Here is a 50,739-nt window from a genome sequence, read left to right as displayed (position 1 = left end):
CCGCCCCGCTGGTTTGTTTTTTTTTTTCTGTTTATTCGAAGAGCTCTCAGAGCTTCGCTCCACCAGTCCCACCAGCTTCGAGCAAAGAGGAGCTCCAGGCTTCGCCCCCCGGCCCCGCGCGCCGAGGGGGGAAACGGCGCCCGCCGAAGACGCCCCCGGCACCCCCCGAGCCGAGCGGGAGCCCCCCGAGCGTCCCGGGAGCCCCCCGGCAGGAGGAGAGGACCCCCCGCGCCCCGGCCGGGCCTCGGCGGTGGGTGGTCGGTGCCGCCGCGGCCGCGCCGCGTCCTTCGCTGGCCGAGGGCCCGGTGACGTCCCGGGGGGGTGTCACCGCTGCCACCACCCCCCGGGGGACGGGGGGGAGGCAGGAGGGGCCGGGGGGTGCCCGCCCGTGCCGGAGGGGCCGGAGGGTGAGGGTGTGAAACGGGGAGGGGCGGCCGCGGCTGCCCGACCCCCCCCTGGGGCGGAACGAAGCACTTTAACCGAGCGCCAGGGTGGGGGGACGGGGGCACGGGGGGGTCCCAGCGCACGGGGACGTCCCGCTGGACCTCTGCCACCTTCCCCAGGGGATAAGGAGGGGGGACAAGTGCCCGGAGCCCCCTGCTCCGGGTGGGGATCCCACCCTGGGGGGCCCTGCCCGGCCTGGGGGACCTGAGGGGTCCCCGGGGTGCGTGGCCAGGTGATGCCTGTCCGTGGCCACCACCCACCACAGCTGAGCCAGGTGTGCCCAGGAGTGCCCAACTGTGCCCAGCTGTGCTCCAGGTGTGCCCAGGTGTATGCCAGGTGTGCACCAGGCGTGCACTAGCTGTGCCCAGATGTGCACCAGCTGTGCTCTAGGTGTGCCCAGGTGTGTCCAAGTGTGCCCAGCTGTGATCCAGGTGTGCACCAGCTGTGATCCAGGTGTGCCCCAGGAGTGCCCAGCTGTGCCCCAGGTGTGCCCAGGTGTGTCCAGGTGTATGCCAGGTGTGCACCAGCTGTGGACTAGCTGTGCCCAGCTGTGCTCTAGGTGTGCCCAGGTGTGCACCAGGTGTGTACCAGGAGTGCCCAGGTGTGCCCAGCTATGCCCCAGGTGTGCACCAGCTGTGCACCAGGTGTGTCCAGATGGGCACCAGGTGTGTCCAGGTGTGCTCAGCTGTGCTCCAGGTGTGCATCAGGAGTGCCCAGGTGTGCACCAGTTGTGTCCAGGAGTGTCCAGCTGTGCCCAGCTGTGCCCAGGTGTGTGTGTGCGTGTGCTCTCCGTGTGTGCCCAGTGCACCACGAGATGGAATCACTCCTTTTCGTTGGCTAAAGTCGTCCTTGGGTTGGTTGTTTTGGTTTTTATTTTAATTCTTTTTCTTCTTTTCCTCCCCCCTCCCCTCTTTTTTTTGTATCTCGATCATTTTTGTACAGAAGAACGAAGCCTTTTTTGAATAACAAAGAGAAAACAAAAAAAACCAAAAAGACAAAAAAAAAAAAAAAAAAAAAAAAAGGAAAAAAAAAATCATGATGCAATTTCTTTGGATTGCAAAAAGCAACTCTTTACATTTAAGTGAAGTGTCTTAACATTTTATATTGTTTTAAAAATATATTTACATATTATATATATATAATATACGTAATATAAATATATATATATAAATATTTAAAGAGAAAAAAAAAAAAAAGAGAAGAAATAAATCACGTCTGGTATATTAGGGGGTGGATTTTATCCCTTGGTTAGACTTTAGAGCTCCTTGTGGTTTTTGAGAGGGCCGGTTCTGAGCGGCTTCTGAGTTCCCATCCTCCTTCCAGCACTTTCCTTGTCCCATCCCTGTCCCCCCCCCCTCAGATCCCCGGGGCTGGGTGGCCCTGGGGACACCCCCGGGGTGGGACAGCCCCCCCTGCCCGGCAGCAATAGCAGTCACTTGAGGCTTTTAATTTCCTTTTCAATTCTTTTCCTTGGTACCAAAGTGAATCATTGTAGCAAAGCCGCAGCTTCTTAGGCCAGGATGGGGGGGGTGGTCCCCCCTCCCCTGTCCCCTCCCCACCCCCCCCCCCCCCACGCTTTGCAGCCCCCACACCCACCCTGGTGCTTCCCAGATGCACAAACGACCCCCCCTTCCCCCCGGGGAGGTGGGAGGGTGACAAGTGCCACCCCCACCCCCCCCCAGGGACACCCATAAAGGGGTCGGGGGGGGCTGTGTTTGGTGCAAACCCCATCCCAGGGGTGTCCAGGACACCCACAGAGGTGTTGGGGGGCCTGCACTTAGTGCAACCCCATCCCAGCAGCACCCAGGGGTGTCCAGGACACCCATAAAGGTGTTGGGGGGTCTGTATTAGTGCAAACCCCATCCCAGGGGTGTCCAGGACACCCATAAAGGTGTTGGGGGGTCTGTATTAGTGCAAACCCCATCCCAGGGGTGTCCAGGACACCCATAAAGGGGTCAGGGGGGGCTGGACTTTGTGCAACCCCATCCCAGCAGCACCCAGGGGTGTCCAGGACACCCATAAAGGTTTTTTTGGGGGGGGTCTGTATTAGTGCAAACCCCATCCCAGGGGTGTCCAGAACACCCATAAAGGTGTCAGGGGGGCTGGACTTTGTGCAACCCCATCCCAGCATCACTTATGGGTGTCCAGGACACCCATAAAGGTTTTGGGGGGGGTCTGTATTAGTGCAACCCAATCCCAGGGGTGTCCAGGACACCCATAAAGGGGTCAGGGGGGGCTGTATTTGGTGCAAACCCCATCCCAGGGGTGTCCAGAACACCCATAAAGGTGTTGGGGGGTCTGTATTTAGGGCAACCCCCATCCCAGGGGTGTCCAGGACACCCACAAAGGCATCAGGGGGATTGCACTTAGTGCAAACCTCATTCCAGCAGCACCCAGGGGTGTCCAGGACACCCACCCCACTGGGACCACGCTGTCACACAGCAGGGGGGGGGTCCCCACTTTGCCCCAGGAGCCCCCTGCCAGCTCTCCCTGCAGGGCAGGAGGGTGTTGGGGTGCCCAGCTCTGGGTTTTGGGGTGCCCAGCTCTGCGTTTTGGGGTGCCCAGCTCTGGGTTTTTGGGGTGCCCAGCTCTGGGGTTTGGGATGCCCACCTCTGGGGTTTGGGGTGCCCAGCTCTGGGTTTTGGGATGCCCAGCTCTGGGTTTTTGGGATGCCCAGCTCTGGGTTTTGGGATGCCCACCTCTGGGTTTTGGGATGCCCAGCTCTGGGTTTTTGGGGTGCCCAGCTCGGAGGTTTGGGGTGCCCAGCTCTGGGTTTTTGGGGTGACCAACTCTGGGTTTTTGGGGTGCCCAGCTCTGGGGTTTGGGATGCCCAGCTCTGGAGTTTGGGGTGCCCAGCTCTGGGTTTTTGGGGTGCCCAGCTCTGGAGTTTGGGATGCCCAGCTCTGGAGTTTAGAGTGCCCAGCTCTGGGTTTTTGGGGTGACCAACTCTGGGTTTTGGGGTGCCCAGCTCTGGGTTTTTGGGGTGCCCTCCACCGAACAAAGGGGTGCACAGTGCTGGGTGAAGGGGTTCACCCCAAAATCCCCCAAATCCAGCCCCCCAAGCCCCCCCTTTCTCCCCCCCTCCCTCAGGCTGGTTCCTCCGTGAGCGTGTGCGTCCGTCCTTTCATGGCATCATGCAAAAAAAAAGCCAACTAGACGCTGCTCACGCTATCCCAATCACACCCCTTCCTCGAGCCACCACGAGCTGACGCAAGAGAACAAAACAAACAAAAAAATTAAAAAAAAACAAACCCAAAAAAACAAAAAAAAAACCCAAACAAATAATTAAAGCGATTCTTGTTCGAAACCAGAAAAAAAAAAAAAAAAAACAAAAAAAAAAAAAGACCAAAAAAACAGGAAAACGTCGCAAAAATAGTTAAAAAAAAAAAAGCAAAAAAGAACCAAGCGCTGCCTGCATGTGTCGGAGGCACCCGCTGCATGAGCACCCCCTGCTTTACTCGTCTGGATGTTGTTTAAAAAAGGCTACGACTCTGAAAAGGGCAAAAAAAATTAATATATATGTATAAGAAAAAGAAAAAAAAAAAAACAAACGAGTTCCTGATTCTCTTTAGAGGCTGTTTTGGGGTTTCTACGACGTCGTGTGTCTCTCTCTCTCTCTCTCTCTCTCTCTCTCTCTCTCTCTCTCTCTCGGCATGAAATTTTTCTTCTCGGAACTGTTTTCAAGAAAAACAAACAATAAGAGGCGGAAAAAAAAAAAAAAAAAGAGGGGATGAGAAAACGGACTAAAAACGAAAAAACAAAAAAACAAGAAAAAAACCTGTTAAAAAAAAAAAAAAACAAAGGAAAAAAAGGCCTTGCACGGGGTGGAGGTGGGGGGCGAGGGGGGTGGTGGTGGGGGGGTGGGACCCCCCTGGCCCCCCTCTCCCGTGCACCCCCCGTGCCCCACCCGTTGTCGCTTTGGATGCCATGGGTAGTTATGTGCACCACGTGACCATTGTAATTGCAAATCCCATGACCAAGGGTTGCTTTTTATTTTCCTTTTCCCTTTATTACTTTTCTTTTCTATCAGCGTGTCTGGCTTTACTAAAATTACTTTTTTTTTTTTTTTTTTTTTTTCTTTTGCTCTCTCTCTCTCTCTCTCTTTTTCTGGTTTTTCCCCCCCCCAAACCTTTCCCCAGGTTGGGAATTTTATCTCGTTATGGGGTGGGACATCCCCAACTCTGAGACCACCCCAGTGGGTGTGGGGGTCCATTTCCTCCTCCCAGGCTCATGGAAAAGTGGGATAAACCCTTGCATGGATAAACCTGGATGCTGCCAATGCTCCAGGACCTGCAGCACAAGGGAAAGGGGGGGGTCTCTTCTCACTGTGGGGTGGGACATCCCCAACTCTGAGACCACCCCAGTGGGTGTGGAGGCCCATTTCCTCCTCCCAGGCTCACAGAAAAGCTGGATAAATCTTCCCTTGGATAAACCCTTCCCTGGATAAACCTTCCCTGGATGCTGCCAGTGCTCCAGGACCCGCAGCACAAAGAAATGGGGGCCCACACACAACCCCCCCCCCCCAAAAAAAAACCAGCAATAACCACCACCTTGAATAACCAGTTTATTTCCAATATATAGACCAGGACTGGAGGGGGAAGGGGGGCAAAGCAGGGGGATTTTGGGGGGGTTTTTTGGGGGTTTTTTTTTGCAGTTTTGCATATCCCGGCGCCGCGGCCGAAGGGGGACAACACGCCGGGAAAGGGGAGGGGACATGCAGGAGGGTTTAAAAAGTCACCACTGGTCCAGCACGTCCCCCGGTCGGGGCTGGCCTTTCCGCCGAGCAAAACTTCTTAAAAAAATCCTTATAAATCCTTTGGAATATGTTACACGGGCAGAGACGATATTTACAGGGGGGGCGCGGTGGGGAGGGGAGGAAGAAAAAAAAGTAAAATAAACAAACAAACAAAAAAAACAAACAAAACGAAAAAAACAAACTTTACAGCAAATATTTGCATAACGACACGGAGGGACAGGGAGGGGACACGTGGCCACTGAGCTGGTGGCTGGGGGTCTCTGCAGCCCCCCCTGAGCCCCCCTTCCTAAAGTGCTTCTGGCCTGGGGGGTAGGAAGGGGATGGGGTGGGAGGGGGCTGTGCCACACCCCGGGTTCCTTTGCTGCTCGTGGGGGGGGGGTAAAGCATGGCAGTGTCCCTCCTCCCCAGGGTGTCCCTCAGTGCCAGCCCCTCACACCCACCCCTGTGCAGACCCCCCAGCCCATGGGGACCCCCAGGGCCTCCCTGGCTCAGCCGTGCCCCGACACAGAGCACCCCAAAACAGGGGGACAGTGCTGAGGCCACCAGGACCCCCAGGGCCCCCCAGAGCAGGGGACTCTGACACTGAGGCCACCAAGGTCCTCAGCACAGGGGTCTCTGTCACCAAGGTCACCAGTGTCCCCAGTGCAGGGAGGGTCTTTGTCCCCAAGGTCCCCAAGGTCCCCAGAGTTGGGGGTTTTTGTCACCAACATCCCCAGAGTACTCAGAGTAGGGAAGGTCTCCAATACTGAGGTCCCCCTGGGTCCCCAGCACAGGGGTCTCTGACACCAGGGTCCCCCAGGGTCCCCAGCACAGTGGTCTCTGACACCAGGGTCCCCCAGGGTCCCCAGCACAGGGGTCTCTGACACCAGGGTCCCCCCGGGATCCCCAGCACAGGGGAGTCCCTGGCAGAGTGGCCACAGTGCCCAGGGAAGTGCCCGCACTTCACTCTGCCATGGCTGAGACAGCAGGGCCACCACTGCCCACGGTGGGGACAGTCCCCGTGAGCCCCCACACCCCTCCTGGCACTGCCCGGGGGGCTGGGGGGCCGTGCAATGGGACCACAGCGGGACCACGGGATGGGACCCCCGCGGGACCCCCCTCAAAGCCCAGGGGACGAGGTGGCTTCTTGTCCCACCCCCACAACAGCAGCTCGTCCAGAGCACAATTAAATACGAGAACAAGGGCGAGTCCTTAAATTAAACACTGGCTGGGGGGGTCGGGGGGGTCAGAGACACTCGGGGAAGCGCAGGGGGGCCGGGGGGCCGGGGCTGCCCGGGGGGCTCTTGGTGCCCGTCCCCTCTCTGGCGGTGCCAGGCTGTGCCGGGGTGGGGGCCGGGGGAGGCCGGGCTTTGGTGGACTCCAGGCTGCTGAGCCCCGAGTCCTTGTCGTGGCAGGGCCCCGGGGAGCCCTCCAGCCCCCGCGGCTCCTTCCACTCGTTGAAGTTGAGGTCTTTGAGGCCGCCGGGCACCACCACCGTGTGCCGGCGCCAGCTGCTCTTCTTGCGGCGGGTCTCGGGGGAGTGGGCTCGGCGCAGCCGGACCCCCAGGACCCCCATGTCGTCGGTGGAGCCCCGCAGGTGCTGCCGGAGCTGCTCCCGCAGAGAGGGTCGCCCGGGGGGGGCCCAGCCCTGCTCCTCCCCGGCAGGCTCGGGGGGCTCCCCGGCGGGCCGCGGCCGGCCCAGCTTCCTGCGGGCCAGCGTGTCACACTGGATCAGGCGGTGGGAGTTGAAGGAGGGGCGGCCCAGGGGACCCTTGTCCTCGTCGCCACCGGCCCCCCCGGCCTGCCCCGGCCGGGCTCGGGCGCCCTCCCGGCTCTCCGTGTCCGTCTCCATGTGGCTGAGCTCGCTCCGCTCATCGTCCGCCTCCTCCCCGCGGCTCCCGGCCACCGACTGCACCTCGGAGCACAGGCTGCGGTCCATGGTGGACAGCGTGGAGTAGCCGGACACGATGGAGCGGGCGTCTGGCGCCGGCTCGGAGCCGGATCCCGCCGCGGGATCCGTGGAGCTCTCCCGCTCCGCGCTGGCCGGGCCGGGGGCGGCCGGCTCGGTGCCGGTCCCGCGGGGGGCTTTGCCGGGTCCCGGCAGGGCGGCCGCGGGGCCCCGGCGCTCCTGGTCCCGGCCCGGCGCGTCCCTGCGCTCCGCGTCGTCGTCGGTGCTGCTGCCGACGCCCTCGGCCTCTCTCCTCTTCTTCCTCTTGCGGGCGGCGGCCGAGACGAAGGGGATGCCGAGGAGCTCCCGGTGCGGCCGGTGCGGCGGCGCCTTGCGCGACGGCCACGTGCCCTGAACGGGGACACCGCGGTGAGGGACGGTGGGGACACGGGGACGGGGACAGGCTCGGTGTCCCCACCGCTGTGGGTGTCCCTCCCTGCCAGCCCCAGCCCGGGACCCCCCTCACCTTCGGTTTGGCGGAGCCGCTGCGGGTCGAGCCTGGAAAGCAGAGGGGAGAGGGGGGTCAGTGAGGCCCCGGGGGTGGGGGGGTGTGCTGGGGAGGGGGCCGGGGGGCAGAGCTGGGGATGCTGCTCCGCTCCCCCAGACCAGGATGGGGACATGCTGGGGCTGTCACAGATGCTGCTCCGCTCCCCCAGGCCAGGATGGGGACGTGCCGGGGCTGTCACACCGGCTGGCCCCTGGCAGGGGTGTGCCAGTGGGTACAGGAGGTGCCAGGAGGCTCAGGGGGGGCTCTGGGGGTCCCTGGCATTGCTCACCCACTGCAGAAACCCAAGGTGAGGAGTGGAGATAAGGGGGACACGCAGAGGCACACACAGCTGGGAAGTACAGCCAGGACCCCAGTGCCAGGACCTCAACCCTCCCACGGCCACGGGGCACAGAGGGGACAGGGACAGGGCACTGCCACTGCCGTGCCACCAGGATGGAGCACGGGGAGGTGGCTCCATAGCAAATCCAGCCTCGGAGCAGGGTCTGGAATGGGCTGTGCTGGAGAGGGCTGGGACAGGCCATGGGGTCGTCCCGGTTCCACTGGGGGTTAGGGGGTAAGAGGGGACACGGGGGTGACGGGCAGCCCTGGCACCGCTGCCATGGTGTGAAGGACAAGGACAAGACACAGACACCCTCTCCCACCCCGCATGCCCGGGATGGGGTTAAACAGCTGCTGACAACGAGAGAGGGGGAGGCAGGAAGGGGGTGCCGACCCTCCCCGGGGCTTTGGGACCCCCATATCCCAGAGTTTGAGTGTCCCGGGACACCCAGCCCCCAGCCCTGCCAGGGAATGGCACCGTGAGCACCGGCCAACGATGTGGGATAACAGGCTTAAAGGATTTGGGGCTCCCCAGAGGCTCAGCAGCCCCCTCCTGGTGCTGGGGACCCTGGGGACAGCGGCCAGGCAGGACAGGGCCCCCTCCCCTCCCTCTGCCCGCCCTGCTCCCGCTCTCTCGTGGTCACCCGAGGGGTTAGTGCAGGAGCAATGCACCCAGGATCAAACTGTACCCGCTCTAGCTCTCCAGGAGGTCCGCTGGAGGAGGAAGAGGAGGAGGAGGAGGAAGAGGACAGCACAGAGAAGTTCAAGGAAAGAACGTAAGAAATCAGTCGAACATCAAAGTCTCCCGGGGTCGGGGTTGGCAGCGCGGGCACGGGCGGGGGTCCCGTGGGGTGGGCACTGCAGGGGTGCCACGGAGGGATGAGGAGCAGCCACCAGAGAGAAGGGTGACGGGAGAGGGAAGGGAGGGGGCTCATCTGGCATCCCCGGGGGGGTTGTTCCCGTTTTCCAGTGAGGAGGGCGCCGGGATGTCCCGCTCCAGCACAGCCGGGTGTGCCGTGTGTGGGTTTGCTGGCTGCCCAGAGGTGTGGGCACGGGGGGACAGAGCATCCAGAGGGGCACCCCGGGGTGCCCCAGTGCCAGGGCTGCAGGGCCCGGTGCCACGGGCACCGCTGCTCACCTGCGGCATCGCCGGGCGCCGCCGTCCTGCCGATGTTGGGGAGCAGGTACTCGATGTTGGGCACGGACTGAGCCTCCTTCTCATCCACGGGGGTCTGCCAGGGGAGCGGGGACGGCGCTCAGGGGGCTGCCAACAGCCAACCAAGGCTCTGTGCCCCCTCCACCCCACAGCAAGACCCCCTCACACACAGAGGGGACAGGACTCACCTTCTCGCCCTTGTCCTCCTTGTCACTGAAGAACCAGTCTGACTGCGGGGAGACAGGAGTGGGGTCACGGCCCGGCCGGGAGCGGGGGGAGCTCGGCATGGCCAGGGACCCCCATTCTCATGCCTGGTGTGCTGATCACCCCCCTCCTCCGGCCACAGCGGTGCCCACCCACCCGCTGGTGCCACTCACGTGCTGGATGAGGGTCTCCACGATCTTGTAGCGGTCGGGCATGTGCGTCACCATGTCGGTCATGTTGTCCTCGGACGTCCGGACCAGCGTGGGGCCGAACACCAGCGCCAGGTTTCGGGGCTCCATCTGCAACCAGAGCCAGGTTAGTGCTGCCAGCTCAGCCCGAGCTGGGGGGGCTCTGGGTGGGGCAGGGGGCCCAGGAGATTCCCAGGGTTTGGGGTCTGGTACCTTGTTCTTCTCCGAGTGGTCAGCGATGGTTTTCAGGTGACCCACCAGGAACTTGAGCGTCTCGTAGTAGTGACCTGGCAGGTCCCGGATCTGTGGGGAGGCACCAGGTCACCCCTCTGCTCACCCCCCCCACCCCTCCCACCCCAACCAGCCCCAAAGAGGGGCTCCAGAGCTGTGGAGCCCCTGCCCCATCTCCCTACCAGCTTCCGCAGCGTCCTCATCCTCTCGCTGGCGTCTTCTATCCGGTTGGCTTCAATAAAGTCGTTGTATTTATCTGAAGGTGGGACATGGGAGGGGTCAGAAGTGGGTGGAGGGGAGAGGACATCCCCCCAGAGCTGGGGACCCCTGGATGAACCAGCTGGAGATCCTGGGGAAGGGGTTGATCCCACTGGGATAGGGCACTGAAGGGACAGGGTTGGCCCAGGGGCCTCGGTGAGGGAGGGTCTGTGCCCCCCTCCTTGGGTTGGCACTGGCTCACTCTGGGTGAGGGAGGGTCTGTGCCCCCCTCCTTGGGTGGGCACTGGCTCACTCTGGGTGAGGGAGGGTCTGTGCCCCCCTCCTCGGGTGGGCACTGGCTCACTCTGGGTGTGGGGGCCTGTCCCTGACACAGGGATGGGTGGGACAGGCCCTGGGGCTGCCTGGTGCCAGCCATTGGCACAGGGTCACCAGTGGCCACTCGGGGGGCTCTGGTGGCCCAGGGGGTGCAGGGACTCACCGTCCGTGAACAGGGGCTCGGGAAGCTTCCGGAAGAAGGATTTCAACAGGCTGCTGATGACGTTCAGGTCCTGCCACCGCTGCAGGGGAGAGAAGAGGCTGCTCAGAGGCATCACCAGGGGTCAGCGGGAGGGAGTCCCCGAGCCAGGGGTGCCCCAGGCCACCCACACCGAGGGGGACACCAGCCAGAACCACCATGGCTGTGAGGATGGGGGGACAGCAGGACAGCTGTGCCCACCCTGTGTCTGGCAGTGACGGCCCTGTGCCACTGCAGTGACAAGGGGACAAAAATGTCCCCAAGATGTCACCTACGGTGCTGTCACCGACCACTAGGCGGCCCTGCCACGCCAGGGAAGGTCACGGCAACGGGGATGGGGATGTAAACAGGGATGATGGATACAGGGATAATGGGGACAGGGAGACGGATGGAGGGATAATGGGGACAAGGACGATGGTAGAAACAGGGATGATGATGGAACAGGGATGATGATGGAACAGGGATGATGATGGAAACAGGGATGATGAGGACAAGGCTGATGAAGGAGACAGGGCTGATGATGGAGACAAGGATAATGGGGACAAGGACGATGATAGAAACAGGGATGGTGGGGACAAGGATGATGATGATGAGGACAGGGATGATGATGGGGACAGGGATGATGATGGGGACAGGGATGATGATAAGGACATGGATGATGATGGGGACAGGGATGATGATAAGGACAGGGATGATGATGGGGACAGGGATGATGATAAGGACAGGGATGATGATGGGGACAGGGATGATGATGGGGACAGGGATGATGATAAGGACAGGGATGATGATGGGGACAGGGATAGTGACAGAGCCATACATCAGGACAACAGCCAGGAGAGCATTCCAGAGGCATGAGGACAGGGATGGGGAGCGGGCTGGGGACCCGCCCTGCCCTCACCTCGTCCTGCAGGTTGATCTCGGTGGCTCCCTTGTTGAGCTGCTCCTGCAGGCTGGACACCACCGCGTTGTTCCCGGGCACGCGGTAGATCCCCATGTACTCCAGCCCCCGGTCCTCCACCACCTTGCAGCAGGCTTCCACGATCAGGGGCACGTTCTGCGGGGACAGGGAGGGGGTCACGGGGTGCCGGGGGGGCGCAGGGACCCCGAGGGTTGGCGGTGCCAGCCTGGCTGTACCTTGTTGTCCGGGGCAGGCTGGCACTCCTCCAGCCTCACGCCGAAGGCGCGCGGGGCAGACTTCTTGTTCTTCTTCATGATGTTGATGCCCCACGGGGCTTTCTGGGAGCTGCTCTCATCTGGGGAGGAAAACCCACCGGGTCACTCGCTGATGAGCCGGGATGAGCGGGAAGAGCATCCCTGCTGCCCCACAGGGATGGCAGTGCCAGGGGGAGACCCCCCCTCCTCACGAAGCCTCCTGACATCACACACCTTTTGTGACGGTCGCATCCTGCCGGGGGGACCGGGGCGCGCTGGTTCCCGTCTGCTTCAGGAACTCTGCTCGGATCCCCAGCCCACGAGGGCCCTTGGGTGAGGAGGAGTCGGGCTTGGTGCCCGCGGGGCTGCGGGGAGAGCGGGGGGGCTCAGGTGGGGCAGGGCCGGGGGGCACCAGCCCGGCGCAAAAACCTCCCGGTAAAACGCCGGCATCGCTCCCGGGCTTCCTGGCATCCTACGGAGACCCCTGGGGAGCACCGAGCTGCTTCAACCCTGCTTAAATTTGCCAGGTGCCACCTCGGCCGAGCGGGACCCTGCGGCGCCCGGAGCCAAGCCGGGCACGGGTGGCACTTCCATCACTGCCCCAATCCTGGGAGCCGCTGGATTTGCTCCGTCACTGCCAAACTGAGGTGACCAAAGCCCCGGGGGTCTCGGAGCCCACCGCCCCGGTCCGTACCTCACTTTCCGGTAGTCGTTTAACTTCTTGTTGATAAGTGCTTGGCTGGCAAAACCGGGGTCCTGGGGAGGCAGAGAGAAGAGGGGAAGGGAGAGCTTGAGCTGCGCGTCCGCCGGAGACCCCGGGCAAGTCCACGCTCTGCCGGGCACCACGTGGGGCCAGGCAGGAGCAGGCAAGGGCAGCACTCGGGTCCCTGCTGCCCCAGAACGGCCAGGCAGGAGCAGGAAGGGCAGCACCAGATCCCCGCTGCTGTGGAACAGCCGGTGCCCACCAGTGCTCGCCACCCCACTGCAGCGTCCGTCGCTCTGTGCCACATGTCCAAACAAGACACGGAGGCCTGGGGACACGCCTGTCCCCCCACGGCACACAGACACCTTCACCGACCCGCGCCAGGCACACCCGCTGCTCCCACACAGCATCCACAGCCACGGATCCATCCCTGCAGGATCCTGGCCCTGCTCCACGCAGCATCCACAGCCACGGATCCACCCCTGCGGGATCCTGGCCCTGCTCCCACACAGCATCCACAGCCACGGATCCATCCCTGCGGGATCCTGGCCCTGCTCCACGCAGCATCCACAGCCACGGATCCACCCCTGCGGGATCCTGGCCCTGCTCCACACAGCATCCACAGCCACGGATCCATCCCTGCGGGATCCTGGCCCTGCTCCACACAGCATCCACAGCCACGGATCCATCCCTGCGGGATCCCGGCCCTGCCCAGAGGCACCCCAACTCCACAACTCCGGTGTTTGCCCAGATGGCTCCGTATGTTCCAACCCGGCAGCACCAGCACTGCCACCCCTGCCAGGCCCACGGCACCCTCCGGTGCAGGGCTGTGCCACCGAGAACCAGAGACTGCTCCGAGCTCAACGCGCCCCGTGGGGCTGGAGCCTGACACAACCCTTCACAATCACCGACACCAAACCGAGCCACCGCAGCCCCGTGGGGGGATGGCACAGCCAGCCCAGCGCCGGCACATCCATCCTCCGGAGCCCACGGCCCCCCAGGGACAGCTCTCCCCATCTCAGACCCGAGCAACACGCTGAACAGCCCACGGCTGCGCGGCGAGGGCTCAGCCCTGACCCAGTGCCAGCCCCGGCAGCACCGCGTGGGCACTGAGCCCAGACCTCTCTCCATGAAAGGAGACACGACACGCCACGGCAGAGACACGTCACACCACGGCAGAGACACGTCACGCCACGGCAGAGACACATCACGCCGTGGCAGAGACACATCACGCCACGGCAGAGACACGTCACACCACAGCAGAGACACATCACGCCACGGCAGAGACATGTCACACCATGGCAGAGACACGTCACGCCACGGCAGAGACACGTCATGCCATGGCACACCAGGGCAGAGCCACGCACGCTCCTGTCCCAAACACAAACAACAAAACACCACCAAGATCCAACAAGATCCAACGCCGGCCCTGCCCGGAACACAGGGAGAGCCACGGCACCTCCGCCGAGCACCCTGAGCACCCCACGCACCCCGCCCTGGCCGAGGCCACGGGGCCACGCTCTTCTTGGACGCCGTGGCGCCCGTGAGCCCCCACGCCACCCTGGGAGCACGGCACGGGCCTGGCCGTGGCCTGGGGAAGCAGCACAAGGCAAAGAGCCGGAGAGAGCCGAGGCGGTTAGTGCCGGGAGAGCCAGAGGCAGCCGGGAGCCCCATGTGGCTCTCACCTCGCCCTCAGCCTTGCTGTTCTCCCTGATGACTTTGATCCAGGCCAGCATGTCTTCCCGATCCTCTGCCTGAAAGAGATATTCACAGAAGTCAGCGGTCGTCAGGCGGAAGACGTGCTTCCTCTTGGTCTCGCTGTAGGAGATGTCCACCAGGCACGCTTGGATGCTGATCGGCGGCTCCTCCTCACCTGGGGCCGGGGCGCAGGTCACCGCCTCCCGCCTGTCCTTGCACAGGTACAGCGAGTGGGTGCGCAGCACGGCGAACACGCGCTTCCACTGCCGGAGACCTCCACCGACCTTCTGCGGGCACAAGGGACGGGGCGCGCGCCTCAGGGCTGCTCCCCGCGGGGAGCGTCCCCCCCGCGCGGCCGCCGGGCTCCGGGGGGGCACCCGCCTACCTTCCCCTTTTTGGTGAGGATCTGCTTGCAGTGGAGCCAGCCCTCCTTCCTCACGGCGCTGAACGGGACGTCCGAGAGGTCGGAGGTCGAGTGCCTTTTGGAACGGGCGTCTTCGGACGTGCCGAGGCTGTCCAGGGACTGCGGGGGGGGACCGGAGGGAGGCGTTGGGTGCCATCCGCACCCCCTGCTCTGCCAGCACCCCACCAGGCAACCCTTCTTTGGGGGCACCCCCAGGACCCCCAACACAACTCACCCCATCGGTGAAGAAGCTCCTGAGCATGCGGAGGCTGGGGACCCGGCTGGGCATCCTCCTGGGGGGAGAGCAGCCCCCGTCAGCGGGACGGTGGGGAGGGGATGGCGGCTGGGGGGGCGTGGTGGGACTGGGAAGGGGGTGCATCCCTTAGGATCCTACCTTAGGATCTTGGCCTCGTCCCGAAATGCGTTCAGACCGTCGTCGCAGGACTTGGAGCGCTCGGTGGTGATGGCCAGCAGGTAGGACGAGCGGCGGCCGGCCTTGATGCTGCCTGCGATGGGGAGGGGGGCAAAGCCCACCCTGGTCAGCCCGGGGGCATGGGACACAGCTCCAGGGTGGGGGGCTGCTCCCCCCACGGCCCCCAGGATGGTTCTCCCCCCACCCAGCACTTACTGCAGTCCTGGGAATAGTGCCGGGACAGGGCAAAGGCGAAGGTGGGCGACGAGGGGCTGGTGGCGACGGCGGGCGCCGAGTTCATGGCGCTGGAAACCACCGAGGAGGCCGGGACGTGCTTGGCCTTCAGGTCGATGCTGGGGCTGGTGGGTTCGTCTGCAAGGGGGGTGGGCAGTGTTGTAGGGGGTGTTGGGGCAGGGGACGTCCCTGCCAGGACCCCTCAGCACTTCTGCTACGTGGTGGGTCTGTAGGTGTCTGGGTCGGGCAGGGGGGACACGCTCCCACCCCTGGCAAAGCCAGGAGCTGCTGGTGCACCCAGACCCTCACCCACAGCACCACTGCACCCCCCATCCCTACTCCATCCCTTCCCTTCCCACCCAGCCCAGGGGTCCCTCCCCGGGAGCAAGTACAAGGAAGGACAGGGCAGACCTGTGGCTCCTCCAGACCTATTTGGGACTCACCAATGAAGGGGATGGACGCCAGGGAGTCCTCGGGGGCTGCCAAGGGAGCCATGCGCCGGCCCGGCCGCTCGGCCACCGGCCTCTCCCCTTTGCCCCCGGGGGCCGAGGGCTCGCAAATGTCCGTCTCCTTCACCCCCTCGGGGAAGACAAAGTTCATCTGCCGCAGCGGCACCGGCATCTTGCGCCCCGTGGGGGGCTTCTGCCGCAGAACCACCTCCTCCCTGCGCTCCTCGGGCTGCTCGGCCGCTCGGCCGCCCTCCGGCCGCTGCTCCCGGGGCGCGGCGGGGCCCGCCGTGGGGCCGGCGGGCAGCGGTGGCAGGGGGGCGACCATGCTGTCCGTGAGCGGGGCCAGGGCCCGCTGGGCGATGCTGAAGGTGGGCAGCCCCCCGAAGGCCGGGTCACGGAAGGACAGGGCGTGCAGCAGCCCCGTGCGGCGCTGGAAGGACGGGCTGTAGCTGCGGTAGCCGATGTACCCCGAGTCGTCCACGCTCTGCAGGTTGGGCTGCGACGGGTGTTTCTGCACCGGCGCCGGCTCCCGCGAGGAGGACGAGGAGGAGGAGGAGGGAGGTGCGAAGGAGCCGTGCGGGACAGGCTGCCCGGCGCTCCCGGCGGCCCGGCAGAGCCTCTCGGGCGGCCACGCGGAGCGGTCGAGGTGCGGCGGGAGCAGCGCTCGGGGCTCCAGCGCCTCCATGGAGCGCCCGTACCTGCCCAGGGCGTGGTCGGAGCGGGCGCGGGGGGCCCAGCCCTCGCGGGTGGGCTGCAGCAGGGTGTCGTGCGAGGCGCTGTGGGGCCACCCCCGGTGGGCCGCGCCCGCCGAGCCCCCCAGGCGGTCCTGGGACACGCTGCGGTAGCGGGGCAGGGCGTGCCGGCGCTCCTCCGAGGCGCTGCGCCGCGGCTCCCGGCTGCAGAACCAGCGCGACAGAGCCTGCTGGCACTCCTGGCGCCCGGGCACGCGCTGGGCCACGTCCCGGGGGGGCCGCCCGGCCCCCGACAACCCCCCGACGGCCTCCTGGAAGCCGCAGTGAGTCCGGTGCTCCGGGAGGTGCTTGGGGGCCGCGTGGCAGGAGGTGGTGGCGGCGGCGGGGGGGGGCATCCCGTAGCGGTCGGGCACGGAGGATGTGGCGCTGCCGGGGCAGCCGGGGCGGGAGAAGGAGCCGGGGTGCCCGTGGGGGCGCGGGGGGGGACCCCCGGGCTGCGGATCCTCGGGGCGGTGTGCGGGGCTGCCGCCGGCGTCGCTCCGGGGGCCGGTGGCAGAGGGGCCGGTGGCAGAGGGGCGGTGGGCGCGGGGGTCCGGCGGCTGGCCCGGGGGGGGCTCAGCACCCCGTGCCTGGAAGGGGTACGTCTTCCGTGGGTAGCAGATGGGAGGGGGCTCGGGGATGCTCTGTGCCCCGCCCGAGTACGGCTCGTTGCCCTTCAGGTAGGCATCCTGGGAATATGCCTGTGGGGGGACACGGGGTCAGGGCGGGGGGACGGGGTCACAGTCCTCCCATTCCCACTGTAGGAATGATCTCTGCTCCTCCCTACCCGAGCTGTGCTCCCTACCTGGTTCCTGCCACCCTGGTCCTGCTTTCCCATGGGGTCCCTCCCCAGCACCAACCCCAGCCCTTCCGCTCTCCCCTCCCCTCCTTCCTAAAATACCCCGTCACGGCCGGCCCAGCTCTCCCATCTCACGTTTCACAGGCACCTCTGACTCCACACCGGGGGATTCCCAGAGCCCGGAGCAGGCACAGATGGGAGACCCCCCCCTTGCCAGGGCTATAAGACCCCCCAAACTCCATGGGAATGGGACCCCCAGGCCGGGGACGAGCAGTGGTGTCATCTAATACCCAAGACAGGACCAGAGGAGCACCAGGAGAAGGCCCCCTCACACCCCTTGGCTCAGGCCACCCTGCAGGGCCACTGTCACCCCCAGCTCCCAGCTCACCAACAGCAGAGGCACCCGGGGTGCTCCAAGGGTAAGTCAAACCCTGAGATCCAGAGCAACTCATCCTCCAGCTATGCCTGAGGATGTCCCCAAAAAACAGAGGCCACGTCCCCCATGTTCCTGCCCTGGACCCCTGGTACCTCCATCTCTGCACCCATCGATCCTCCCAGGATGCTGGTGGAGCCCTGTCCCCAAGTGTCCCTGAAACCTGCCTGGCAAACTCACCAGCTGGAGGATGTCCTCATCCTTGGGCATGATGGAGAGCTCCAGCACATCGTCACTGGGGAGAGGGGACAGGGGGGTCAGGCTGGACAGGGTCGGTCCCCACCTGCCCCCAATCTCACCCCCACGAGATGAACGTCCCCATCGCCACGGGACGGTGACAGCTCATCACTGCCTGTCCCTGTTTCCCTGCCTCAGGGTTCCTGTCATCCCAGTGACACCCAGGGGGACAGTGCCTGCTGTGACGTGTCCCCATCCCGTCACCTCCCACCCGCAGGAAGGGGACCCACCTGTTCTGGATCAGTGCGATGACCTGCGAGTAGGTTTTCCCGATGATGCTCTCCCCGTTCACCTTGACCAGCCGGTCACCTGCAGAGCCCCAGGAGGGCACAGTGTCACCACAAGGCCGTGGTGGCACCTGGATGTCCCCACGGTCACTCACGGCAGGGTTTGAACGGGGATTTTGCCAAGAGGAGCCACAGGGACCCCAAAACCAGCCTGACCCACGGGGACCCCAGCGCTGCTCTGAGCAGAGCAAGAGAGCAGAGCACTCACAGGGAGCAGAGAGAAGGAGGAGAAAAAAGAAGGAATGCAAGAAAAAGAGCAAAATAAGCAAGGAAGTCCCTGGCAGAGGAGCATCCCGTGGATCCCAGGAGCAGCCTGGGGCCATCTCCAGCCCCGTGTCCCCACTCACCCGTGCGCAGCCCGGCCTGGTGGGCCGGCCCGTCCTCCCGCACGTTCTTCACGAAGATGGTGTCCATGGGCTCCAGGCGGCTCCGGGGGGGACCTGCTCCGTGGGGACACACGATCAGGGAGCTGCCGGCACAGCCAGGACCACCCCACGGCAAGGAGCACGTTTGGCCCCTCGTGGTCACCTCCTCGCCTCCCCCAGCCCTGCCCTGCGGACACAGATCCTGCCCAGGGGGAAGCCCGACACTCGGGGCAGCTCCTGGTCCCCGTCACCCCCAGTCCCCTGTGAAAGACCAAAAGCCACCAGTGCCGGGTGGGCGGGTGGGCACGGAGCCCACGAGGGATTCCAAACCTCCCCGAGACCACCCAGACCCCGAGGTCAGAGCCCCCCGGCCCTGCTGGGCGCTGGGTGCCGGCTCTGGCAGCGCCGCCCGCACCGGCTCCCCGGGGAGCACGGCCCCGGCGCCGCGTCACCGCGCCAGCGCCGATCCGTTCTGACACCTTCACATTCACTCACGTCACCGGGAGCCTCCAGGAGCTCAGCGGGGCCGTGTCCCTGTCCCCAAACACCCCGTGCTCAGCGGGGGCCAGCACTGGCCACTCCGCAGCCCCCCCTTCACTGCGGGCAGACCTCCCCCCCGGGCGTGATGTCCAACAAAGCTCCGGAAGGGTTCTGGGGACACCGAGCCCCTCCAGGGCGCAAAGTGCCACCAAAGTGCTGCCAAAGCACTGTGTCACTTCACCTCCAGCTGAAATTTAGGGCTGTGGTCACAGCCACAGCCACAGCAACGCCCGCTGCAGCCCGAGACAGCCACGTGCCCCCCGTGCCCACCCCGGGGGTCCCGTGGCAGCGCCAGCACTCACCTGCTCGGTTCCCATTCTCCTCCTCCTGCCAAGAGAAGGGAAAAGCGTTGATTTGGTGGTGGGGTCTGTGACAGGGGGCTGGGGTGGCAGCCCCACGAAGCCCCCGGCGGGGCCGGCGCGTCCCTCTGGCCTCCACTGCCCCCGGCTAAAATTACCTCCTGACACCGGATCCCGGCCGCCCGCGTGGCCCCGGCGGGCAGTGGGATCTGACGGAGCCCCCCGCACCCAGCTGATGGGAAAGGGGCCAGTTTTGGGGCAGGGGAGTGGGAAAGGGGCTCCAGGGTGGCATCTCACCCTTCGCCCGGGGCCACCAAGCCTGGTCAGGGAGAGCCTGAGCCCCCACAGTGCGGTGCCAGGGGAGGGATCCATCTCATCTGTGGGATGAATCCTTGTCCCTCCCCATCTCTGCAGCCTCCCACTGCTTGGGGTGGGCTGCCAGGGCTGCAGTGGGCACTGCAGGGGGGTGGCAAAGGGGTCCTGCACCCCCTTCCCAGCCACGGGCAGGGGACAGCCCTGGGAGCCACATGGATCTGTCCCGTGGGGTGGGAATTGTGCTGGTGGATCCCCACCCTTCTATCCCACATTCACCCGTGAGGACCCCCCAGCAGAGCCACGGTGCCCAGGGGGGTCCCAGGCTGGGACAGGACACGGGGTGCTGCATCCACACTGCTGAGCCCCCAACGCAGACACGGAGCACCCCGGGCTCCTCAGCCCCACACACGTGTCCCAAGAAGGCACCTGGGCACCTGGAACGGGAATTTTCACTCCACCAGTGCCAGATCCTTCCATCTCTGGGGGGGGACACAGGCCTGGCCCCGTCCCCCAGCCAGTGGGGACACAGACTAATGTCCCCAGGGCACCAAGTCCCTCCAGGGTGCTGGGAAGGGCCCAGTGTCCTTCCCAGTGTAACAGGGGGACATTCCCAGCGAGGAGGAGAGGGCTGGAGCCATCACTCCCGGTGGTGGGAAGGAAGAGCCACATTCCACGGCCTCGGCACGCAGGAGCGGCTGCCACAGTGCCAGGGCAGGACCGTGGGGCCACCGAGAACCCCTGGAGGCACGGACTCACCCCCTCCCTGCCCCTCCTCGCCCCGTGGCATCCCAGAGCCCTTCCCGGCCCCCGGGGCATCCCGGCAGCCGCGCTCCCAGGGCCGGGCGGTGCCGAACGCGGCGCGCGGTGAACGCGGCACCACCGCCGGCACCGTCACCCTCCTCCCTGCTGAGTCAACCCACCGAAACTCAGCCCCCGGACCTGGCCGGCTGCCGGCCCCCCGCGGGTGCTGAGCCAGCCCCGCCGCGCCCTGCCCCGCCGGCTCCGCGGCCCGCAGCTATTCCCAGCCTCTTTCCAAGAGCATCCCCAGCTCCCGGCGCTGATCCGGCTCCTTCCCACGCGGCCGCCCCGGCAGGGCTCGGCCCAGGTGCCCAGCGGGGCAGGATCGATCCCTCGCTCCCGGAGGATCCTTTGGAGAGGCGGGAGCGAGCGGGTGGGTCTGGAGGAGCTCCAGGCCGTTCCCACGGCAGAACCAGGGCGACGCTGCCGGAGACGGGGCAGGTCCGTGTTCCCGGGGCGGGAAGACAGGAAGGATTTTGGGGAAGCAGAATACGAGGAAAAGCGCCGGGACGGAGGATGCTGAGCGGGGATTCCGGCGAGTCGGTTCTCCCCACCCTGTGACTCACTTCCCACCGCAGTTCCCTGTCTGCCAACGCCAGCCCGTGGGGCAGCCGGAGCCGTGGGGCAGCTCTGAAGCTCCGGGGGTGATGGGAGCATCCAGGTCCATCCAGGCTTGGAGCAGTGACGGATCACTTGGCTCCCAGACTCTTCTCCCTTCATCCACACAAAGCCGCTGCCGCGGAAAGCGAGGCGAGAAGGGGATTCCAAATTCCAGGAGATCGGAGCTGGTTCGTCCCTTCAGGTGCAGAGGGCTCCATCCAGGCTGGAAGCTGCTCATGGGATCCCTCCATCCAGGGGGGTTGAAGGTGCTGCCTGGATTGGGGCTTCTTGGCAGTTCAGGGGGTGCAGGAGGGTCAACCCAGGGCTGAGTCCCCCCAAAAGGCAGCACCTGGAGAGGGTCCGGCTGCAGCTGGACACAGATCCCGGGGCAGATCCAGTTGGAAGGCTCCCACCAATGGCCAGGAGCCTGGGACCCAAAAATCCACTGGGCCTTGCTGGCCTTGAGGGCTCTGAAGTGCCTTTTCCTGCCATTCCCAGGATGCTGGAGCCATCTCTCGGGGCCGAGGGATTCTCCCTGTTCCCACAAGCAGCCGTGTCCCATCCCAAAATGATCCAGAGGTGCTGCTGATTCCCAGATCTCCCAGCAGCTCCATGGGCTCCTCCATTCCAGGGACACCCATGGGGGGTGGGGGCAGCTCCAGGAACCCCAACAAAGCAGGTGATGACGGATGGTTCGTTCCTCATCTCCCAGAGCCCACCTGCCCACCCCCAGCCCAAACACTGCATCCAACCACAGCATTCCAGTGTCCCCAGGACCCCCCAGGACCCCCCAGGCCCCCCCAGGCCCCCCCAGCTCCCGGCCCTACCTTGGCCGAGTGCACGGCCGACTCCGGGGGGTACACGATGAAGTGGCGGAGGGTGAAGCCGAACCCCCCCTGGGAGCTCTTCCGCAGCACCACTGTCTTGGGCCCCACCCAGGGGAAGGACCCCCCCTCCGGGGGCACGTTGGCATTCGGGGATGCTCCATCTCTCCGGCCCGGCGTCGGCTGTGAGGGGGGGACAAGGATAAGATGTCACTTCTGGAGAGGGGAGGGGGGGTACAGGACCAGCCCCCCCACGTGCCTACCCCTTGAGCTCTGCCCAAAAGGCTGCTCCACTCCTAAGACACCCCCCCCATCCCTATTCCTCCCTATTCCCAGCCCTCCAGCGGCAAATTCCAGCCCCCACAGCCCACCCAGCCCAGCAGCATCTCCCCCCCCCCAGACTCCTCGCGTGGGACCTTTGGGAAGAAGATGAATGGAAAGGAAATAAAAATAAATGAGCTGTGCCTGGGGGTGTGGATGGGACCCAGGAGGAGGGATGGGGGCGGATGGCTGAGGGACTTGGGGACAAAAGGTCCCTTCTGGTGATGCCGTGGCAATAACCTTGGGCAAGGCGGAAAGAGCCGTCCGGGAGGTGGTGGGATGAGTGATGCTTCCCGAGCCGGAGCAGGGACCTGGCACCGTGTTGGGATCTGGCAAGGGACACTGCCCAGAGCAGCAGATGGGGCCAAAGGGGATGTGGCTCCATCCCACAGCTCCCAGTGCCAGTGCTGGGAGGGGCAATGGGGTTGTGGCGGAGCTGGAGCAGCCACGGGCATCTCTCCTGGCACCGAGGCAGGGAGCTGGGAGAGGCATCCGGGAGTCCCAACACCCTGGCTGAGGCCAGGAGGGTTTAGCACAGCCCCGGTGAGGGACGGTGCTGCTCCCTGTGCCGCACATCTGGCTGCACATCTGGCTGCACATCCGCCAGCCCAGCTGGAGCGGGAGCAGCTCCGTGGCCAAGGGGAGGAGAGGGCACTGCCTGATGCCCTGGGAGCACCCAGCTCTGCTAAAACAGGAGAAACTGGCAATCTGGGAGCTGGAGGGACAGGCAGAGCAGTGGATCCACCGGGATCCGCTCCCGAGTGGCAGCTCCTTCCCTGCTGCAGCCGTTGGAATCAGCCCATCCTGGGACGAGGGTGTTAAAATTCAGGGGCTGTCTGGGTGGAAGCGATGGATGGGGAGCGGGGAGGGGACAGGGACAAGGGACACAAAGGGACAAGGCACAAAAAGCCTTTGTCTGTGCCTGTGCTGAGTGGGCCTTTTCGCTGCCGGTGGGGAGATCTGACGGCAGCTCGGCGGGGCCAGGCTGCACCCCCTGTCCAGCACGTCCCACACGGAGCCCACGCTGGGAACGGGGGTCCCGTCCCCCTGGGGATGGGGTCCCTGGGGTGAGGACACGCCTCTGGCACGAGGCATCGCCCCCACCCACCCGCTCCCCCCCTGCTGCACAACCTGGCAGGGAGGCACAACCGCTCCGGGTGCTCCCACACCCCAAACCAGAAAGAACACCCCAAACCCCACCATGGGAGAGAGCCGGAAAACCCCAATACCTCCCGACACCACACAGGCAGCAAAGTCCCCCACAAGCCCCCTGCCACCCCCCCCCGCCTTGCGCCGCTCAATCCCAACGGAAAACCCAACCCCAGATGGCAGCAGGCACCCCACGCTCCCGCGGGACCCCCATCCCCGGGGGCGGCGGGGTCGGAGCATCCCGGCGGCGCCCGGGCCCATCTGCCCTCCATTGTGCCGGCCCCGGCTCGCCGGATTATTTTTAAGCTGACAGCTGAATGTGCCCCTGCTGATTTTAACCGGCACAGACAGGCCCCGGGGAGAGGGCAGGATGGATGCTCCGAGGAGACACCGACGGCGGCACCGGCCCGCGGGGAGGGCGGCGTGTCCCCGTTGTTGTTGTGGCGGCCGTGACACGGTGACACGGTGCCCAGGTGTGGTGGTGGCACCGTCCCGCCCGCCGTGCCTCGGTTTCCCTCCTCTCCCATCCTGACTTGAAGCTTTTGTCGGGCTACAAAGCCCCCCCAGTCGCGGGTTTGGATCTCCCCCCCCACGCTGGCTCATGGCCCTGCAGATGCTCCTGTTCACCCCCCCCGCAGTGGGGTTGGCACCCAATTTGTCACCTCAGCCGTTTGTCCTCAGAGCCCTCTTCCTCCTCCCAGATTTTTGGCTTTATTTAACCTCATCCTGGGGGTTTCTGCTGCAATACCACCAGCTGCATCCTCATCCTCCTTATCCCAGTTCTCCTGGGCCCCCATCCCATGAAGGCTGCAGGGATGGGGAGGAACCCCTTGATCCTTGGCACAGCTTGTGCCAGCGGCTGTGACACCCAGAGGCCCCCACCCAAGTCACCCTAATTCCCATGAGGTCCTTTATCCCCCAGCAGAGGTGTCACCAGGTCCCTGTACCCCACGTCACCTCCCCACCCCCACGGGGACACGAAGGGATGGGTAATTCCCACCGGTGTCCCACTCCTGCAGAACAAAGGAGTGTTTTCCCTGCACCCCGGGGCAGGGGGGGGGGGGGCAGGATCCATCCCCCCCTCCCAAACACGGCGAGCTGAGCACCGGGAGCAAAACACCTCCACGAGCAGGAGCCTGAACCCCCACCCCCGACCCCAGCACAGGAGGAGACGAAGGGGACACACCACAGTCCGGGAGCTGTGACACCCCACCCTGCCCTGTGGGACCCCCCAATCCCTTCAAGGCGCCCCCCCCGCCCCCCCAAACCAGGCGCGACCCCCGGCTCTCGGTTCTCACCCGGCGGCCCTTGTCGGTTCTGCCCCCGCGGCCGGGGCGGGGGGCCGGGGGCGGGCGGGGGTCGGGGGCGGCAGCGTGTCGGCGGAGGCTGCTCAGCCAGATGCAGCGGGGCTCGGGCGAGCTGCAATCCACCCCGACGGGGCGCTCCAGGCGCCAGCCCTTCCCGGAGCGCTCCACGCTCCACAGCCTTTTGGGGCTGGGGGCTGGCGGGGGGCGGCAGGGACCCCGCCGCGCCCCTCCGCCCGCGCTCTCCTCCACCATCCCGCCGCGCTGGGGGGGCTCTCAGCCGGCGGTCGGCACCCCCCCCATGGGGTCCCGGCAGCCCCCCCCGGGTGGGCTCGGGCGCTCACACCCGGTGCCGCTCACACCCGGGGCCGCTCACACCCGGGGCCGCTCACACCCGCTGCCGCTCACACCCGCATCGCCGCTCGATCGCTCGCTCACAGCCCACCCCCCCCCGCCGGCAACGCAGCCCCCACCCAGCCACCCCCCCAGCCTCCCGGCTGGATGGAGGGTGGGATGGATGGATGGATGGATGAAGGGAGGGAGGGATGGATGGAGGGATGAACCAGCCACACGTCCCGGCTGGGCTGGCGGGCTGAGGCTCCAGCTGCTGGCAGGGATCAGTGCCCAGCCCACCGCCCCCAGCCAGCCACCCGCCCCCAGCCCACCCCCCCCCCGCCCCCCCGCCCCGCCTGCGGTGTCACTTTTGCCCACGGACCTTTCCATTTTTTTTTACGTTTTTTTTCTTCTCTTTTTTCTTTTTTTTTTCTTTTTTTTTTTTTTTAATCCGCCCCCTTCTTCCTCCATCACCCCGGGCAGCATCCCACCCTCCCCGCTTCCTCCTCTCCCTCCTCCCGGCCCCTTCCTTCCTTCCTCTCCGCAGGGCACCGGGCGATGCCGGGGACAGGGAGAGGGACAGCCCGGGGGTGCAGCGTGTCCCCTCCCTGTCACCACCGGGTCCTGCCAGGGGGGAGCCAGTGGGGGCTCTCAGACACTCCGGGTCCCCTCTCTGTCCCCGGCATCCAGCAGAGTCCAGGCAGCAGGGACACACATCCTGCCCCAAGCTCTGCTGGGGCAGCACCCTCAGGACCCAAAGAGCCCCCTGGAGACCAAAACAACCCTTTGGAGGCCAAAAATATCACCCCAGAGACTGACACTTCCCCCCCAGCCCTCTCTGCTCAGAGCCTGCGGCAAAGAGTGGTGGCTCCAAGGGCACTTCCCACCAGGAGCTGATCCAAGAGTCCCCCCACAGCCCCATCTCCCATTTTGGGGACACCCAGAGGTCCCTGTTGCCCCCCCCGGCACAGAGCCACCAGCCCCCACAGTTTGATCCGGGCTCCCCAGTCAACACTGGGCACACAAGGCACAACAAACCACCCTCCCTGCTGGTTCTACTCCACGGGGACAAACCCCCCCTTCCCCAGCCCACCCCACAACCCCTCTCGGTGCCCCCCCCCGCTCTCCACCACGGCAGCAAAAATCTGGGAGGAACAAGTTAAAACAGCAGCACCTTGGCGAGCCCGGCACCCGCAGACACCCAGCCCGGGCCGGGTCTGGGGGTGGGCAGTGCCCCCCTGCCCCGGCTCCCCCCGCGCTGCCCGTCCCTGTCCCCGCACGAGGGGGTCCCGCGCTGCATTCCTGCCGTGCTGGAGGCCGAGGAGAGGCACGTGCGGCCACGCCGGGGAAATGCCGGGCATTGCTGGGATTGCAGCCCGCAGCCTCGGGGCCAGACACCCCCTCGTGCGTCTCACCCCCTCCTCTCCTCTGCCCCCCCTCCCGCCCTCGGCCCCAGCCCACCAGGGTGATGCCACACACCGGCCACCAGCGAGGGGACAGTCCCGGGGCGCGGTGACACACACGAACCCCCTGCACGCTGGCAACGCTTTGGTGCCCAGCGCCCACCCCGGCCAAGGTGCCTCAAAACAGCCCCAGCGCCCACCCCAACCCCGCCGGGGGGGCTGCACTGGCTGGCTCGGTGGCAGCCGTGCCCCCATCTGCCCACCCCCGGCACACCCAGGGCACCCTCAGGGGCCTCCACGCCGGGGAGAAACAGGGACGGGGAAACGTGGGAGCCAAATCCCCGCCATCAGCTCCACCCCGGGGCCACCCTGATGGCACCCGGCGCCTGTGCCGGGGGTCTCCCGCGGGAGCCACCCCGGGGACAGCCCCGTGCCCTCGCCCCAGCCTGGGGACAGGCGGCTGGCACGTCCCAGCACGCAGAGCTGCCCGGCCGGAGCAACCGGCCGGGGCTGTGGGTGCGAGCAGCGCCCGGGGGGGCTTCACTCTCCAGCTGAGAGGGGGCAAAGGGGCCCGGTGTGGTGGGCTGGGGGCCCCCGGGGGTCCTGCAGCAGCACTGGAGACAGCAGGCCCCATCCTGCCACCTCCACTCAGCCCTTCCTGCAGCGCCCGGGCAGCCTGGGGGGGTGTGGGGAGGGGGTCCCCAACCCCTTGGGGTGGGTGCACAAGGGCAGGACGGCCCCTGGGACTGTTCCCGCAGCCCAAAGCGGGAAAGGTCAGGCGGCGTTCGCGGGGGCAGATTCCACCCCGAGGAATGCGAGCGCTGCCTGGACGCCTTCCAAAATACTTGTGTTTTGCACAGGAGTGTCCTAAATACGCAGCCAAACAGGAGCAAAGGGGGAAGGCAGCGCTCCCGGCATGCACCGGCCCCGCTGCCGGCACGCCGGGACACGCGCGGGCAGGGGACACACGGACGGGGACACACGGACGGGGAGGGTCGCAGGGACCCCTGCCAGCATCGCCTCCACGAAGGGGAACTGAGGCACGGAGGGGCTGTGTGAAGGCAGCCCCCTGCCCTCCCTGCCTCACTGTATTGGGGTCTCCATATTTTACACCATTGCCACCCCCCATCCCGCACCTGATGTTCCCAAAACTCTCCCACCCTGCCCAGCCCCTGGTGACGCTCCCAGGATGGAGCCAGTGGTTCCAGCTGGGGATGTGCTCTGCTCCCACACCTGCCTGTGTTGGGGGGGTCTCCCATCTCCCTGTCCCACACTTGCTGTTCCTGGAGCTCTCCCACCCTGCTCAGACCCCGGTGACACCCCCGGGATGGAGCCGGTGGTCCCAGACGGGGCACGTGCCTTTTTTGGGGGGGGTCTTTTTTATATTTTACACCAGTGCCACCCCCCCCATCACACACCTGCTGCTCCCAGAGCTCTCCCACCCTGCTGTGATCCTGGTGACATCCCAGGATGGAGCCAGTGGTCCCAGATGAGGACATGTCCTGGCTCCACCAGCTGCAGCCTCTGCCAGCAGGGCCATCACTGGCCCTGGCACGCGGCGAGGATAACGTCACCCTTCGGGCAGGGACAGGGACACAGGGACACAGGGACACAGGGACACAGGGACACAGGGACACAGGGACACAGGGACACAGGGACAGGCAGCTCCTGGTGCTGGGCTCGGAACCCACCGACCCTCCTTCCCTGTGGGAAGGAGGCTCCTCCAGCCCGGATCCAGCGGGGCCGGGTGGGGGCAAACACTAATCCCTCCTGAACGGCCAGCTGAGATTAGGGTCAGAAAAATGAGGTTTTAATAGGATTTTTGAGGAGGAGAAAGCCCTGGTGAGACAATAACCGACTTCCAGCCCTCATATGGCAAAGCTGTTGCCAGCTCCCACCTGCGGTGGGGAAGGGGGGACGGGGGTCCCACCCGCACCCCTTGGTCCCAGGTAGCACCCCCAAAAAGAGCCCAGATTGAGGCTCCCTTCAGGCAGGGGCTGCCTGTACCCGCCAGGCACCCTGGGCAGGGTGGGGATGCTCCGGCAGCGGGACCTGACCTGGGGGATGAGGTGGCAGGAGAACGGGGGGCAGCACCCAGGTGACCACGCCGGGAGCATCCGGGCATCCCTCCTGGCCCTGCCCCAGCCTCTGGGATTACGGACCCGCAGGAGAAAGCATTTTAATTCTCTTTAACTCGAACCAGGGCTGAGGAGCTTTGCAGCTCAGCGGGGATTTGGGGGAGTGCTCGTTGGCTTGCACAGAGCCAGCGCATGCTCCCTGCCCACTGGGATACCCCTGCCCCTCAGGATGCCCCCCCCTCAGTACCACACTGCTGTATCCCCCCGGGAATGGGAGGAAGGCAGGCTGGGAGCCCTGGGGAGCAGATGCACATCCCACGTGGGAGCAGCAGCACTGGGAACAGGAGGGAGAGACACCTCAGTGATGGAGACAGAACCCCAAGGGCCCCCCCAGGAAACATCTATGCCATGTCCCAGCCTGGGCAGGGACTTGCCAGGATGGATGCACCATTCATGGGGAGGGTGGGAATCCAGGGTTTGCTCCAAGCACCCACCGAGATTCCCAACAGCCTCTTTTCCCACGGCCTCACAAGGCAGCACCCCCTGAGCCCCTCCCAGCACCGCTGGGCCCCCACAAACCCCACAGACCTCACAGGGAAACCAGGAACAGCCACTGGGACTCACAGCTCGGGCACAGGCTGGGGGGGGTCCCTGTCCTCAGCTCCAGGAATGGCACAGGGCAGGGGTCCCACGGGAGATCCAGCAGCTGGACGGGCACTGCCAAATCCCACCCCACACCGGAGTCCCCTGCCCAGCCAAGGACACACACCTGCATTCCCATCACCCGACACAGCTGGGAAGGGGGTGACACTGCCCAGGTGACACCGGAGCCAAGGAGAAGCGGAGCAGAGGAGCCACAAACGGCCTCTCGGACATTCCTCCCGCTCCGGTTTGGGTGTTAACGCGGGGAAGGAAATCTCCTGGTTCCTTCCCAAGGCAAACTTTTATCTTGACAGCATCTCCTTCACGGGCTCAGACTCATCATCTCCTTCACAGACTCAACTCATCATCTCCTTCACAGACTCAGACTCATCATCTCCTTCCCGGACTCGGACTCCTCGTCAGTCCCGTGTGGCTCCGTCCCGTGGCCAAACCGAGCTCCCTCCCGGCAGCCTCCACATCGGGACACCAGTCCCAGCTCCACAGGGATCTCATTCCTGACACATCTCAAAGCAGCAGTTCCAGAGGGCTCTGGTTCACCTCAGCTGGGGGGGCCCTTCTTGCCACATCGAGAGACATTTGGGAATGGAGCCAGAGAGACTCATCCCCTTTCCCGACCTCTCTCCCTGCCAGCCCTGGTGCCCACTGCGGCTCTCTGGCCACGTGGCTCTGCCTGTGCTGCTCCCCACCACTGCTGGCATCCCTGGCAGGATTCCTGGGCCAGGATTGTTGGATTGCCCCCGTTCACAGCCCTGCTGGTGACCACGACACGGGCTGATGCCACCACACCGAAGTGAGTGTGCCCACGTGGAACCTCCGCTCACAAAACAAATCCACCCGTGTCACAAATCCAGGGCAGGACACGGCTCCATCCTGGCCCTCCTGAAGCCCACCACAGCACCTCCAGCCCCACAGCAGAGACACCCACAGGGGACAGACCCACAGACGCTCAGGGCTTCCCAGGGCCACATCCCAGGCCAGCCAGAGGCACTCTGGGGGACACTGCACCCCGTTCATGCAGCAGCTCCCTGGGTCACCAACAGCCTGTGAAGCCCTGCAGTCTCTCCATGCCCCTACCCTGGGTCTCTCAGGTCCCCAGCCCGTAGGGATTACCCTTAACCCCGAGTGCCAGCAGGGAAAGCTGCTCCAAGGCAGGGACAAGTGCTGGGGACACACACACTGGAGCCAGAACAGGTCCGACCTCAGTGGGAATGTTCCCGATGGCCCCCATGCCAGAGGGGTTGGGAAACTGCGAGCCAGAGCCACACCGAGGAGGAGTTTATCTCCCAGCCCATGAGGAAGTGGAACCAACAAGGCCATGCTGGTGCTGCCTTCATCCCCAGCTCCTCCTCCTCCTCATTCTCTGCCCCGTCCTAAAAACGGCGTTATCGGCAGCGGGCCCTAGAAAAGTAACAGGATTCCGTTTCCTGTTTTTCCCATGGAAACCCTCAAATAGAAGCTGGCCTCATTACTGCAATTTTTTGGGTCCCTGTTTTTTTCAGCTGGGCTAACAATGAGCCATTTCCTGCGGCGGCTCCGAGAGGCACCTTGCGCTCCCGCTTCTCCACGGCGGAAAATCCTACCCGGGGAGGTCAGGGCAAGGCTGCTCCTGCTCCTTCCAGCCTCTGCCCCGCTCAAGGCCAGGGGGCCCGGGCTGGGGCTGCACCTCCCACCCATGTGGGGGACCCCCCTGGAGCTCCTGAGGGCTGGGGAGGGTGGGCATCCCGCTCGGATGGAGGGGATGCATGGAAGTGCCAAATCCCACATCCCTCTGGGCGGTGAAAATAAAGAGCCAAGGCGGGTCCTGAGCCCCCCCCTCCAGCCACAGCACGGGCAGGAGGCAGCTCTGGGGACACGGCTTTGGGGACGCCACGCTCCCACAGCGCCCTGGCACCGAGGCCCAGCAGCGTTTCCCTGAGATCGGGAGCAGCCCAACATTTCCCTGAGATCGGGAGCAGCCCAACATTTCTCCGCTGCCCACACTCGTCCAGCGGCCAAACGTCCAGCCCGCCCGCCCTCCGTCCCCTCCCCGCCCGGGGACAGCGGTGTCCTGCCACTGGGGCCACACCAGTCACCGCCAGCCCCGCTGGGGACCGGGGCTCGCCCCGAAAGCGCTGGCCCCGCAGCCCGGCCCCCGCCCGGCGCGGCACAGAAAGAGCCACTATGAGCCACAATGGCCCGATTGTCCCCCAGAGCCACCGAGCCCCGGCCCACCCGCCCCGGGGCCGCCCCACGCGCTCGGGCCCATCAAGGGACCCACTGTTGCCCTCGGGGGGACGGCGGGGAGGTCGCCCCGGGGTGTGCGGTGACAGGTCTGGGGGTGCCACCGGCGGTGGGTGAGCGGGGGGGGGCTGCAGAGCCCCCAGACCTGCCTGGCTGCCCATGGCGGGGGGACACGGCCCCCCGGGGCTGGGCCAGGGCTCAGGGCTACGGCAGGGACCTATTCCCTCCCCTGGGCTGGCTCCTGGCATGCCAAGCTCCTTCCTGCAGCAGCAGGGTCTTAAGGAAGCAAAGGACGGGGGACTCCACGGGGTTCCATCCCCGGGCAAGAGCAGGCTCGTCCCCACGGTCACCGGTGCCTCATTTTGGCCACTTTGTGGTGACTCAGCCCCTCTCCCCTAAGGAGAGTCCTGCTCCATCTTCACCCTCCAGCTCCCATTTCCCCAGCGTGGCTCGGGAACGGGGCCGACCCCACATCCCAGCGTCCTCCCACCCCAAGACACCAACCCTCTGCGAGGGCCGTGGGCCCCAGGGAGACCAATCCCGGCGGGAACGCGGCCGATTCCCTGTCGGACGGCGGGTCTTGCAACACGAAGGTGTGCCCGGCGTGGCACGGCCCGGGCGGGCAATTAGGGAAGGCTTAATGAACTCCTGGGGCTTAATGAACTCCTGGGGAGAAGCAGCCGCAGAAAAGGAGTCGGGGCCGTGGGCAGGAGGTCGGCGGCAGGTTTGGAGCAGCCACCCTGCTTCCCAAGCCGGGGTTGGCTCCTGGAAAGCCGGGTTTTGGGAGCGGGAGGCACTGGCACGGCGCGGCTGACACGGCCCGGCCCCGCCGCTCGCGGGCCACGGGCGGCCAGGTCGATATTTTCCAACTTGAGAGCTTAAAATAGGTCATCTATCTCCACTCCTTTTTAAATCAGGTCTTGCTGCCTGCTGAAGACAAACTTGGTTTATTAATGGGACGGCACCGACTTGAAACCTAATCCTTTTTTTTCCTCTTTAATGAGAATAAAAAGGCCATCCCGGGGCTCGGCAGCTTCCCAGCATGACCCCCCCGCTCATCCCTCCATGTTTTCTCCCAGTGAGTGGCTCTGTATGAACTCGGGGAGGGCCCCTGGCTCTGTCTCAGAGCACCCCAGGAGCTGCTCCTGCTGCACCCCCTGCACCCCAGCAGCACCCACACTCTGACCCCAACCCAGAGCTGTCCCCCCGGCCCGTGGTCCCCAAACCCACGGTCCCCAAGCCCTAAATAACGCCCAGCAGTGGTTCCTTGGCAGCTGACACTGGATGATGGTGCCAGGCAGCGCTGCCAGCCCCGGGGGGGGTTTAGGATCACACATCACCCATCAGTCCCCCCGCGGCGCGAGTGACGGGTGCCAGAGGTGCCGGGCACATGACACGGGTCAAGGTTAAACCACAGAGGTTGGAGTGCTCCAAAACCCCCTCCAAAACTCCCCCAAAACCCCCCAGGTGGGCAGCGGGACCCTGGGGTGGCATCAGCTGCGTGCCCCAGCCCGGCGCCGGTGCCAGGTTTCGCGCTGGCGAGGCGGGATTGCGGCAGCAGCCCCGAGCACAGGCTTTTCCTGTCTTTCAAGTTCAGGGTTCAGAAAGAAAGGAGAAAGAAAGGAGAGAAAAAAAAAAAAAAGGCGTTAAGAAACTCAATTTGTCGAGCAGAGCCAGTAAATGGGGGGACAGGGGCAAGGAGCCACGAGGGGGTGAGGGCAGAAGGCACCGGACGAAGGTTTGGGGACGGTGGGACGCAGCCCCTGCCACGCAGCCCCAGGGGCGGCCGTTGGGCAGGATTTCTGCTTACACAGCACTAAATCCTCGCTGGAGGACTGCAAAGCACCGTCCTCCCCAGATGTGGGGGTCAAATAACCCCCCCCCGAGTCGCTCAGCGCCCCAAGTCACCCAGCACCCCAAGTTCAACCAGCGACTCGGGTCTTGCTCCAGGTGCCGCCCACCCAGGAGGGCACATTTCGCCCCCAAAACGCCGCAGAAAAGGAGATTTCAAGGCTCAACCCCCCCCCAAAAAACCCAAGAGCCAGCGCTCAGCGGTACGGAGTAAGCAGGGAGGAATCCGAGGAGAAACCATGATTAATGCTCAGCCGCTCGACGAGCAGCTCCTCATCTCTGAGCCATTTCGCACACCCCAATTAATCCTTTGAGGCCGGTTATTAGCCCCATGGCCGGGGCCGAGGAAGCCGAGTTCAAAAAACCAGGAACTGAGGAACAGAGGCCAAATTCAGCTCTGGGGCGAGGACGTGCAACCTCTGCTCAAATTAGCAGGCGCCGTGCCAGTCCCTCACCGCGGCCGCATCCCCGCCCGGGCGTTACCACCGGCCCCCTCCGGCCACCGGACCCCCCGCCCCAGGTCCCGCCGGTGCCGTCCCCATCCCCACCCCAAGGGTTTGCCGGGATTTGGCATAAAACGGGCAGGAAATGGGGATTTAGCCAGCGGCTGGGCCGGCCTTCCTTGGCATCACGGGGAGATGGGAATCGCCCCGGTGCCCTCCGGTCTAGCGGCGCCAGGCGATGCCAGTGCCCACGCCACAGGTCAGCAAATGCTAGGGGGGCTAGATTTGACCTCGAGGGGCTGTTTGGCACGTTGGGGAGTTGCTGCCTGCCCAGTGCCAGGAGCTGGAAGGGATGGATCGGCCGGAGCCACAGGGAGAGAGCCCAGCCGGGAGTTTCGGAGGAGACGTGTGGGTGTTTGTGGGTCTCGTCCTGGGAAGGGGCAGCCCAGCCCTGGGCTCTCGCCCTCAGCTCCAAGGTCAGATCCAGGCGCCACAGCCCCTCCAGCCCACAACGACGCCACCGTGGCTGGGCACTGGGGACAGGCCACCGTGGCCACCATCGCCTGTGGCATCGTGTGGGTGACTGGACCCCCCCGGTCCCGCTGGCCCTGACCCACAGCCCAGTTCCAGGGTCTGCCCCAGAGCCAGTCTCACCCCCCAGGGCTATCACCCAACCCCCAGCCCCACTGCCCGACCTCGGCGCCATACCCAGCACTCCCAGTCCCTGCTCCACATCCTCCCCAGCATCGCCCGGTTCCCTAAATCCCTACTCTCCCAAACCCACACCCAGTATCTCCCATTCCCTCCCAGCCCCTAATTCCCGAGCCTACAGCCTCCCCAGTCCCCCCAGCATCCCCGGGAGCCGCTCCCCGTTCCTCCCAGTCCCCGCTCCCGTGAGCCCCCCCCGCCTCCCCAGTCCCCCCAGTGCTCCCAGTGCCGCTCACCGCGGGGGCGGGCGGCGGGATCCCGACCAGGCAGAAGGCGATCCCATTCATCGGGGCGCGGGCGGGCGGGCTCGGCTCGGCCCGGCCCGGCTCCGCACGGCTCGGCTCGGCTCGGCGCAGCCCCGGTGCGGGGGGATGCTCTGCGGTCCGGCCCCGCTCGGTCCGGTCCCGCCGCGTTCGGCCCGGCCCGGCCCCGCGCGGTGCGGTCCGGCTTGGGCTCGGCTCTGCTGGGCTCGGCTCGGGCTGGGCCGGCGGCGGCCCCGGCCCCGGTCGCGGCTCCGCCTCCTCCGGGCGCCCGCGGCGGCGGGCGGGGCGCGGGGCGGCTCGGAACGGCCCGCCCGGCGGGAGGGACCGGCCGCGGGCACCGGCACCGGCACCGGGGCGGCGGCGACGGGAACCGGCACCGGCACCGGGACAGCGCGGACCGGCACCGAGCTGGCACCGCGACAACCAGAGCAGGCACGGGCGGGGGACACCGCGACCGGGATGGGCTGGGGACTCCCAGGAACGGGACAAGGGAAGGGACACGCGGGAATGGGTGTGGGACGCCCAAGGACCGGGGTGGGACACAGAGGGACGGGGACAGGAGTGGGACACCCGGGGATGGGCTGAGGACACCTGGGAAAAGAGCCAGGCAAGGGATATTCAGGGACCAGGATGGGACACCCGGGAATGAGAAGGGGATACCCAGGAACAGGGCCAGGCAAGGGACATCCAGGGACAGGGATGGGACACCCAGGGATGGGCAGGAAACGCACAGAAAAAGGGCCAGGTGAGGGACACCCAGGGACTGGGACAGGGAGAGAACACTCAGGGACCAGGACCAGGCACGGGACATTCAGGGACCAGGATGGACAGGGGACACTCAGTGAGCAGGACAAGGATGGGGATGGAACACCCAGGGACCAGGATCAGGCAAGGGACATCCAAAAACCAGGACAGGGATGGACATGGGACATCCAGGGATGGGCAGGGGACACCCAGGACAGTTTAAGCCAAGACAGAGGGACAGGGACCACGAGCAGAACTGACCAGGACGGGCACAGAGGGAGTGGACAGAGGGATGACAGGACAGCAGGACAAGGACAGCTGGACAGGCACTGGCAGGGCGAGGCCAAGGCCAGGCGATGCACAGAAGGACACACAGCCAGGAAACGCCAGGACAGAGGGACAGGAGTGACAGGGACTGGCCCGGGCAGAGGTGGGGACGGAAACACCCGGGGTTGGGGCTGACGGAGGGACAAAGGCTGACACAGACCCCCAGGGAAAGGAAACGGCAAGGACGGGAAACAGCAGGATGGAGGGACAGAGCGTGGGCTGGCAGACAGAGGGATGGGGACAGCCAGGACAGGGACAGCCAGGATGGGGACAGCTGGGATGGGGACAGCCTGCAGGGCCTGGCCTGGCTCAGGCCGCTTGGATGCAGCGGAGCCTCCCAAAACCACCCCTGAGCAACCGCGGAGAAAATTAATTCCCACACCCAAATCTCGGAGTGCAAACAGCTCCTCAAAGGCTCTTTGGTGGCAGAAGGTGACCACGGCGTGTGGGGCAAAGGGATGCACGGTGAGGGCTGCAATAAACCCTCAGAGCACCCCCAGGGCACACGGAGGATGCCAGGGGGACACAGCATTCCGCTCATGCCGGGTGACACCAGGGACAGGGCGCAGCTGGGATCGTGCCAGGGGCTCCGGCACATCCACGTGACGTCCCAGTGCCAGTGCCAGCCCCAACTCACTCTCTGAGTCCCTCCCGGGCAGCTGTTTCCCTGCCTGCACCCCCAGGTTTGCCCCCCCCAGCCCCAGGGGTGCCAGCCCGTGCCACTCTGCGTTCCCGGGAATGCCGGCCCGGGACACCCCAGCTGCCAAGCGCAGAGTTTTCCGTGACACAATTAAGAAAGTCTGTGTCAACAACGACTTCCTCGGGCGCCTGGAGAAACCTCGGCACCACCAGAACAAATAAATGACCGAGCTGCCGGCGGCTGCTGCGGAAGTACCGGGAATTCGGGGCTGGAAAGAGGCCGCAGGGGGCTGATCCCGCTCACGGGAATGTCCTGCCTGGATGGCAGCTCCTGCAGTTTGCCATCCCAGAGCGGGATGGGCAGGGGGCACCCAGGAACAGGAGCGGGCAAGGGACGTTCAGGGATGGGTAGGGGACAGACAGCAATGGACGGGGAAACGCAGGGACCAGGCCAGGCAAAGGACATCCAGAAACCAGGACAAGGATGGGCAGGGGACAACTGGGGATGAGGACAGGGATGGGGATGGGGGCAGAACAGCCACCCTGGGGTACAGCACCCATCACCCTGGGGTACAGCACCCCCAGCATCCAAGGGGTGGGATGGAGGGATCTGCCCTCTGGAAACGTTTGTGTGCCAGCACCCGAGGGGGACCCACGGGATCGCTGCCACCACCCCTGTCCCCTGCCCGGCCTTGGGAACTGTCCCAGCAGCTGGAGGGAACGAACAGTCGGATGTGAGTGACGGGACGTTTCCTCCCCGCGCTGACGCAGTTGGACGCCCTCACCCCAACTCCAGCACCCTCTGCCCACGCTCAGCACCCCCAGGCCCCACGGTGGGTCCTCTCTGTCCCCAGCCCCCCTGCAAGGGCCACCTCCTGCCCGTGGGGGAGCGGAGGAGCTCCAGGTCCCCAGGATGTGCCAGCTGGGATGTGCCGGACGGCTGCCCTCTGCCTGCCCGGCCACGCAGCACTGCCCATCCCGGCCTCTCTCCAGAGGGACTTCCCAGGAAACGTTCCCCCCAGCTGGGTTTGGCACCGAGGGCCAATCCAACCAACATCCATCCTTTCCCAGCAGACAGTCCTTGGGAAGGAGCAGAGACCTCCCCCAGCTCCTGCTCTCCCCCGGGCAGCACCACTGCTGGGGGTCCCTCCTGCTTTGTCCCCCACGAGGGGACACGTGGCCACGTCCTGCCTGTAGCCCCCCGGCAGCCCCTGGACCTGGCAGGAGCTTGGTGGAGAAGAGCCACTGATGGCAGGACCTGGCCTTGGATGCCAAGACTCCTGAGTTCCCTCGTGGTGTCCCCAGTGCCACCCTCCCCGGGGAGGTGACAAAACCAGGGAGGTGACACGACCCGAACAGGCCCCGGTGGCCCAAACACCCTGCCCCGTGTGAGGCACAGACAGGGATGGACCCTCACAGGAGGCCAGGGAGAAGGATCCCAGGAAGGGATGAGCCCCATCCTGGGATGCACAGCTGGGGGGGCTCAACGGGGACCCCCAGTCCCCATCCCTGCTCCTGGGCAGCTTCCCCACGGGGGTTCCCATGGAGCTGGATGCCACCATGCCCCCAGCCAGCCGATGCTCCCTCCCCACTCCCAACCTTCTTTGTCTCCCCCAGCCCCACCCCAGCATCAAGATCCCATCACAGCCCCCCCCGGGGACACCCCACTCCTCGTCCCCACGTGCAGGGAGGGACAGCACACACCCACCAGGGCGTCCCTGAGCCCGGAGCTGCCACCGCCGCTCACCCACACCCCATTCCGGGACCATCCACCCGAAAACCACCCTCCCGCCGCCAAGGCAGCCGCGCCCCCCTCGCTGCCCACCCCGCCCGGCTCAGCAGAGCAGATCCACCACACCTCAACCCCCCCCCCCATCCCAAATCCCGGCAGCCGGAGCCGCGGATCTGGGGGAGCAGCCGCCCCCCGCCCGCCCCGGGGGCTGCCGCTCCCTGCGGAGCCGCCGCCGCGCCGCAGACAAAGGGAGCGAGGGGGGAATCCAGCCTGGAAGACGGGTTTTAACCTAATCCCGGGAATTAAAACGAAGAAAAGCAAAAGTGGGGCGCCGGAGCCGTGCCGGGGGGAGGGGGGGAGGGAGGGGTGGGCAGCGTGGCAGGGGCAGGGCACGGCGGCAGCACCGCGAGGCCAACGCTGCCCGAGGCCGGAGCGCTGCCCATGGGGGTGCCGAGGGTGCCCCACCGGGGTGGGGTCCCACGGGGGGCACCCCCGGAGCTCGGCACCCTCCCGGCTCCGGGCAGACGCTCCCTCCTGGCAGCCACCGCGCCACGAAGCCATTTTGAGCCGGCGGCGAGACGGGAGGGTTACGGCCCCAACCCCTCCTTCCCCGCCCGCCGGCGGGTCCGTCGGGATAAACAACAGCCCGGCCGGGGGGGATCCGCGCCGCGATGGGCCGAGGGATCCCGGGAGCGAGGGCAGCGCCGAGCAGGGCAGAGCTGCGGGGGGGCCGCCAGGACTTACGTGCTCATCCCACATCAGGGAGGGGCTGAGATCCCGCCGGGAATCGGGGTGCCCTGGGGACCCCTCGCTCCGAGCATCATCCCCGGGCTGCCGCGGGCTGGGGGTGCCGGCGGAGGGAGGCGGGAGGGGGGTCGGGCAGCGCCGCCGGGCCCTCCCAGCCCTGCCCGGTGCCGGCAGGCACATGCCAACCTGCTGCCGCTCCCGGCCTAAAATTACCACGGCCCCTTCCAAAGGCGTCGCCGCCAATCAGGGCGGCAGGGAAGGCGTGCGGGCGGCTCGGGAGCTCCTCTGCATTGCAGCTGGATGGGCGAGAGGGGATTTTTATTTTTTTTTCCAGCGGGCGAGAGAGCCCTGAGATACAGCAGGTGGGCAGGAGGAGGGGGTCTTTGGACCCTCGCAGCCCCCCGGGGGGGGGGGGGGGGATGCCGGACCCGACGGTGTCGGCGCATCACGTGCAGCCCCCGCGGTGGTTTTCCCGCCCCGGTGGGGTGGGTGAGATCCCGGGGGTCCCGTGGGGATGGTGATGGTGGGTGTTCACCCACCTCGGTGACCCCCCCACGCTGTGACCGAACCCCCCCCGCCCCATGTGCTGCCTCTCCCGGCCACGGCCCTTCCCGGCTCGGCTCGGGGGGGGGGATTTTGCAGCACGAGGCCCCCAACGTGCAGCCAGAGCTCGCTGGGAGCTGGGGACGTGTCGTGCCCAACGTGGTGGCTCTACCCTGGTCCCCGGGGCTGCCCCTGCCCCGCGGAGGGTCGGGGGGTGGGGGGTACCCCCAAAGCGTCAGATCCTGCGCACAGACCCGGGCTGAGCCGAAGGGATGGGGTGGGAGGGGGGGAAACACGAGGCAGAGCCCGAGGGGCTGCGGGGAGGGAGCTGGACCCCTCAGCTGGGGGGAAGGATGCTCAGAGGGGGAGAACCCCCACCCCAGGGGACCCTCTGGTCCTCGCAGAGCCACGGAATGGGGGGACCGAGAGCACCCCCAGCCCCGGATGGGCACCAGGGGGGGACATCACAGCCCAGCCGGGGCACAGCGACCAGGACGGCGCCGGCTGGTGAATAACGGGATGGGGAGACACAGGAAACAACCCCCCACGCCCCGAGGTTTTTCCACGGCCCACAGCAAACACTCCACGGCGGCTCCAGCCCCTTCCCCGAGCAGAAAACCCTTCCCCAAACCAGGCTGCTCCCAGCAGGTGGGGTGAGACCCACCCCGGGCTGTGACAGAAACCTGTGGCAGAGCAGGGACCGCGTCCCCCCGGCCACCCGGGCTGGGTGGAGCACATGGGCGAGGCTGCGGGTCCCAGGTGGGCGATCTGGGGGCAGCCGGTGGGTGCTGCCGGGGGTCCCAGGTGGGTGCTGCAGCGATGGGGCACAGACGATGCTGGGCCAGCAGGGGGGAGGCTGGAAGGGGCCGGGGGATGATGGCGGGGCGCTGGGGAAGGTGGGTGGGGACGCGGGAAGGCAAAGAGCAGCAGGTGGGAAGCGCAGGGGTGGCGAGGGGGGTCCCCCCGGCAGCAGGCGAAGTCCCGGGGGGGAGAAGTCCCGGCAGCCTCCGACTCCCGGAACGGCGCCGCGCCCGCGGGTGCTGGACCCGTCCCGTCCCGCCGCGGCGGTCCCGGTGCTAATCCCGATCCCTATCCCGCTCCTACCTGCTCCATGGGGCCGCTCAGGGCGCGGGCGCGGCGGTCCGGCCGCGGGCCATGGGCCGGTGCCGGTGCCGGTGGCGGTCCCGGTGCCGGTGGCGGTCCCGGTGCCGGTGGCGGTCCCGGTGCCGGTGGCGGAGCCGGTGCGGCCCCGCTGCCGCCGCCTCTCTCCGCCGCCGCCCACGCCCGGCGCCGCCCGGCGCATCCCGGGAGCGGCGTCATGTGAGCGGCGGCAGCGGGAGGGGGCTCCCCCGGCCCCACCCGGACCCCGCCGCCGCCCTCCCCTCCGCCCGCCCCCCGCCGGGACCCCCAGTCCCGATCCCGCTCCTCCCCTCCTCCTCCGTCCCTCCATCCTCCCTCCGCCCTTCCCTCTCTCCATCCCCGCATCCCAGCCCTGCATCCTGCATCCCACCTGCCCCTCACACCCAGTTCCACTCCAAATCCTCCTTCCATCCCTCCATCCGTTTTTCCACCCCTTCTCATCCCTTCATCCATCCATCCACCCATCCTTCCTCCATCTTTCCATCCATCCCCATTCATCCTTCCTTTCTCCTGCCCATCCACACATCCTCTGCCCCTCCAGCTCCCCATCCCTCCATCCCTCTCTCCCTCCCTCCCTCCCTCCCCTGTCCCCCCAACCATTACCCATCCGTCTGTCCATCCACACCCTTCACCCTCCATCTCACCCTCCCTCCTCCTTCCCCCTCACCCTCCATCCGTCCCCTCACCCATCTCCCTTCTCCCCGAGGCTCCCAGGGGCTCCAGGGGCAGTGGCTGTGCCCAGGGTGGGGGTGGCACCGGGGCAGGGGGTGGGTGGCACTGGTTGCCCCCCTGCAGGCAGCAGGTTCATGGCCCCTGGCCCGGCCACAGCCTTTCCCATGGCAGCAGCCAAGCCCTCCAGCCTGGATAAATATTAGCTCGGAGCAGTGCTGGTGCCAGCCCAGCGTGGCCCAGTGACCCCTGGGGCACTGCCAGCGCCCGGCGTGCCTTGGCCAGGGGCACCCGGCCCTGGGCCTGCCCTCGGATCCCTGGGAATGGCTCCACACTCAGCCTCGGCTTTCTTGGAATGGCCCCGTGCTGTGCCTCAGTTTCCCTTGGAATGGCCCTTGGCTGTGCCTCAGTTTCCCTTGGAATGGCCCTTGGCTGTGCCTCAGTTTCCCTTGGAATGGCCTCTTGCTGTGCCTCAGTTTCCCTTGGAATGGCCCTGTGCCATGCCTCGGTTTCCCATGGAATGGCCTCTTGCTGTGCCTCAGTTTCCCTTGGCTGGGCCCACCCTGTGCCTCTGCCTCCCTCATTCCCAGGGAGCTGGGAACGCACGGGCATGAGCAAGGATGAGGATGAGCCAAACACCCACCCCAACCCCTCAACAAGACCCAGCCCCAATATGGGGGGGCTCGGGCCCCCCGTCCCCCACCTCTGGATCGGTCTGGCCTCGCGGCTCAGCTGCCCAAGGGTGGGATTTAGGGACGGGCGGCAGCACCGGGACACCCCAAAGGTTATTTTTGGCCGGAGCTGGCACAGGGTGGGCATCACCAGGAGACACCCCCGTGTCCCCCCACCTCCCTGCACCCACTGACCGGGGCACCCACCGGGGCTGGGGGTGCAGTCGGGGGTCCCGGGGGCCCCTCGGTGCAGCAGCACCCCGGGGGTCGGGGGGGGGTTGGCGGGCGGGGGGAGCCGGAGCGGGAAGAAAGCGGCTTTTGTCCGGGGGCTCTGAAACCTCGCGGGGGCCGAGGGGGAAATTTGCTGCTTTTCTGATGCTAATGAGATGTTAAAAATAAGCTCCAGCGCGGCGCAGCCATGTTGGGGCTCTTCCAGGGCCGCTCGGAGGCGGGTGGACAAAGCGGCTTTTTATGGGTTTTTTTTTTGGGGGGGGGGGGGGGGGGGGGGGGGGCAGCGAGGGGGTTGCCCCGGCCCTGCCCCCGGGCACGTGGCTCCTCGGGGGCACCCTCCTCGCCCAGGGCACATCCCGGGGTGCAGCATCCCTGTGCCCGCAGCTCCTCCCACGCGGGGCTGGGAGAACCCCAAACCCTCCCCGCTCCTCTCTCCCACCGGAGCATCCCACCCATGGGAGCATCCCACCCGTGGGGGCAGAGGGACGGGACCCGCAGCATTTCGGCTCCCGCCAGCCGAGAAAAAAAACCCAAGAGGAGGCTCCAGATGTCGGATCCCGCCTGGAGTGTCCGTCTGGCCCCGTCAAAGGGCCCTTTGTCCCCGCACAGAGCCCCGACCCGGGGTCTGCCCCCGCGGGCAGGGGGGGACACACACACAGGGGCAGCCCCCCCACCCCGTGCCAAGAGCAGAGGGACGAACCCCAAAACCCTCCCGGCCGCCGCAGGGATGGAGAAGGAAGAGGAGGAGGAGGGATGAAGGCTCCCCGGGGCCGGGAGCCCCTCCCCAGCCCCATTCTGTCGCTGCGCCGCCTTTGATCTGCCAAACTCGGGGGCGTTCAAAGCGCCTCGGAGGAGGATTTGGGGGTGGGGGAAGCACCGCACGTGGCTCCCGCAGCCGGGGAAGGGGCTGGGGAGGGGCGCGGGGGGGAATTTTGGGGGACACGGGGTGAATCTGGGCGTCTCCAGCCCTTGGGGCCTCATCCCACCCCTCGGGGATGCTGGCACTGGGAGCACTGGGAGCACCCCGGGGGGGTCACCCAGCGCTCCCCCTGATTTTTTAGGGGTTGCTGGGGGCACCCAGAGCTGCCCCCAATGTCTTTTTGGGCACTGGGACACCGTGGGAGCATCCTGACGTCTTTCTGGGCACTCGGGGGGGGGCACCCAGAGCTCCCCCCAACGTGGTTCTGGGCACTGGGACCCTCCCTGATGTGTTTTGGGGCACCTGGAGCACCCCGAGGGGGCACTCGGGGCTCCCCCTGATTTTTTAGGGGGGCACTGGGAGCACCCAGGGGGACACTAATGTGGTTCTGGGCACCAGGAGCACACGGGGCTGAGGGTTAGGGGGGCACCCCAATGTCTTTTGGGGCACTGGCATCTTTCTGGGCACCAGGAACACCCCAGGGGGGCCACCCCACGGCTCCCTCTGAATTTTGGGGGGCGCTGGGAGCACCCAGAGCTCCCCCCAAACATGTTTCTGGGCATCAGGAGCACCCCAGGAAGAGCCCCCGGAGCTCCCTGCCGTGGTTCTGGGCACTGGGATGCTCCAAAGGGGACCCCGGGGGTGGGGAGGGGGGGTCACACCCTCGGGATCCACCACACATCAAACACCCAACAACTTCCAATTCTTTTATTTCAAACCCCTCTCTCTTCCCTTCCCACCCACCCGAAAAAAAACCAACCAACAAAACCCCCAAAACAAACCCAAAAACCCAAACAAAACCCGCCCAAAAAAACCCAAACCCATCAGTCAAAACCACGCTAGAAATGAGTTAGAAACACCCAGTCAGCTCTCCCTCACTGACCGCTCAGGGGAAAAAAAAAAACAAACAAACCAAAAAACCACCCCAAAAATCCCCCAAATCCAGGAATTCCAGGCCAGCTTCCCTCCCCCAGCACCTGCAGCAGTTACTGCCGTCCCCCACGAGAGGCCAAACATGCCTATTAATACAATATATACAGACAAACCCACAGGTACAGCCAGGCTCCCCCTCCCCACCCCCAAAAATAACCAAACACACCCAAAAGTGCATTTGTGGTTTATATCAAAAAACGTCATTTTTCTTTTTCTTTTTTTTTTTCCTTTTTTTTTTTTCTTCCTTTTTTGTTTGTTTTCTTTTTTATCTGAAAGATTGGCCTGCAAGTCTGTTTGGTTTTTGTTGGGGGGGGGGGGGGGGGGGGGGGTTTGGGTGGGGGGGAGGGGAGGGGGGGGGTGTGGGGTTTTCAGTGTTTTGTTTTGTTTTGTTTTTTTTTTTAAACAGTTGAGAAACTTTTTAAGATAGTTTACGAAAATAAATTATACAGCAACTATTTTAATAAATTAATAAGCACCACAAAAAAAAAAAAAAAAAAAAAATTAAAAACGAGGGAGGGGGGGGAAAATAAAGATAAAATTAAGCAAAGCTGCATTTTTTTGTTGTTGTTGTTCTGCCCAAAGGTGGTTCCACAGCTCTGGCGAGGTCCTGCCCTTGGAGCTGCCAAAATCTGCTCATTCCCTCTCTAAAGGCAAGGCTGGATCCAGTGTAACTCCTATTTTTTTGGGGGGGATTGAAGCCCTGGGTGGGGTGGGGGGAGCACTGGGAGCATCCCAGGGGGGCACTGGGAGCTCCCCAGTGTGTTACTGGGCACCAGTTGTGCTTGTTCAGCTGGAGGCACAGTTGGAGGCAGCGCTGCCAGGACCCCCCCTGATCCCAAGGGATGTTTGGGAAGGGGGTTCCCACCCGCCCCACCTCACCTGGAGGACTCTGGCTGAGGAGTGAGGGGCCTGCTCGGAGCATGTGGATAAATCCCTCCGTTCCCAGGGTAAAGGGGGTTGGAAAAGTGGATAAATCCCTCTGTCCCCGAGAGCCAAGGAGGGTTTGGAGAGGTGGATAAACCTCTCCGTTCCCAAAAGCAAGGGGGATTTGGAAGGTGGATAAATCCCTTATATCCCCAAAAGCCAAGGGGATTGAGACTGGAAAAGTGCATAAATCCCTGCATTCCCAAAGCTAAAGAGGTCTGGAAGGTGGATAAATCCCTGCATTCCCAAAGCTAAAGAGGTCTGGAAGGTGGATAAATCCCTGCATTCCCAAAGCTAAAGAGGTCTGGAAGGTGGATAAATCCCTCAGTTCCCAAAAGCCAAGGGGATTGGGAAGGTATCCAGGTGCCCCCCCCAAACCCTCAGCCCTGATGGTCGATTTGAAGGGTAAAACCATCCCAAGGACAGATTTTTAACTGCAAGGAATGAAGGAAAAGGGCCGGTTCTCTCCCTTCCCTCAGCAAATCCTACTTTTCAGAGGTTTTTCTCCCCAAAACACTCCTGGGATTTGAGCCCCCCAACCACCACCTGCGGCACAGCCTCACAGGGTCGCTGCTAAAACCACTTTCAGGGGTTTAAAAAAACGCTTTTAGGGATTAAAATCTGGCAACACCACACCTGGAGCTTCCAAATCCATCCATTCCCAACCGCAGGAGCAGCCCAGGTGGTTCCCATACAGGACCAATCCTGCAAATCCAGCTACAAACCCCAACCCAACTCAAGCCAAGGATGAATTTTTCCACCCTTTTCTCTGTTTTTTTTGGCCCCAAGGAGGTGGAAGCTGAGCTGGAAACTTCCACGTGAGAAAACTTCCCTGGTTTATCCCAATTTTCTCGCTGCTGGAGGGAGGAAGGTCATTCCCCACCTTGAAATAGGGTGTTGGGAGAAGAGGGGGAAGCTGCCAAGCTGAGCACAGGGCTGAGGGCTGCCCCCACCCAGCTGGAAAAGCACAGAAAGGAGCTTTTCCATGGACAATTCCTGCGCTCCAGTGGGTTTTATGGTCCATTTCCCGGCTCCGGGAGCAGGACAAGCACCACCTCTGCACAATTCAAGGTTGGATAAAGGGTGGTGATAAAATGTTTTTTCCCCGGATCAGCAGGATGGGAGCAGCCTCCAGAACATTCCAGGCAGGATAACACAGCCCCAGGGGTCCGTTCCCCAAACTGGGATTGATGGGAAGGCAGGGCCCAGGCACCCCTTGGAGATGTTCCCACAGAGCCCCCCCCTCGCTTCCAGCCCCAGATCAAACCCTCTGGCTCATTCCCAGCCCCACATGGATCAAATCCCTCGCTCCCCTCACACCTCCCTGTGCAGGAGCAGCTTTGTTTTCCATGGATTTCAGGAGAAGGCTGTTAACTACAGTTAACCTTGGGATCTCAGCCAGCACCACCAGCCACGGGCTGGGGCTGGCACTGACCTGCTCCAGCTTTCCTGCCTGGCTCGGAGCAAGGAGAGGTGGAGCAGAGCCCTGGGAATGCTGAGGAGCATCTGCCACCTCCACGGATCCTTGGGAAGGGTCTCATCCCTATCCCACCCCTCGCCATCCCCTATCCAACACCTCCCAGCACGTCTCCTCCGTCATTTCAGACCCAAAACCTTCCCGCTGGCCCAAATTTGGGAAGAGCTGCCCCCCTGCCCCACCACGCTCAGGGTTCAAGTAACAGCAGGAGCACCATCAGGCTGTTGGGATAAATCCCACAGGGACATCAACAGCCGACCAGAAAACACGGAATTCAAGTATTGTCCCCCAAGTCCGGCTGCTCCAACGGCTCTGGAAGGTGTGGAACCACCTCGTGCTCCCTCAGGAGGAGCTCTGGGGGGACACAGGGATGGGGTGGGATGTGGGGATGGGGTGGGATGGGGTGGGACAGGGGGATGGGGTGGGATGCAGGGATGGGGTGGGACAGGGGATGGGGTGGGACAGGGATGGGGTGGATGTGGCGATGGGGTGGGATGGGGTTTTTTGGGATGTGGGGATGGGGTGGGATGCAGGGAGGGGGTGGGATGCAGGAGGGGGTGGGATGCAGGAAGGGGTTGGGACACAGGGATGTGGGGAGTGGGGTTGAGTGGGGGTGGGATGCAGGGATTGGGGGGGGATGCAGGGAGGGTGGGACAGGGGGATGGGGTGGGGATGGGGGGGGATGCAGGGATGGGGTGGGATGCAGGGATGGGGTGGGATGCAAGGGTGGGTGGGATGCGGGGATGGGGTGGGGATGTGGGGATGGGGGGGATGTGGGGGAGGGGGTGGGATGGGGTGGGATGCAGGGATGGGGTGGGACAGGGGGATGGGGTGGGATGGGGTGGGATGCAGGGATGGGGTGGGATGCAGGGATGGGGTGGGATGCAGGGATGGGGTGGGATGCAGGATGGGGTGGGATGCAGGGATGGGGTGGGATGCAGGATGGAGTGGGATGCAGGATGGGGCACTGCAGGAAATCTCTCCTGACCCACCAGGGTTGTGCGTTTTCACCCCAGAACAAGCCCAGCACCCCCTCCCAGTGCCCACCCAGCACCACCCTTCCCTGCTCTGCCCTCCAGGTCGGCTCCTTCCCCCTTCCCAAACCCAGCCTGCACCTCTCCATCCCGGGACAGGGAAGGAAGGAGTGGGAATGTTGTCACTGACACACTGGGGGGAGCGGGAGCTTCTCCAGCTTCCCTGTTCCCTGCATCCCACCATCCCTCCCTGGTCCACACACCCCAGCCATGCCACGGATCCTGCTCCCAGGGGTCTCTTCCTGGGGAGAAGCCTGGCCATGGAGCTGGACCCTCCATTCCCAAGCCTGGCTCTTGGGAAGCTCTTCCCCTCCCACAGCCGGGATGGAGCAGCGTCCCATGAGGTATTTCTGTGGATCTGGAAGCCAAATCCTTTCTTTCCAGAGCACGTGAGCCCTCCCAGGATCCAGGAGGGGACGGGCAGGACAGGGAGGGCAGGATCTGTAGCACCTTTGGGGGCCGGCGGGATTTTTCCGGGCTGCCTTAAAATCCAACGTGGCCTCGTGGAATTCAAGGACAGGGATCGTCCTGCAGGGAGAGCCCAAGGTCCTGGCAGCTCACAGGGCACTCACAGGGCACCCATCCTGATCCACAGGCCCCACAGGATGGAGCAATCCCTTGAATTTAGAGTGCAGGAACTCGCTCCTTTAAGTACAGGGATGAAGAGGCTTCTCCAGAATTCCCAGCATCGCTCGGAGCTCCAACATCCACGAAGTTCCTGCTCAGTGGCTGCAGGGGATGAAGCAGCAGACCAGGATTTGAAGGGGGGGGGGTGTTATTTGTGCAAGAGCCACCACCTCTCCCAGCTTTGCTGTGGATCCATGGATGTCCCAGGGAGGGAAGGAGCTCCCAGAGGGCAGATGCTGTCCCAGAGAACCCTCAGGGAGCTGCTCCTTGCTCCCAGTCACCCCCAGCAGCTCCTCCTCAGGATCCTTCGCAGCTCCAAAGGAAGCCACTTCATTCCCAGCTTCTGGAATCAGCCAGAGAGGGGCTGGAAGTGCACATCCCATGGCTCTGCAGGAAGTACCTTTGCTCCACAGGCAGCTCCGACAGTTCCAGCTTCTCCACCTTCCTTCCACTTCCCGGGGGGCTCAGGGGGGACCTTCCAGTGTTTTCTCAGGGAATGGCCCTTCCTCAGAGGAGCAGCACCAACCATCCCCTCGGGATCCAGGACATTCCAACGGCTCAAACACTCCTCCTTCCCCGGGTCCAACGTCCCGTGGGACCATCCTGCAAATCCAGCTGCAAAGCTCAGCTTCCCAAGGCTGGGTTTGGCTCCCTCCTCCCGGATCCTGGGGAGCCCCAAGGTTATTCCCAGAGGTTATTCCACGGAGCTGCCGATCCTCCTGGCTCAGTTTGCCTCCAGCAGCTCCCCAAGCTGCATCCTCCCCTCTCCGTGGGGATCAAGGGACGGATCTTCCCAGAGAGTGTCCCCTCCTCCCTCCACCTCCTTCCCCACCTCCCAGTTTTCCAAGGCAGGGTCGTCCCCACGCGGTCACTTTCTCATGCTTTTTGAAAACAAAAAACTGAAAAAAAAAAAAAAAAAATAAAACTTTCCCCAAACTTTGTAAATAGTGCCGTGACATTCCTTGTCCTGCCGGGAGGCTCGGCCGCCTCCGAGACGCCTTTTCCCAGGAGCCAAGGCTCTGGATTCCTGCTCTGCTGGGCTCCTCGGGAATCTTGGCCCCCTCTTCTCTGTACAAAAGGGCTGAAGAGCAGGAGCAGCAGCAGGGGAGTGTGGGGGGCTCCTTCCCACCACGGCCTGGCTCGGGCTGCGGGATGGCAACAACCAAATTCCTGGTGGGAAAGAGAGGGGAGAGGGATCAGCACAGGCTGGGGGGGGAACAACCTGGAGGCTGGTTCCCCTTCCCAGGGAAAGCCTGGAATGGTAAGAGACCCTGAAACCTTGTGCCCCTTCCCAAGGAAAGCCTGGAATGATAAGAGACCCTGAAACCTTGTGCCCCTTCCCAAGGAAAGCTGGGAATGGTAAAAAAAACATGAAGCCTTGTTCCCCTTTCCAAGGAAAGCTTGGGAATGGTGGAAGAACACGAAGCTTTGTTCTCCTCCTCAAGGGTAAAAGACCATGAAACTTTGCTGCTCTTTCCAAGGAAAGCTTGGGAGTTGTAAAAGATTATAAAGCCTTGTTCCCCTTTCCAAGGAAAGCTTGGGAATTGTAAAAGATTATGAAGCCTTGTTTCCTTTCCCAAAGAAAGCTGGGAATGGTAAAGGACTATGAAGCCTTGTTCTCTTTCCCAAGGGTAAAAGGCCAGGAAGCCTTGTTCCCCTTCCCAAGGAAAGCCTGGGTACTGTAGAAAACCAGGAAGCCTTGTTTCCCTTTCCAGAGAAAGCTTGGGAATGGTAGAAGACCATGAAGCCTTGTTGCCCTTCCCAAGGAAAACCTGGAATGGTAAAAGACTGTGAAACCTTGTTCCCCTCCCCAGGGAAAGCTGGGAATTGCAGGAGACCACGAAGCCTTGGTCTCTTTCCCAAGGGTAAAAAGCCAGGAAGGCTTGTTCCCCTCTCCAAGGAAAACTGGGAATGGCAAGAGACCACGATGAAGCCTTGCTTCCCTCACCAGGGAAAGCTTGGGAACGGCGAAAGACCCCGGAGTGAAGAGCCAGGACTGCCCCAGGAGGGTTCTGTGGGTCTGAAATCCCAGGGCTGGCTGCATCCAGCAGCATTCCCGTACCATCAGTGCCGGGAGCACGGGCGAGGCGGCTCCGCTACGTGGAGGATTCCGGCTCCTGGGTCTGTCTGGAGATGAGCTGGGCCTCCTTCAGGGACAGGTAAACCTCCTCCTGGGGGTCGTAGTAGTAGAACTTGCGGATGTAGGAGATCAGGGGCCTGGAAAAGGAGCGGGAAGAGCTTCAATCCCTGAGCCGCCACCGCCGCTCCGACCTCCCCAGAGCCCACCCGGCTCCGTCACCGGGCTGGGAAAGGGAACACCTCGCTCCCGAGCTCGGAATTCCCACGTGCATCCCCCCCCCCATCCCACAGGACGCTCATCCCGCTGTCCCCAAGGCTGGGGGGAAGTCAATCATTCCCTGCCCGGGCCCTCGCTGGGAATACAGACCCTTCCCAGGGCCTGGGAGGGCAGGAATGAAAGGGATCCATCCCTGGGACTCATTTGGGCAGTGGGAGCTCAGGAATCAAAGGGATCCATCCCTGGGACTCATTTGGGCAATGGGAGCTCAGGAATCAAAGGGATTCATCCCTGGGCAGCAGGAGCTCGGGAATCAAAGGAATTCATCCCTGGGATTCACTGGGGCAATGGGAGCTCGGGAATCAAAGGGACCCATCCCTGGGCAGCAGGAGCTCAGGAATCAAAGGGATCCATCCCTGGGCAGTGGGAGCTTGGGAATCAAAGGGATCCATCCCTGGGATTCACTGGGGCAGTGGGAGGTCGGGAATGAAAGGGACCCACCCCTGGGACTCACTTGGGCAGCGGGAGCTCGGGAATGTGGTCGATCCGGACCAGCTGCCGGATCCGAAAGCGGCAAAGGTGCTGAAGGGATTTGACGTTGCTGAA

The 50,739-nt window shown here is 64.5% G+C and overlaps 2 protein-coding genes and 1 non-coding gene across 5 annotated transcripts; all 3 read right to left on the bottom strand.

The window, feature by feature from the left end:
• Positions 1–5,409: 5,409 nt before the first annotated feature.
• Positions 5,410–40,565, bottom strand: ARHGAP23 (Rho GTPase activating protein 23). 3 transcript variants are annotated; one of them, XM_039391256.1, is made up of 24 exons: positions 40,317–40,565; positions 21,748–21,927; positions 19,211–19,235; positions 18,351–18,443; positions 17,947–18,025; positions 17,660–17,714; positions 15,511–16,948; positions 15,050–15,205; positions 14,816–14,927; positions 14,657–14,714; positions 14,404–14,541; positions 14,006–14,305; positions 12,312–12,373; positions 11,852–11,982; positions 11,600–11,718; positions 11,364–11,519; positions 10,430–10,508; positions 9,915–9,988; positions 9,715–9,804; positions 9,487–9,612; positions 9,298–9,339; positions 9,092–9,185; positions 7,594–7,625; positions 5,410–7,478 (listed from the first exon to the last, which is right to left on the bottom strand). In XM_039391256.1, the coding sequence occupies exons 1-24, from the start codon at positions 40,530–40,532 to the stop codon at positions 6,426–6,428; spliced, it is 4,908 nt and encodes a 1,635-aa protein (XP_039247190.1). In that variant the 5' UTR covers positions 40,533–40,565; the 3' UTR covers positions 5,410–6,425. The 3 variants fall into 3 exon arrangements, with proteins under 3 accessions (XP_039247190.1, XP_039247191.1, XP_039247192.1); XM_039391257.1 differs by lacking the exon at positions 40,317–40,565 and adding an exon at positions 38,667–38,849; XM_039391258.1 differs by lacking the exon at positions 40,317–40,565 and adding an exon at positions 34,454–34,640.
• Positions 19,252–21,634, bottom strand: LOC120325296. Its single transcript, XM_039391259.1, has 2 exons — positions 20,887–21,634; positions 19,252–20,771 (listed from the first exon to the last, which is right to left on the bottom strand). Exons 1-2 carry the CDS (start codon positions 21,480–21,482, stop codon positions 20,414–20,416), a joined length of 954 nt encoding a protein of 317 aa, XP_039247193.1. The 5' UTR covers positions 21,483–21,634; the 3' UTR covers positions 19,252–20,413.
• Positions 40,566–47,074: 6,509 nt separating the features above from the next.
• On the bottom strand, positions 47,075–50,733 carry LOC113987174. Its single transcript, XR_005567216.1, has 3 exons — positions 50,648–50,733; positions 49,900–50,054; positions 47,075–49,007 (listed from the first exon to the last, which is right to left on the bottom strand). It is a non-coding gene; the product is annotated as an uncharacterized LOC113987174 (transcript).
• Between the last annotated feature and the right edge of the window lie 6 nt (positions 50,734–50,739).

This window comes from Pipra filicauda, unplaced genomic scaffold, assembly GCF_003945595.2.
Source record: "Pipra filicauda isolate LSUMZ 115617 unplaced genomic scaffold, ASM394559v2 scaffold924_size50756_pilon, whole genome shotgun sequence".
NCBI lineage: Eukaryota > Metazoa > Chordata > Aves > Passeriformes > Pipridae > Pipra > Pipra filicauda.
The sequence above is the reverse complement of the archived record's forward strand: the minus strand, read 5'-3'. Positions and strand labels throughout refer to the sequence as shown.

What these genes read in the sequence shown, in the direction of transcription:
- ARHGAP23 (XM_039391256.1), bottom strand. Translation starts at nt 40,532, where the DNA reads ATGACGCCGCTCCCGGGATGCGCCGGGCGGCGCCGGGCGTGGGCGGCG. An exon ending in ATCGCACTGATCCAGAACAG is followed by an intron (nt 17,715 to 17,946) that starts GTGGGTCCCCTT and finishes CCCTCTCCCCAG; the next exon opens with TGACGATGTGCTGGAGCTCT. An exon ending in GCGGCTCCGCCAAACCGAAG is followed by an intron (nt 7,479 to 7,593) that starts GTGAGGGGGGTC and finishes GTCCCCGTTCAG; the next exon opens with GGCACGTGGCCGTCGCGCAA.
- LOC120325296 (XM_039391259.1), bottom strand. Translation starts at nt 21,482, where the DNA reads ATGGGACACGGCTGCTTGTGGGAACAGGGAGAATCCCTCGGCCCCGAG. An exon ending in ACAGGGAACTGCGGTGGGAA is followed by an intron (nt 20,772 to 20,886) that starts GTGAGTCACAGG and finishes TTCCCGCCCCGG; the next exon opens with GAACACGGACCTGCCCCGTC.